The sequence below is a fragment of the Aristolochia californica genome, unplaced genomic scaffold (assembly GCF_029961685.1).
Source record: "Aristolochia californica isolate CCGP_79_NKW_82.1479 unplaced genomic scaffold, dmAriCali1.0.hap1 SCAF_7, whole genome shotgun sequence".
Taxonomy (NCBI): Eukaryota; Viridiplantae; Streptophyta; class Magnoliopsida; order Piperales; family Aristolochiaceae; genus Aristolochia; species Aristolochia californica.
Window position 1 is genome coordinate 30,650,836 of NW_027182268.1, and position 72,089 is coordinate 30,722,924.

The window sequence follows — 72,089 nt, forward strand, 5'->3', positions numbered from 1 at the left end:
TCCTCATACAAAGCGGTTTGAGCTAAGAGATAAGGAATATGTGTTGGAATTAAATAGAAGATTTGAAGATCAAGTGGGACCCACAAAGATACCACGAGCTGGTATCTCTATCAACATGAGGTGGAAGACCAAGTGAGACCTACAAAGATAATATCACGAGCTGGATTTTTATCTTGGTTCACGTAGAAGAGTTAGGAGTTGAGTTAAAGTAGTCTCTTAAATAGATAATGTAATCTTATCATGACAGACTTATCTTAGAGAGTTCTAGTTAGAATATAATTAGGAGTCCTAAGATTAATTTTACATGGATTCTATCACCTCATCAACTATAAATAGAAGTGATTGTATAGGTGATTCTAACTCAGAATTATTCAATAAAGTTACTTCTTTTTTTCTCCTCTCTCGTGTGAAGTTCTCTCTCTCTAATCTCCCATATTTTCCTTCTCTTCTCTCTCTACCCAAGAGCTTTTCACTTTCTCTTTTTTTCTCTCTCTCCACTTGTGAGGTATTATTCATGGGGTCCTAAATTTAACATGGTATAAGAGCAACCAATTTAGGATCCCCATTATGCTCTATGAAGATATGATTAAAAACCTCTCATAGAAGGCTCCTTATGAAGCAAGATGGAAGCTCACGAGATAAGTATTTATTATTTATATTATTAAATTTCTGCTACTGGTTTTTGGTATTAATAGATATTTTATAGATGTCCTTATGCATGTCTTCATCAATTGAAATTATGAGAATATATGCATCTTGGATTATCTTTGATTAGAAGAGATTATCAAAGAAGTTTTTGTCGATTTGCACAATACTGTGACCGAGACCAGTGCATATTGGATTTTTTTTATAAATCTGTGGGAACAAGATTCCCAGATAAATAAGGATGATATTGATCCTTTTATGATTCATTATCCACTACAATTATTTACTGAACTTTTATGCTAAGCATCTCCATTAACCGAGTTGGTTAAATCCTTCCACTTGGTCATATTTGATTACTTTATTGGAGAACTATTTTACTTGATTTGCCTACTATGCCTGAAGATAATATGAGTCACAAGAGTGACATACTCATAATCACCATTGTACCCTTATGGGGGATATCAAATTTTATGAACTGGTCCACATCGGTTCGTCGGTTTCTTATTACAAAGGACCTAGTTGGTCATCTCACCCACCATGGACCACATATTGATGAAGATGATATATTCTATACCAAATGGTTAAAGGAGGATGCATTGGTTATTATTTGTATAGAAGAACATGTCTCCAATAATGTCATTCATCTAGAGATGGCTAAACAAATTTGGGAGACAAGCACCAAGTTGTATTCAAGCTCCGACAACTTACAAAGGCCATATGATATTTTACAACGGATGCTTAGCACCAAACAAGGAGACAATATACATGAATATTTGGCCCAATTTCAAGGCTTTCTTCAAGAATAGAAACTTGCCCAGCCAACCTCTAAAAATATCTCTATCCAAGATAAACAGAAAGAGGCCTTGATAATTGCCATATGCCTTGCTAACATTAAACTGCATCTTGAAGTTGCTAAGACTCACCTTCTTAGCTCTTCCGCGGTTCCCACTTTTGATGATGTATGTGCTACACTTCTCCATATTCCAGATGATTCTCCCTCTACTACTGAAATACCATCCTCTATGTACTCTGGACATAGGGGAATACCATCTGACCAAGGCCGAGGCCGAGGCAGATTTTATAGAGGAAGAAGAGGAAGGACTGGTTTTGACCGAATAGATGGGAAGGAATGCACCCATTGTAAGGGATATGCCACACTAGAGACACATGCCTTCATCTGAAAGAATGCTCTATATGTGGTGGATTGGGCCACTCTCGCGAATGATGTTAAAAAGCTAATGAGAATTAGGCTAACCAAGACTTCGTCAGTGATACAAAAGTAGAGCAGTCTACCACAACAACTGCAAAGCATACTTTTACTAATGAAGACTATAACCTATTCTAGAAAATGAAGAGCATGATGGGGTCCTCCCCATATACTTTTTCACCAACCGCTGCCATCACTGCTTCAGGTATGTTTTCTGCCTCCTCTTCATCCTGGATAATTGACTCAGGAACCTCTGAGCATCTTACAGGTAACAAACATCTACTATAGTCAGTTTCTCCATGTCTTTCACATAAATTTGTTACCTTTGCTGATGGTTCACAAACTAAATTTCAAGGGAAAGAATCCACTTTTGTTTCACCATCACTTTCGCTCACTGATATCCTTTTCTTGCCTACTTTCCCTTTGAATCTTTTTATCGGTTAGTCAGCTCACCAAACATTTTTATTGCTTTATCACTTTTTCACCCACTTCATGTGTGTTTCAGGATCTTACAACGAAGCGAGTGATTGGTGGAGGCCGTGAACAAGGGGGCTCTTCTACCTGGATGTGCCACAAATAAATACTGCATCCACCTGTGACACTAAAACCAGGTTATGGTACAACCGATTGGGACATTTGTTTGCCCAATCTCTTTACCATATTTTTCCTAAAAGCACGGTCGGACCTTCATTGTGAAGCACGTCAAATGAGTAAACATCAGAGATCTACATACTCACCTCATCTAGAAATTAAAAGTGTCTCTCCTTTTTCTTTAATTCATACTGATGTATGGGGACCCTTGAGTGTCTCCAACATTTCTCAAGTGAAATATTTTATTACATTCATTGATGACTTCACTCGTACCACTTGGTTATTTTGGTTTAAAGAGCGTTCTGAAATGCCATTGATATTTAAATCTTTTCATGCAATGGTACTCAATTAGTTTGGGCAGAAAATTAAAGTCCTTCGGTCGGATAATGCCAAAGAATACACATCCAAAGATCTTGACTCGTTTTCTCAATAAAATGGCATTATTCATTAGACATCATGTGCCTACACCCCTCACCAAAATGGTGTAGTCGAACGGAAGAACTGTCATATTCTTGAGGTAGCTCGCGGTTTACTATATGTCATGCAAGTTCCATCCTTTTATTGGCTGCATGCAGTTCTTACCGCATGTTTTCTTATAAACCGGTTACCCTCTTCCGTTCTTGGTAAAAAATCTCCATACTCTCTATTATTACCTAATGATGATCCTTTTTCACTACCCTTGAGAGTCTTTGGATGTCAATGTTTTATCTATATTTCCTCCCCAAAACACAGTAAACTTGATCCCAAATCTGTGAAGTGTATCTTCTTAGGACACTCTCGCACATAAAAGGGTTATGTTTGCTATAATCCCTAGTGTTGAGTTGTGTCTAGGGATGTCACATTTTTTGAAGAGTCTCCATATTATTCTGATAATGCTCCTCTAGGTTAATCTTCAGTACATGATTCTCCTCGACCGGTTGTGCCCCGTGCTGTAGAAACTACTCAGCCCTCAAAAACAATGGCGGACATCACACCTGCAGAGTTTTCGGATCCTACCAAGGTAAGTTCATCTTCTCCAATTATTTTTTGCCCAAAATATGATACTCCTCCTATTGCAGTTTGGAAAGAGCCCAGATCATGCACCATGCCTTCTACTTCTCATCCCACAACAAACTTTGTGTCTAATCATTGTCTATCCCCTGTTTGTTGTTAATTTATATCAGTTATTTTCTCTGTACTTGTACAATAGTCCTATCAGGAGGCTCTTAAACATCCAAGGTAGAGGACGACTATGGATGAAGAAATGGAGGCCCTTAATGAAAATTAGACATGGGCTATAATCCCCCTTCCTTCAGATAAGAAACTCGTCAGTTGTAAATGGGTATTTACGGTGAACACAATCCGGATGGGTCCGTGGTTCGGTTGAAATTTTGCCTTGTTGCTAAAGGCTATATACAATGTTATGGCATTGATTATGAAGAAACATTCTCTCCAGTGGCTAAATTAAACTCGGTACATTTGTTATTATCTCTGGCAGCTAACTCTTCCTGGCAGGTCTATCAACTTGATGTAACAAATGCTTTTCTGAATGGGGATATAACAGAGGACATTTATATGAAACAACCACCTGGGTATGTGGTTGAGGGGGAGTCCGTATGTCAACTACAAAAATCTATTTAAGGTCTCAAATAGTCACCTCGTACATGGTTTGAAAAATTTCGCCAAGCACTCATATGGGCCGGATTTCACAGATGCTCTAGAGATCAATCTATCTTTAATAAAGACACATCGAAGGGCAAGGTAATTCTAGCCGTATATGTTGATGACATTATTATAACTGGCAGTGATCCCGAGGGCATCCAAAAGACAAAAGAAAGGATATGTACTAAATTCAAGACAAAGGATCTCAGATTACTCAAATATTTTTTGGGTATTAAAGTACTACTATCCAGACATGGAATTATATTATCTCAAAGGAAGTATGTCCTTGACCTATTGGAGGAGACCAGAATGCTGGGATGTAGACAAGTAGAAACTCCTATGGACTCGAATACAAAATTATGTACATGTACTAGAGAAGAAGTAGATGTCAGAAAATATCAAAGATTGGTGGGAAGACTTATTTATCTTTGCTTAACGAGGCCATATATTTCATATGCAATCAGTGTGGTAAGTCAATATATGCAAAAACCACAACTAAGTCATTGGCAAGTACTAAAATGGATATTATGATATATGAAAGGAGCACTAGGATGAGGGCTCCTCTATAAAAATCATGGACACTTCAATATCGAAGATGCAGACTGGGCTGGATCCCCAAATGATTGAAAATCTACTTTGGGATATTGTACGATGGTTGGACGAAACTTGGTTACATGGAGGAGCAAGATACATAATGTAGTAGCACAGTCTAGTGTAGAAGTAGAGTACAGAGCCATGGCACACACAGTCGTTGAACTCCTATGCATCAGATCTCTCCTAACTGAATAGGGTTTTTACAAAGAAGCTCCTATGAATCTATACTGCGATAATTAGGTTGCAATTCACATCACATCAAATCCAGTCTTCCATGAGAGAACAAAGCATATAGAAATAGACTGCCACTTCATATGAGAAAAATCCACTACCGGCATCTTATCTCTACAACATATATCTTCAGAGAACCAAGTTGCAAACATTCTCACCAAACTAGTTACTCACAAAATTTTGTCCAACATTTGCAGCAAGCTGGGAATCTACTATGTTTTCTCAACCCCAGCTTGATGGGGACTGTTACAATGTAGGACCCACCATGGCTACACAAGCTGGTGGGACGCACCATCAACTCAAGAGGTGTCAACAAGAGTCCTCATACAAAGAGGCTCGAGCTAAGAGATAAGGAATATGTGTTGGAATTAAATAGAAGATTTGAAGATCAAATGAGACCCACAAAGATAAGATCACAAGCTGCCTTTCTATCTTGATTCATGTGATTAAAGAAGAGTTAGATGTTGAGTTAAAGTAGTCTCTTAAATAGATAATATAATCTTATCATGATAGGCGTATCTTAGAGAGTTCTAGTTGGAATGTAATTAGAAGTCCTAAGATTACTTGTACATGGACTCTATCACCTCCTCAACCATAAATAGAAGTGATTGTAACTCCAAATTAATCAAGCAAGTTACTTCTTTTTTTCCTCTCTCGTGTGAAGTTCTCACTCTCTAAACTCTCTTATTTTCCTTCTCTTCTCTCTCTCTACCCAAGAGCTTTTCTCTTTTTTCTTTCTCTCTCCCCTTGCTCGAGGTATTATTCATGGGGTCCTAAATTCAACATCATTCAAATGCGTTGCCACTAATGTACTTTTTGTCATCTTTAAATTGAAGAATTTTTTCATGAGATGTACCTTATTATTTGCAGAAGGCTTCTCATACATGTCGAACAGAATCTTCATCATCCCCGCTGTGGTATTCTCCAACGCCACATTGTGAGTGACGTTCTTCGACAGAGTTAACCGGACTACTCCCAACACCTGTCTATCGAGGAGATTACATTCATCATCTTTCATACGTTTTGGTTTCATATCCATAAATGGTGAGTGCAATTTTTTACTGTATAGATTCTCTTCAATTAGCATCCTCCAGAACGCAAAATCCATACCATTGAACTTGTTGATTCCTAGTACCAATCTTTCTCTACCAGCCATTGCTCTCAATCACAAACTAATCTCTAATATCACTTGTTAGGAATTAGATGTCCTAATTCCAAACTAACGAGAGCAATAATAATACCGCGGAAGAAGAAAAAAATACAAACACGAAATAATGCACCAGATTTATACAAGTTTTCCTCAAAGTGAGACTACATCCTGTGTTTTGCCGCTACAGTAACCCGCTATATAGATGAAATAGTTTATAAGAGAAATCGCTTCTTTAACCTCTTTGGCCGCAATAGATAATTTTTGTTCCAATGATAATACTTCAAGTGATAAAACCCTAAACATGGCATCCCCCAAATATAAAGAAAAAATCAGGCCAACCGGATTACAAGGGTAAAATACCCAAACTACCCTTAATAAAACTGCTATGCATGGCTAACAAGTTTAATTGGGAACATGACCAACGTGAGAAGTTTGAATAATGTAATTCATCACTATCTAAAGTGTGGGTGGCCCCTATTGTAGTTGGATGTGGTGGGTCTTCTCTCTTTGAGATCACCATCTTTCTTCTGATATTGAGGTCCTTCGGTTATTAAGGATGCTATTGAAGTGAAGGTTGAATCAGATTTATGCATTTGATCATGCTCTCCTCTACAAATCCACCACAAATGTGCACTTAGAGGTGCAAAAGAAAAGTGGATAGATTTTGAAATGGATCCAACTACATGAGGAATTGAAGGTAACAACCACTTATGTGATTCTTGATGGCTCTCCAAGAAGCAAATTCCATTGAGAACAACCACTTGACTTCTTACTTGGTTCTTCTATGCTCTTGTTCTAGGCTGATGGGTGCTATATTCCTTCTTGTATTCCTGTTAAAGCAATAATTGATAGCGTAGGTTATTTGAAATGGCATGTTGTGTATGACTATTTTTTAGATGACATTGAAATATATTGGATGTTGATTTTGTTTTTAAAGGAGATACCATGAATAAGTTTGAAATGGTGATCTTGACAAAGCTTGAAGACGATCATATGATATTTGGACCTTCAAAGATGATGAGGTCTTATTAGGTGTAAATATGCATTACAATCCGCAAGAGCCACACAATATCGAGATACCTTAGTGACTCGCATGTGGAACGATTATTGATTTTTGTATCTTACTGCTTTTGAACATGTACTTTGTCTTTCACATGTACTAACTTGATGTTTTTAATATTAAAGGCTCGAAGTTGTTGTTATCTAAATGTTTGCTTTTATGTTGCGAATTGTGGACTTTTATGAGTAATTCGGTTCATTATCAAGCATTTTATTTAACTATTATATTATATTATATATATATATATATGTTATTAATAATCTATCTTTGTTATGGTCCCGAATCTCACACGGTGATTCGTAGGGAAGAAGAAGAGAAGAGAAGAGAAGAATCAAGTTGAAGGGAAGCTTGAAACCCCTAGGTTCGTTAAGGAGAACACACACACCTGAGCTCGTTGAGGAGAACTCAAAACCATTGTTTACTCTAAATCAAGACTTACCCTTTCTCATTTCTTTCACTCCTTAAGTAGGGTTGACGTTAACAAGGTTCAAGATAAAATATTACAATAATGCCCATGCGGTATATTAATTATTCAATTGAAATAAAAATGAAGTAAAAGTAAATTAAAAAAATAATTAACTTAATACTAATTGACTCAGCCCATGACTCGCCCTGCTATTGAGGTCATAACATTACACCCCTCCTGGAGAAAGAGTTTTTCCTCAAGCTCGAAGGTAGGGATATGTACTGAAACGTCGCCACGTCTCCCCAAGTAGCATATGTGGCTCAACCCACTAGACGACACAAGTTGTGTAAGCATTGTAATGTAACACCCCAGACCGAGAGATTGCGGTATTAAAACCCTACACTGGTTCCCTCTATTGGTAGAAAGTTTCGTCTGAAAATTTTATTTATTTATTTATTTTTTTACTCTATTCGACCTCAGAGTCTGTTCCTATCCTGTCGTCTCCAGCCTCCTTTTCATGCGCGTTCCAGCTCTCATATCCATGGTCATTTGTTTGTAGCTCATGCCTGCAGATCGGGCATGAAGTATGCTCATCCAGCCATGACTTTAGGTAATTTGGGTGAAATAACTGCAGGCAAGGCAACTCCTGCATCTTGTAACCTAGAAGCAAGTGGTCCCTGCAAACTGCACATTCTGTCCGTCTCAATTTGGACCACTGATTGTAGACAACAGTCAATAGGACAATATCATCCAACTCCAAAATTTGCAAGTGTTCCTCAATTCCAGAAATTGAAGCACTATGAAAAACAAAAGTAAGTCTAGCACTCAACCCAACCACTCTCTCTATGATAGCAGCACTAGAAGAATTTTGTGCAATTCTCTACGAATTTGTCATACCCATGAGCAGAAGGAATGGTATCAGTAACTTTCCAATTTATAGCTCTATCACCCATCTCAATTTTTAGGATTCCTATCATATAACTTGGTGGCTTCTCTGAGTCATATTCTCACGAATTTCGTGACCAGTGAGCTATTACCCCATGAAGACCTTGATGTATACAGGTTAGAGAAGATGGCATGATAAAGCAACTTTACAATCTGCCATTGCACAACCAACTCAAAATTGGTAATTAGCTGCTTATGAATAATGAAAAACAGTAAATTATCAGCTGCCATTACAGCAGCTGCTGCTGCCAAGTTCAACCTAGGACGAGTCTCTGTACTGCTCAAACTCCTCTGTGCCAATTCCTCTGTTCCAGGTACAATTCCCTAGTTATGGCTGTCAACAGCAGAAACCATTGTGTCACAGAATGGAGGACTGAAATGTGTTGTCTCTTCCAGCTCGTTCCAGTTCCTCCTTCCTTGAGTAAAGGGATCCGGTTGTAAACCCAGTGCCTGGTCGCCCAAGTTGTAGTAACCCTCAAGGAGAGTATTCCATGCTTGTAGGACTTTTCGGTTCATGCAATCAAATACTTGGTTGGCCTCTCCTGCCCTACCCAACTTCTTCATCTCCCTAAATAGCTTCAGCCAATGGCCTGGGTGTATTCAGTGTAAATTTCCAGCAAGTATCACATTCCCCTTTTCAACATAAACTCTTATTATAGAATGCCAGGACTGTCTGCCATTGAAATATCGAGTAATCAGCACATTCCCCTTTTCCACCTGACTTCTAATTATAGAATTCCAGGACTCCACCTCATGGGTTGTCTGAACTGTGGGCAGATTGACCTTCAATACTGCTGGAACAGTGTGCAGTGCTGAAAAAAATTTGACTGTAGCCAGCCTACACTTTGCATAGTCATCCATCAACATTGCCCCATTATCCGGGTCGGCAGAATCTAATGTTCCACTGGCAGCACCCAGATTTGCCACCGTTGAAATTAAGCCAGTCTTTCCAAAATGAAGAAGGGCACATGCTGCATAACTTAATGCATAGCAATAGTTGGAATCAACATTTGTAGGCAACCCACATCTTCCTTTGGGACCAAAGAATAGAGATGGTCCTTTGCACTGTTCTAAATACTGACGTTGGAGTTTTCTTTTCTCCAAATTCTGCTCGCATATCTTACCAACAGTCATCATTGTGGCATTTACATGATTCACATGATCTATAGATGCACCATGTGATTCCACTATTGTCTACATCCTTATTGTCAGTTTGAATTTGCTGCTGTTGTGCACCTTGCTTAACTGCAACAGCATCAGCAATTTTAAAATTCGTTAGTCTGTTGAACCCATCCGTCTCCCCATACCTTATCACGACGGCCACCATATAATTTCTAGAACTCACACCTGGTTGAAGAATTTCAACGAACAATGTTCCGAGAGGAATACATGTGACCCAAACAATTCAACACAGTTTTCAGATTGAATGTCACTACTGGATATATAACAATGAACAGACACACAGGTTCTATTCTCATCAATAGCAATATAAATCATCCCCCACAACCATTTCTCTACCATTCCCAGAAGAACCAAACTCCTTAGCATAGAATTACAAATAGGAATTATCATAAGACAATTTCCATCTCGAATTTCTAACAATCAAGCCTTAAATCCGTCAAAATACGAGTATTCTTTCTGTTGTTGTACCCCCACTGAACAATCCCAATGCCATTGTAGAGGGTTTTCATAAAACTTCAAGGGACTTGAGAAAGGAGAAGACAAAATTTGGAGAAAATCGTCTTAGTCACTTACTCCAAAAATCGTACAAGTCAGTTTTCCGCTAGTCTGCCGACAGCGAGAGTGAGAGGTGTCGGAATTTCAATTTGGAACCCACTGTTCCTGAAGTATTTTCTTCTGCCAGGGCAATAATTTCTACTTCAAAATCGAAGTCTTTTGATTTTTTTTGCCTTTCGGTTTGCATAACCCGTCAATGGCGAAAAAAATGAAACTACTATGTAGAAAATTTTCATGCCACCTGACAACGTAGAGCCTGACTTGTTGCCGGCGACGAACAGTAACCCCATGATGCTTCTCCACTCAGAGAAGCTTGGAGCCTTTTTTCGAGACAAAGGAGGGACGACCTGTTAAGTACCTAACCAATACTACCCAAAAGACCAACATGTTAGCAGCGGAAGGCATAGGTACTTAACCCAAGACCACAACATCACCCCCACCTTCATGAGCCGACGACCACGGCGGCCCACTTGCGATGGCCCACTCTAGATACACTGGTACGACCCACCTTTTTTGTGACCCTACCAATAATTTTAATCCACCCTCTAGGTCGCCCCCTCCGCTAAGTTTGCTCACACTGGGATTCAAACTCACGACGTGGGCACCCACTCTGATACCAAATGTTAAGTACCTAACCAATACTACCCAAAAGACCAGCCTGTTAGGAGCAGAAGACATAGGTACTTAACCCAGGACCATAACATCACACCCCACCTTCATGAGCTGACGACCACGACGGCCCACTTTAGCGACGACCTCCTCTAGCGAAGGCCTACTCTAGTGACGGCCTACTCTAGCGACGGCCCACTCTAGCGACACTGGCCGAACCCGGGTTAAGTTCCTATGGCCTACCAGTAATTTTAATCTGGCCTCTAGGTTGCCCCTTCTAGGATTCAAACTCGTGACGTGGGAGCCCGTTCTAATACCAAATGTTAAGTACCTAACCAATACTACCCAAAAGACCGGCCTATTAGGAGCAGAAGGCATAGGTACTTAACCCAGGACCACAACAGTTGTCTAGTCATTTTGGGATGGGTCTTGGATCCAACTTCATATGGTATCAGAGTAGGTACTCATATGTGAGCCTCTAAAATTATCCACTTTTAGAGCCACAAACGAGGGCCTACACGTGAGGGAGAGTGTTGAGTTTTAAGTTGTGGAGCCTAATTAACACCTTATGCCTTACACGGATCGTTGTGTCGCGAATCAACCTAATTTGGAGATTTCACACTTGTAATTCAGTTGCCCTAATTTTCTCTTTATATTTGTGGGCGTCGTTGTTAGGGCTTCATCACTTGGAGGAGGATCATCAATTGCGGCTAAGAGAGGTTAGAGAAAAAAATGAGTGCATACAATTTCTCTTGTAAACTATTTCATCTTCATAGTGGATTACTGCATCGACGAATGACAAGACATAGTCTCACTTGAGGCGAACCTGTATAAATATTGTGTTCATCATGCTTGATTTTTCTTCTTTTGTTATTATTATTGCTCTCGTTAGTTTTGAATTAGGGCTTCTAATTCCTAACATAATGTTTGTCACTCAAAGGATGATGATAGAAACCCACTTAATGGTACTCATAAAAAATTCTTAACGAACTTAAAACACCCATAAGTATATAAAAATAGAAACCAACAGAAGCAATGCACAAGAGGTTGGCCCATGTAGAGTTTAGGACCCCATGATTAAAACCTCGAGCAAAGTAAGAGAGGGAGAGAATAAGAAAAGAAGAGACGAAGAGAAGGAGAGAAGAAGAGAAGAAGAGAAGAAGCGAAGGAACTTCGGTAAAGAAGGGAGAAAGAGAAAATGGAGAGAGCCTTTAGGCTGAGAGATCTTGGACAAATTGAGATAAGGGAAGAATGACTTGATGCTCTACTCCAAGCCAAGGGCCTCTATTTATAGTTTTTGAGAGGATATTACAATGTCAATAAGGCCCTTAGGGCTACAAGCTTTACATGAGAAAAGACATCAAGTAGAAATATTCTCTTTGACTAATTACACCCTTGTACCATCTTTATGAGATTACACTTTATTTACTATCATGCCACCCCTCTTGGATCTGTGGGCCTTCTCCGTACTCGTGTGGGCTTGCTCCCATCTTCTGAAACTCTCCCTCAAGATGTGGGTGAGAAAACATCCAACTTGCTGCAAATGGTGGATAGGATTTTGCGAGTAACCGGTTTTGTAAGGTTGTCTGTAACTTGTCCTCTTGAGGTTATATGTCTGAGGGATACTATGCCAGCTTGGAATTTTTTTCGTATAAAGTGGTACTCCACCTCAATGTGTTTTGTTCTTTTGTGGAAGACCAGATTTGAAGTGATATAAATCGCTGCTTGATTATCGCAATGTAGATTCATCGACTCTCCTTAATGAAATCCCAATGTAGTGAGAAGGGACATGATCCATAGAAGCTCACTGACTGCGTGTGCCATGGCCCTGCATTCTGCTTCTGCACTTGACCTTGCAACTACATTCTACTTTGTACTTCTCCATGTAACCAAGTATCCTTCAACCATTGTACAGTACTCATGTGGGCTTATCTAGGGATCCGACCTAGTCTGCATCTGAGAACCCTTCTATGTTAAAATGACCATGATTTTTGAAGAAAACCCCACTTCCTAGAGCTCATTTTTATTAGGAATTAAACGCCCTAATTCAAAACTAATGAGAATAATAATAATAATAATAATCATGAAAGAAAGGAAAATCAAGCACGAAAACAAACAATAAGATTTATACAGGTTTACCTCAAGTTGAGACTACGCTGTAGTAATCCGCTAGAAAGATGAAATAGTTTACAAGAGAAATCACACACTTACAGGTGCTTCTCTATAACCTCTCGGACTGTAACTCAAGATGTTGCTCGGATTAAGATGATTAAAACCCTAATAGCGGCACCCCTCAATTATAAAGAGAAAATTAGGGCAACCGCGATACAAGAGAAATTTCCCAAAGTGCCCTCAATGAAACAACAGTCAATACATCGTGGATCGGACAAGTTTTGCATCATTCATGTTGAATTTGCTCAACACCTTCTTCACATATTCTTCATGTGACAATTTCAAGGCATCAATGTCCCTAGTAATCCTCATCCCAAGGATTTGTTTTGCAACACCCAAATCATTCATTTCAAACTTCTTGGATAACTCCCTTTTCAACTTATCTATTTCTTGTTTGCTAACACATACTATCAACATGTCATCAACATATAGTAGTAGAATAATGTAGGAGTCATCAAGCTTCTTCACATAACAACAATGATCCGCCTAGCACCTGAAGAAACCATTACTATTCATAAAAGTATCAAACTTCTTATACCACTGTCTTGCAGCTTGTTTAAGACCATACAAGTTCTTTTGAAGTTTGCACACCATTTTCTCCTTTCCTTGTACTTTGAAACCCTGTGGCTACATCATATAAATTTCTTCCTCCAAATCAACATGAAGAATTGTCTTTACATACAACTGCTCTAAGTGCAAGTCTTCATTTGCCACTAGTCCAAGCACTATTTTAATAATAGTCAATTTCACTACTGACAACATAGTCAATGCCTTCATTTTGTTCATAGCCTTTTACCCCTAGTCTTGCCTTGTACCGTTTGCTGCCATCATGTTCATATTTTATTCGATACACCCATTTATTCTGCAAGGCCTTTTTCATTTTAGGTAACTTAGTCAACTACCATGTCTAATTGGATAATAATGAATCCATTTCATCCTTCATGGCCAACTCCCACTTGGTTGATTCATCAACTTGCACAACTTCCTCATAACATACCTTTATCAGTCAAAATAATATTATTTAGTGCAGGGGAATACCTGTTATGGACTCCATAACATCGAGAGTCACGGCTAGGCATAGGACTTAATTGTTGTTAAATTAAGGTTAAGTCATGGGGTACTTTTGTAATTTTTGCGTCATGTTAATTGGCCAAATCTTGGCCCACTTGTATGCATCCCTTCCTTGGTTTATAAGGAGGATGGAAACTTGAAATCAATCAAGCAAAGTTCAGTAGATTAATTCCAGTAGGCTAATTAGAATTCACGTCCTCCCTTGGAGCTCCACTCTCCTCACACCCTCACTCACCTTCTCTCTCAGAAATCACCAGCAACCAGTTGACGTGGTATCAAATAGGAGCACCGTTGGCGATTCCTCTTCCCCTGCTAAAATTCGAAATTTGGTGGTGGAAAATCATGTGGGAATGCAGGCCCAGCTTGACTCCATGCAACAACAAATTCTTTCCGTCAACGACATTATCCAGCTCCTGGTGGTTAAGATGGACGAAGCCTTCCCTCGCCCTACTACCCAGCACGAACATGCCTACTCTCCCCCTGCCAACCACCCCCCTCTCCCCCCCCCCCCCCCCCCCCCCCCCCCCCATGATGGGTCTTTGGACCCTCTCATTTGGTGGCATAGGTGTGACCAGTTCTTTTGGCACAACGCACCCAGCCCGAGGAAAGGCTTCCACTTGCTGCCTTCCACATGTTCAATGAAGCCCATTGTGGTATCATCGGTTCAAAAACGAGAATCCTATGTCTGATTGGGAGTATTTCAAAGCTTCATGTATGTTGCAGTTTGGACCCCCAGCCCACCATAACCCTCTTGGAAAATTAACCAACCTCAAGCAAACTGGCTCGATAGAATAGTACCAGAAATCCTTCCAATAAAAACTGGCCCGTGCCTCTCACTTGGTGATCCCCAACCAATATCTTCCCTTGTTCACCGCAGGTTTGATTGAGGCACTCCGCCTTGAGGTTGAATTACATGCCCCACCCAATCTCGACCACACCATGAATTTGGCCCGAACATTGGATGCCAAACAGTGCATCTTGAGAGACTCTATTGGCAGAAGAAACCAAGGCCAGCGACCCCCCCTCCCCCCCCCCCCCCCCCCCCTAGCTGCTTCCCCCACTTCCATTCCTCCTACACAGTCTCCACCTCCCACACCACCTCCCTAATTCATCAAACACCTCTCTAAAGCTGAAAAGGAACAACGGGGAGCTCAAGGCCTCTATTTCAATTGTGATGAGAAGTATCGCACCGGCCATCAGTGCAAAAGGCTATTTTATCTTGATGGGGGTGATCCTGAAGAGGGTGACATTTCAGAACCTGAAGAGGAGCCAGCAATGGAGGAACCTGCCCTTTCCCTCCATGCCATGACGGGCTTGCACAATACCAACACCATGCAGGTCCACATCCACATCCAAAATCTCATGGCAGTTGCCTTGGTTGATTCAGGCAGCACCCATAACTTTCTCAGCCAAACCGCAGCATAGCAATTGTGCTTACCAGTGCAACACAACTCTAGCCTCTCGGTTTCAGTGGCAAATGGGAGAAACTTACCAGTATTGGATTATGTTCAGCAGTCCGGTTTGATATTGAAGGTCATCCCTTTGTCGCCGACTTCTTGGTCATTCCTCTTGCCGGGTTTGACTTAGTTTTGGATATCAAGTGGCTTCAACAATTGGGTCCGATTTTATGGGATTTCACATCCTTAACGATGACCTTCACTTCTGGACAGCGTGACATCATTCTTCATGGCACTCATGCCCCCTCCCGCTGCACACTCCAGCACTTACAGGTAGTCACCTCGGACAGCAGTGCCTTACAGTCCCTCATTACCGAGTTTGGGGACTTTATGGAGTCTCAATCACTTCCTCCCATTAGGACATGTGACCATCGTATCCATCTCAAATTGGGTATGGAGCCTATCGTTGTCCGGCCATACCGCTATCCACACTTATAGAAGGATGAAATTGAGAGGCAATACCAGAAAATGCTCGAACAAGGCCTAATTCAATCCAGCAGGTCCCCTTTTGCTTCTCTGGTGCTGTTAGTGCGCAAGAAAGATCAGACTTGGTGCTTTTGTGTCTACTACAGAGAGTTGAATGCACACACTATCAAGGACAAATTTTTGATCCCCGTGGTGGACGAGCTCCATGGTGCCAACTTATTTACCAAAATGGATTTGTGTTCCGGGTACCATCAAATCCCAGTCTACCCGCCCAATGTGGAGAAGACGGCATTCCGTACTCACCATGGCCACTTTGAGTTTCTGGTCATGCCATTTGGGCTCTGCAATGCCCCCTCCACCTTCCAAGCCCTCATGAACAAGGTATTTCGGCCCCTTTTACGAAAATATGTCTTTTTTTTATGATATTTTGATCTACAATGCCACTTGGGAGAGCCACATGCAGCACTTGCGCACGGTGTTTCAACTCTTACATGCACACCATCTCTTTCTCAAGCATTCCAAATGCTCGTTTGGTGCTCCTGAGGTAGCTTATTTGGGCCATGTTATTTCTGTCACCAGCGTCAAGGTGGATAGTTCAAAGATCCAAGCCATTGTGGACTGGCCTACTCCACATTCAGCAACGGCGTTAAAAGGGTTCTTGGGTTTATCTAGGTACTACTGCAAGTTCATCCATGACTACGGTCAGCTAGCAGCACCCCTGACGTGCTTAATGAAACGCAAATGCGTTCGCATGGTCCGAGGCAGCAGCATCCTCATTTGCTCAATTCAAGCTTGCCTTATCATCAGATTTTCGTGGACAACATTTTGCGCCTTCATGGCTTCCTGGAAACTATCACTAGTGATAGAGATGCTCTTTTTACTAGCACCTTTTGGAAGGAACTTTTTTGACTATAGGGAACCAAACTGGCTTTCTCTTCTGCTTACCACCCCCAGACTGATGGGCAAACAGAGGTTGTCAACCTCACACTGGACGTGTATTTGTGCTGTTTTGTGGGCGATAATACGAAGACTTGGGTCCGCTGGATTGCGTGGGCCGAATTCTGCTACAACACTTCCTACCACTCCACCCTCTAGATGACCCCCTTTCAGGTGGTTTGTGGTAGACCTCCCCCTCACCTGGTGATGTGAAATTTAATTACATCAGCTTTTATACCTTGCAAGCGTATGAATCGTTCATATAATCTAGCGGGAAGCGAGGGTCATATCCACAGGGAGGACTGAATTTTGTGTATTCTTCAGTCAACTAGCCTAACCAAATATGATGAATTAATCTAAACTAAACACTAATTATATCCTAAATTATTAAGCAATAATCTGATTAACTACTTGCACAACAGGAAACGTCAACTCTGGATTTTACCGTGATCTGTGCCTCTCTCGAGCGCCACGTAACCACGAATCTGGATTCTCAATCCTTGCGTCTAGCCCCTCTCGAGCACCTAGAGCTAATGACAGAGATCGGATTACAATAGAATGCAGAGAATCAATTTCCTATTATGATGATGCTAAAATTATCAACTCTAGATTTTACCGTGATTCATGCCTCTCTCGAGCACCACGTAACCACGAATCTGATTTCTCAATCCTTGCGTCTATCCCCTCTCGGGCGCATAGAGTGAAATACAGAAATCGGATTAAAATACCAAAATCCTACCTAGCTTACAATCCTACCCTAATTATCTACTTTAATCAAATATCCGGAAAACAAATATTCGATAAATATTAATTCTCAAATCAAATTTAATAAACATTCAAAACCTAAGTTCAAACTATAGGAAAATTAAATTCAAAAATTACGGATTACTCCCCTTCTCCTTCCTCTCGCTCGGGCAGCATACTCGTTCTCACGGGTGCTGCAATTTCCCAAAATTTATGGCTTCGGGTAGCAAGAGCGAGTGGCCGGAGGTAGAGACAACGCCGACGAAGAAGGATAGAAGCCCACGGACGGAGGTGACGACCGGCGAAGAACGGAACGAAGCTGAAGTCCTCTAACCGGATCTCTCGAGTCTCGATCGGAGTCGGAATGGCTCCGGAGATGGTCGAAAATGGGTAATCGACGCCGGAGGATGGTCGGAATGCGGAATCGGCACCGGAGGAGCCCTCTCAGGTCACCTCTTGGCCTGGCGAGCAGAAACTGGCACTGTCGAACTCGCCGTGATGGAGACTCTCTCAAGCTCTCCTCGGGTCTGTTCTCGGTTGCCAGAGGGCAGTGGATGACGGTGGCGCGGCGAATGACTGGAAAAATCCTCTTTGGTCTTCCCCTGTTTCTATCGACGGTCCTCTATATCGGTAACACCCCTCCCCTTTTCAATACGATTTGCCCTAAAAAAATACTCCCTTTCACCAATGGCATTTTGGTAAATATCTCCTTCTCCACCAAAATGCTCTTGAAATTCCATAATTGAATCCATAAAAATCATTTCAGGAAGAAATAAACCCTAAAAGCAATGAAATATGATTCATGAGAGAAAAATATGCAATATAGACAGTGATTAATGCCAAATTCAATAAATGCACGTTTTATTTGAAAACTGATAAATAACCACCTATAACACAATTATAAGGGTTATTCTATTATAATTAACCTAGTTCTCATGTTAGAATCTGGCATCTATCACCTGGTCTCCTACCTTGCTAGCTCTTCACATGTGGCTACCATCGACTAGGCTTTGATGGAATGGGACAGCATGTTGGCACATATCCACTACAACTTATTGAGGGCTCAGTCGCGCATGAGGAACTCTTATGACAAAGCCCACCGTGACTACTCTTATGCCCCAGGCGATTATGTGTGGCTCCTTCTTCACAAGTACCACCAATTGTCCCTCCATGCATCCAAGTGTCACAAGCTCTCCCCCAAGTACTTTGGGCCCTTTCAGATATTGGAGCGTATCTGTAGCGTCGCCTACCATCTCCAGTTACCGGCCGATGCCCATATTCATGATGTATTCCACGTGTCTCTGCTGAAACCATTCAAGGGCGATTCGCCACTATTGCACACCCCTCTCCCTCCACTTTGCGATGCCTGTATCTTGCCCACTCCAGCTCACGTCTACCAGGTTCGCAAAGTTAATGACTGTTGGGAACTGCTCGTCCATTGGGTGTAGACGGACCCGGTGGAGGCCTTTTGACAGCCATTGGCTGAATTCAAGGAACTCTTTCCAAACTTTGAGCTTGAGGACAAGCTCTTTCTTCAGGAGGGGAGTGATGTTATGGAATCAATAGTATCAAGAGTCACAGCTAGGCATAGGACTTAATTGTTGTTAAATTAAGGTTAAGTCATGGGGTACTTTGTAATTTTTGCATCGAGTTAATTGGCCAAATCTTGGCCCACTTGTGTGCGTTTCTTCCTTGATTTATAAGGAGGACAGAAACTTGAAATCAATCAACCAAAGTTGAGTAGATGAATTCCAGTAGGCTAATTAGAATTAACGTCCTCCCTTGGAGCTCCACTTTCCTCACGCCCTCACTCACCTTCTCTCTCGGAAATCACCAATAACCAGTTGACGTTCAGAAACTACAGCACCTCCTTCTTCATCTTCAAGACTGGAACCAAGAGGGGAATGCCGGGTGACATGATCCATGGCAAGGGAACCTAACAGTACCTTTGTGGTGCTCTACTAGTTCTGGCAGATCTCTTGAGTTTAGTCACAAGATTGTTCTTACTTACTTCTAGGGGTATGTTCTATTGGTCTTTGTTACGGTCCCAGATCTGACACAAGGATTCATTGGGAGGATCTTGGATCTGGCACCAGTTATGGGTCTGCCATGCATTACTGTAGGGATAGTAGGAAGACATGGGGAAGACGAAGATCAATGGAGGATGAGAGAATACATGGGTTTTTTAGGAAAACCCTAACTTCGAGATCAAGAAGGTGATCTCAAGCCTGTTTACACTAGATTTAACCTAATTCTCAATGTTTGTCTTTCTCATTAATCATACCCCTTAAATAGGGTTCACCCTGTTAGGGTTTAAGATAAAATATTATAAAAATACCCTATGAATAAAATATTACAAAAATACCCATGTATTATGGACTCCATAGCATCAAGAGTGGCGAACCGGAGAAGAGGATAGATGGAGTAAACTTGTATTTCAGTATCTTAGGGGTTTAATTGTAATTTGAAGTTCAATAAGGGTCTAATTGTAATTATGGAACCTTTGACATTTTCCCTATCTATTTAGGGCGTCAAATGAATGAAGGGAAACAAGCATTGATCAATTAGCAAAGATGAGATCGGGTACTCTCTCTAAGGAGGCCTAAGGGTGGAGCTCCTTCAAAAGCTCACGTTCCTACATCATTGGGCATTCTAAAACCCCCAAAGCTTTCCCTTCTTCGTCAGCCAATCTGGAAGCCAGAGGAGATCACTGAGTGACTCGATCCATGGCGAGAGAACCTAACATCGTGGTATCAGAGCAGGACCACCATTGGTGATTCCTCTACCCCTGTAGAAATTCAGAATTTTGTGGAAGAGAACCATGCTGATTTACAATCTCAAATCAATGGCCTTGACGAAAAATTCCAGTTGTTGATGTCCCGAGTGGAGGAGGGCTTTGCTCAGCTTTCCACCCAGATGGCTTCTTCCACACGCATAACAGAACATCTCCACCCTCAGCCCCCACCACCACCTCCTCCCCTACGCCAAACACCTCCACCTTGTGGGGGCATCAATCCAGCACCCCCTACCGTGCCCAGGTACACATAGCTTGATTTTCCAACGTATGATGGGTCTTCCGACCCTTTAATGTGGTTACACATGTGTGATCATTTCTTTTCCAATCAAGGAACTCTGCCTGAGGGCAAGGTTCAATTATCTGCCTTCCACATGCTTGATGAAGCTCTTATGTGGTTTCATCAATTCAAAAATGAGTTTGTGGTCTATGATTGGGAATTTTTCAAGGAAAATTGCATGCTACAATTTCGTCATGCACTTCGCAACAACCCAGTTGGAGATTTGGTTAATTTAAAACAGCTTGGAACTATTGAACAATATCAGGAATTGTTCCAGGAGAAACTTGCCCGTGCAAGTCATTTGGTGCGCCCTGAACTTTATGTCAGTTTGTTCACTGCTGGCCTTGTGGAACCACTTCGCCTAGAAGTGGAATTGGAAGCCCCCACCTCCCAGCCCACACCATGAATTTGGTAAGAGCATTGGACACCAACCAGCGCCTCTTCTGAGATTCATTAACCAAACGTCCCCCATGGCAACCTCGGCCACAAGCCACTGGCCCTTTTTCCACTACCCCACGGCCTCAACCCCACACCCCCTCTACAACACCACCACCTCATGGATTTATCAAACGTCTTACAAAAGAAAAAATTGATCAGAGAAGGGCTCAAGGACTATGTTTCAATTGTGATGAAAAATTCATAAGGGGCCATCAATGCAAAAGACTCTTTTGGGTAGAAATAGAAGACCCAACAAAGGATGACTTTTAGGAGGATGTGGACCAAACCGAGGAGGAGGAACCAGAAATCTCCCTCCACACAATGACAGGCCTGCACAACACAAATACCATGCAAGTCCACGCCACCATGAATCATCTTAATCTGCTAGCACTGGTGGACTCAGGCAACACCCATAATTTTATAAGCAGCCAGGCAGCACAACAGTTGGGTTTATCATTCCAGCAGAAGTCAGGAATATCAGTCTCAGTGGCTAACGGTGACAAGGTCGCCACTATCGGCTTCTGTTCAACAGTGCCCTTTACTATTGAGGGACACTCCTTTGTGGCGGATTTTTTGGTCATACCACTGGTTGGTTTTGACCTGGTATTGGGCATTAAATGGCTGTAGTGATTGGGTCCGATCTTATGGGATTTCCAATCCCTTACCATGAGTTTTACACAGGACAGCCATCCGATCACCCTCCAGGGCACTAGTGCCCACGCACTCTCCAGAAACTTTTCGTGAGTCCTTCAGAGTGGGATAACTTAGCTTCATTGTTGGCTGAATATGCCGATTTATTTCAGGAACCTACAGACCTCCCGCCTATACGAGATTGTGATCACAGAATTCGTTTGAAGATGGGCACAGAACCAGTGGTAGTGCGTCCCTACCACTATCCACATATGCAAAAAGATGAGATAGAAAGGCAATGTCAACAAATGCTCCAATAGGGTATTATTCAACCTAGCCATTCCCCCTTCTTGTCCCCAGTATTGCTGGTGAAAAAATCAGATAAATCTTGGCGCTTTTGTGTGGATTACCATGAACTCAATGCTCACACCATCAAAGATAAATTTCCAATTCCGGTGGTAGATGAATTATTGGACGAGCTACACGGATCTCAATTATTTACCAAGCTGGACTTGAAATCTGGATACCATCAGATTCGGGTTTATTCGGAGGATGTCAAAAAAACTGCCTTCCACACCCACCATGGTCACTACGAGTTCCTGGTGATGCCATTTGGGCTATCCAACGCCCCGTCCACCTTTCAAACGCTTATGAACAAGGTATTTCGCCCTTTCTTATAGAAGCATGTCTTAGTTTTTTTTTACGATTTACTGGTCTATAGCAAAACTTGGGAAGCATATTTGCACCAATTGCAACAGGTTTTCACAATTCTTCGAGCACACCATTTATTTCTCAATAGAGCCAAATGTTACTTCCCCACTTCCGAAGTAGCTTATTTGGGGCATGTGATCTCTACCACTGGGGTGAAACCGGACTTCAGCAAGATATAGGCTGTTATGGAATGGCCCACACCTCACTCCGTCACAACTTTGAAAGGGTTCCTTGGTCTCGCAGAGTATTATAGAAATTTTATAAAAGAATATGGTCAGCTGGCAGCACCGGTGCACAATTTATTGAAGAAGCATGCCTTTCAGTGGTCTCAGTTGGCGGACTCATCATTTCACCAATTGAAACAAGCATTAGCGTCAGCTCTAGTTCTTCAATTACCAAACTTTGCCAAAAAATTCATAATAAAATGTGATACATCCGGGGGAGGCATAGGTGTCTTCTTGCAGCAACAAGGACACCCCATCGCTTATTTCAGTTGCCACCTCGCTCCTCACCATCACAAGTTAGCCACTTACGAAAGGGAACTCATAGATGGCCAAAGTCGTGCAACATTGGAGGCCGTATCTATGGGGCAGACCTTTTATGATCTAGACAGACCACTGTAGCCTCAAATACTTATTGGAGCAATGCCATACTACATCCCCACAACAACATAGGCTCAACAAATTAATTGGATTCAATTTTCAGGTGGAATACAAACCGGGTTATCTCAACCGTGGGGCAAACGCCTTGTCATGCAGAGAACTGGGGGATTCACACCTACATGAACTGAGCCACCCCAGGTCCCTCTTGCTGGACACAATCCGTCAAGATACTAGCCATCATCCAGATCTCCTTGCCTTACAAGCTCAAATCGAGAACCATTCCAAGGACAATAACTGGACACTACAAGAAGGTCTCATTCTCTATAAATGACGCATATATCTTCATCCTTCTTCGGCACTCCTTCCTACCATTATTGCCTCCTTTCATGAAAGTACACATGAGGGCCAACAGAAGACATACTTCCGCTTTAGCCGGGAGTTTTATTGGAGGGGTATGAAGCGGGTCATTGCTGATTATGTTGCCGCATGCCAGGTCTGTCAGCGGAATAAATCTGAATCCTTATAACCCACCGGCTTGCTACAAGTCCTTCAACTTCCTTCACAGGTATGGGCAGATCTCTTAATGGATTTTATCGATGACCTTCCTCCTTCCGCAGGGAAATCTGTTATTCTTGCTGTGGTAGACTGGTTCTTGACATATGCACGCTTTATGGCCCTCAGCCATCCTTATACAGCCACACAAGTCGTTCAACACTTCATGGATCATATTTTCCGGCTTCGTGGGCTTCCGGAGACCATCACTAGCGACCGTGATGCTATATTCACTAGTAAATTCTGGGGGGAACTATTTAAGCTCCACGGCTCCAAGTTAGCCTTTTCTTCATCATACCACCCTCAAACAGACGGCCAGACAGAGGTGGTAAACTACACACTGGAGATGTATTTGCGGTGCCTTGTGGGGGACACTCCCAGGCAGTGGGTTCGTTGGTATGCATGGGCAGAGTATTGTTATAATACGTCATACCACACTGCACTGGGTACTACCCCCTTTCGAGTCGTTTATGGAAGAGACCCCCTGCGTCTACTATCTTATGAACCTGGGTCTTCTCGGTAGCAGCACTGGACCAAGCATTAGCCGACAGAGATGAAATACTTGCTCAGGTCCGCCTTCAATTACAGCGTTCACAAGCCGCGATGAAGCACACTTATGACAAAGGACATCGTCCCCTTTCCTTTGCACCCGGAGAATTTGTTTGGCCCAAACTTCAACCATACCGCCAACTCTCTCTTGCAGCCATCAAACGGCATAAGCTCTCTCCAAAATTTTATGGGCCATTCCAAGTTCTTCACCGTATTGGCAATGTGGATTATCATTTGAAGCTTCCACCAGATGCCAAGTTACATGACGTCTTCCACGTCTCCCTCCTCAAGCCGTTCAAGGGAGACTCTCCCCTACTGCATACCCCTCTACCTCTACTCAAAGATGGCCGGTCTATGCCCACTCTAGCACAGATCCTTCAAGCCAGGCGAGTTAACACTGCATGGGAGGTGCTCGTTCAGTGGACAGACGCGGAATTGGTGGAAACCTTTTGGGAGACACTCGAGTCCTTCCAGAGTCAATTCTCCACTTACGAGCTTGAGAACAAACTCTTTCTTCAGGAGGGGGTGATGTTATAGACTCCATAGCATCAAGAGTGATGAACCGGAGAAGAGGATAGATGGAGTAAACTTGTATTTCAGTATCTTAGGGGTTTAATTGTAATTTGAAGTTCAATAAGGGTCTAATTGTAATTATGGAACCTTTGACATTTTCCCTGATCTATTTAGGGTGTCAAGTGAATGAAGGGAAACAAACATTGATCAATTAGCATAGACGAGATCGGGTACTCTCTCTAAGGAGGCCTAAGGGTGGAGCTCCTTCAAAAGCTCCAGTTCCTACATCATTGGGCGTTCTAAGACCCCCAAAGTTTTCCCTTCTTCGTCAGCCAATCTGGAAGCCACAGGAGATTGCCGGGTGACTCGATCCATGGCGAGAGAACCTAACACCATGTGGCCTAAAATTGAAATAAAGAAAGTAAATTAAAAAAAAAACTAAAATAATAATGTTATTGCGTGCATAACATTTCACCCCCCTAGAAGAACGAGCTTGTCCTCAAGCTCGGAAGGTAGGTCTGCTTTCCCCTGTCGATGTCGTCATCCATTCGCAAGTGTCAATCGCGGTATCAGCGTCCGCCCTCTGGGCTACAAAACTAGAGCATCCACGAAGAGAAATAATTTTTTTCCTCCATAACCAGTCAGGCCAAGTGAAAACAAAAAAAAATTAGCTCGTTGACAGGGTATCCATCCCAGATATATGAGCAATGAATAAATCTTCTGCTTTTGTACTCTCTCCCTGAAGTTTTGCATCAAAGTTGAATCCCCCATGTGCCAGCCCTCCATTTCTAACCACACAGCATAATCAGAGTGGCCTCTCCAATGTCCACGAGGACTTGAACAGTGTCCCAACAATTCTGGGGGTCGCCGGTGTTTGCATCAATGTTGCCAAGCAACCCACTGATCGTTGTAGTTTCAAGCTCTTGGAAACAACTGTGTTTGGATAGGGTAGCATGGTTACACTCACTTTTGGGTTAGAATTCCCCTGAAAGACCATATTGTAGGAGAAAGCTTGCTGGAGTAGCAGCATCCCACTCATACTGGTGTGTAGTGGGTTCTTGTGGTTTAGTTTCAATCAAAAGTGTACCAGTAAATCCAATTTTCTGCTTCCAATCAGCTGCAGCTTTAAGAAAAGTTGCCATATGATCCAACTCCCTTTTCATATCTGTGTGTAAGAGAGGTTTATATCCTTCCCTTCCACCCAAAAAAACATAATTTTGTCCTCCAAGATGATGAGTAACCTCCATGGCTGTCTTGACTTGCGCTGCGGCATATGCATATACACCTACTTCCGGACTTGTAGCAGCTCCGTGCAGAAAATATGAATGTGGAAAGGCAGCATGAATAGCAGCACCAATCAGCAGAGCATCTTCATCAATAGCATAGTAAGGGCTATGTGGAGGATGAGGAGATCCAATCGTCTCCTCCCTTGTACCCAAAAGAATAAAGGTTTCTGGTATGTGGGCCATATAGAAGGCAAAAACCTCACCACCCATAATAAGCTGAGCTGTGGGAATATTCTGCACAACAACAATACTAATAGAGGCACGGCGAACATGTTCGTAAATCCTCTCACCATTCCTAGTTGGAGGAATCATGGGCTGCTCTTTGTCAAAGAAGTCTAACGCGGCCCTGCATCGGTGCACAGCTGCTTGCCCATTGATTGCCTCTTGAATTCTTTGTTTTAATGCATAGAAGCTCTTTTTACGAAATGCCCTTAAAGTGCCGCCAACTGTTACTGAATCAGGAATGAAAGTGTAAGCACTGCCTCCCTTGATGTGGGACTTTGAAACCATCTATGAATCTAGAGGATCTGCCTCCCTTGATGCAAAGTTTTGTAAGCTGATTACAGAAGATGATGCTGCCAAAACAGGGTCAATTGAAGATTGTGGAATAGCTGCAGGGCCTCCTTTTCCACTAATCTTTATTTTGGAGTGTCCACAGCCCGCCAAGAAGTCTCCAGATTTTAAAGCCACTACTCTTGTGGGATAGTGAAACCCCAAATGAATTCCCAACATAGCCTCTACATTGTCCAACACCTCTTCTTGGAGCATGTTCCAAGCTCCTGTTCCTTGTACCTCAGTAGGTTGAAATATAAGAACAATGGGATGTTGAAGTGCAGCACTGCTCTCCTTTCCCAAGAAGGACATCTCTGATTCATAGTGCACACTTGTGACTACTTGAAGTCCACGGAAATTCCAAAAAGAGTGGGTTGAGCTGCACCTAATTTCTGCAGTCTCAACTGAGGCACTTCTAATAGCAGAAACATGCAGCACTGATTCATCTTTCTCGGCATACCCAATAGTAGGGTGAGCTCAAATGGCATAATCATTTAACAAGCATGCATTCTTATCATTGTAGACAACACTACTGCATACTTCAGCATTCTCAAAATTAACACATCCAGAACATTGGAATTTCCCATCTCCGTCTCGCCTGACGAGACCCAAAAAATGTAGCACTACAATAGTTAGAGCAGCTGCTCTAACTGTCAATTAAGTAACGACCCCATGCACAGTGACTGTGCTCATCAACAGCAAAATATAGCCCCTCACAAAAAAATTTCAGCAATGGAAAAGATTCTACACTCCTACTTAAATGAAACGTATCCACTAACAGTGCCCGAGCAACAATTAAATCATCCACAAAACAACCAAGCCACCCTAAAAAAATTTCAGAGGTCCCCAAAAACATTTTCCAATGGGTCCCGGCATCCTCCAAAAAAATTCAGCTCGAACTGCATATCCCCAATCTGAAATTCCAGCACTTGGGCACTATTTCGCTACTTCACAAAACAGAGTGTTACGGTCCCGGGTCATGGATCGAGTAACACGGCGTGGGATTTGTGAATCCAGCACTGGTACTGAGTTGCTGGGCTCGGTAAGGAGGGTTAAATAACCCTTCTTTTGCTAATCTTCCACCAGTGATCAGTCTCCCTTTTTATGAACACACTCTAGTGCTAAAGTTATAGCTAGAATGGAAATAATTCAGGTGGAGAGATAATGGAAGAAATACCTTTTCTTGCTCACGTAAATCAGGGTTTCAACCATGATTTGGTTGCTGCTCGTGCTAGGATTGAAGACCTAGCTTAAGTGTAGCCCTTGTCTTGAGGCTAGGTTTCAGTGATGCTTCCAAGCTAGGAAGGGATGCACCGGCTCTTCACGTGGAGAACCAAAAAATCCTTCCTTTTTCTGCTCGTCAAGAGGGTTAGAACCCTTGCTGATTATTGACGCTGAGAAGGAAGGAAGACCCTCTCTTTGGGCTCGAAAAAGGGGCAGGAAGCTCCTCTTCTTAGTATGGATGATGAAGGATGAAGATGGACGAATTTGGATGAGGATGGAGGGTGAAGGACAGATTGGATTTTTGGAGTAAACCCTAAACTCGAGATCAAGAGGTGATCTCAACCTGTTTACACTAGGATATTCTAAAATTTCAAAGCTTACCTATTTCATTCATTCTTTCCTTTAAATAGATCACGTCATGGAGTTTTAGGGTTAGGGTTACAATAATTCCCCATAATGCCCCTACATATAAAAGTAATTAGAAATAACTCCTACTTAAAACAATATAAGAAATAAATCCTACTCAAAGTAATATAAGAAATAAATCCTATTGAGTGAGTTGTTGTTGCCTCATTCAATGTGTGACTCAGTGTGCTATTGAGTCCACAACACAGAAACCCTTCGTCCGCAATTTTCGAGCAACTTAGAAATAATTCCTACTTAAAAAAATATAAAAAATAAATCCTACTCAAAGTAATATAAAAAATAAATCCTATTGAGTGAGTTGTTGTTGCCTCATTCGTTGCGTGACTCAGTGTGCTATTGAGTCCACAACACAGAGACCTTTCGTCCGCAATTTTCGAGCAGCGTTGCTACTCCTCAGCCCCTCTGAGCCACATCAACGCCCTGAAAAACTTATTTTGATCTAAAATTCAAGGGAGTTTCCGACTAATGAAACCTTCTTTGATCCTAAGATCAATCTCATTCAAATCTCTCCAATGCATTCCAGCAGGCAAATTAACATATACACCGGTATTGTGTGCATAAACAGAAAAATAGAGTAGCTTAAAAACAAATTGTTGAGATGCTTACCCCCCCCCCCCCCCCCCCCCCACCCCCCCCCCCCAAAATTGGAATGTGGGTTTGCGCTGGTCTGCCGAGAAGTAGATTGTGAGTGGGATGTGTTGGCCGAAAATCCAATCCCACCGGAGTTGTTTCCGACGGCACCGACGGAGCCTCCTCTTCCTCCGGTGGCCCACAGGAGGACGTCGAGGTGTCCCTACTAGAGGATTTTACGTTGCCTGGTTCGAGAGGTGTTCTAGCATCCCTTCTTCTCGTTGCCCTTTTTCCCATGTTCTCCACACCATGCCGGCTACCAGATCAACGGACCCGGTGGAAAGGTGTTGCGGTTGGGTGCCCGCTGAACTTTCTCCGACAGCGAATAGCACCCCTTAGGGGCTTCTCCACTGGGAGATTTGATTTGTGTCCCCTGTGGAAGACTTCTGGTTGCCCGTGATAAGGGGTTTGGGGAATACCCCTCCGATTTCCCCAAATCATCGTTGTTCGGCTTTGGATTTCCGTGCCAGAAATCTTGTATTTTTGTGATGCCAAGCCTCTCTGTCCGTCCAGATTTGAGGTCGCCCCCAAATCATCCGGTGCCGACGAGTTTGGAATTTCTCCCTTTTTTTGAATTTCTGAATTCCCAACTACGGATGTCGCCACCGCCGGAGATACAAAGAACTCTTCGAGTTCTTGCGTCTTCTGTTGTCCGGATCTGAGGTTGCTCCCAAATCCTCCATAGAGACTTCGGACGAACGTTTTGATTTTTTTGGCCCGTGATTTGTTTCCCCGTCCGAGACTTCTGCTGCTTGCCCATTTGTGCTTACGCTCTACTCATCAGATTTCCATGATCCGAAAATCAATTTTGATGGGGCCATCGCTGGAGTTTCCTACTCAGCCGGGACAACTTCTCGATCAACTACCTCTCGTTGCTCTGTTGATAAAAAATACTTCACCCAGGCTTCACGCCATTTCTGTATTCGTTTCGCTCTGATGCCTACTGCAGCCATTTCTCTGATTTGTCTGTGCATCGCCACTATTTCCTCTTCTTGGTTCATTGTGTTCCGACTCTAATACCAATTGTTACGGTCTCGGATCTGACACAAGGTTTCATTGGGAGGATCTTGGATCTGCCATGGGTTACGGGTCTGCCATGCATAACTGTAGGGATAGTAGAAGAGATGGGGAAGACGAAGATCAATGGAGGAAGAGAGAATACGTGGGTTTTTGAGGAAAACCCTAACCTCGAGATCAAGAAGGTGATCTCAAACCTGTTTTTGCTAGATTTAACCTAATTCTCAATGTTTGTCTTTCTCATTAATCATACCCCTTAAATAGGGTTCACCCTGTTAGAGTTTAAGATAAAATATTTCAAAAAATACCCCTATAAATAAAATATTCCAAAAATACCCCTATAAATAAAATATTACAAAAATACCCATGTGGTCTAAAATTAAAATAAATAAAGTAAATTAAATAAAATAACTAAAATGATAAGTTTATTACGTGCATAACAGTCTTCCTAAGCAATATTCTCCATCTCAATAGCTAGAAAATTCTCTCAACTAAATCACTTCAGACTTCTTGGCTTCATCACTTGTGCTCTTAAACTCTGTTCTCAACTTGTCTTTATATAAGGCACATTCATTGAAGAACACATCCTTGCTCCTAATAACCTTACGACTTTTGTCATCCCAAAAGCAAGAATCAAACTCGGTACCACCAAACCCAATAATGAAACATATCATAGATTTAGCATCAAGTTGATTTCTAGTAGCAGAATCAATTTGAATATATGAAATACAACAAAAAACTTTTAAGAAAGAAAATTTTACCTCTTTGCCACTCCAGACCTCTTCTGGTATTTTGCAATCCAATGGAGTTGAGGGACCTCTATTGATCAAATAGGCAGCAGTGCGAATAGCCTCAGACCAGAACATCTTTGGCAATCCTGCATGTAATCTCATGCTCCTAGCACGTTCATTCAAAGTGTTGTTCATCCTCTTAGCCACACCATTCTGTTGAGGTTTTCCAGGAATGGTCTTCTTCATCTTGATTCCATTATTAGCACAATACCGCTTGAAATCATCATCTATGTATTCTCCCCCATTATCTGACTGTAGGCACTTCACCTTCAAATTTGTCTCATTCGCAATCATTGCTCTCCATCTCTTGAATTTATCAAAGACATTGGATTTTTTTTAGGAAATAAACCCATACCTTTCTGCTTGCATCATCAATAAATGTCCCATAGTAGTTAAAACCACCAAGGGAAGTAACAGCTGAAGGCCCCCAAACATCAGTGTGAACCAACTCCAATTTTTTTGTTTTTTGATCCTTTCTGGCCTTAGAAAAGCTAACCCTTTTCTGCTTGCCAAAAATAAAACCTTCACACAAATTGTGGTTTACAGTTTTCAACCCTGGTAGCTTCCCTTTGAATTGAAGAACTTTCATTCCCTTCTCACTCATGTGACCTAGCCTAAAATGCGATAAGTCAGAATCAGTAATATTGAATTTAGGGCCCCTTTACTGAAATCTCAAGCAAGGTGATAGATGGAGAAAGAAAAAGAAAGAGAGAGAGAGAGAGAGAGAGAGAGAGAGAGAGAGAGAGAGAGCTCTTGGGTAGAGAGGAGAGAAGAGAAAAAAAAAAGTTCAGGCTAGAGAGGAAGTCTTCACAGGAGAGAAGTGGAGAACTACTTCAATTTCTTATTATTAATTCAAGGAAAGTAGTAGAGTCCAAGTACAATTAAACTATAACAAAGGAAAGTAGTAAAGTCCAAGTACAATTAAAGTACCATTCTCTTAATTACATCCAAACTATAACTCTTAAAGATAAGTCTATCATAATAAAATAACTCAACATAATTAGAAGACTAACATAACTCAAACTAAAACTCTTCTATGAAGACGTGATCAAATGATAAAGATGACAGCTTGTGGTTATCATTGTGGGTCCCACTTGATCTTCCAACTCATGTGATAAGGATACCAGCTTGTGGTTATCTTCGTGGGTCCCACTTGATCTTCAAATCTTCCAACTCATTCCAGCTCATGTTTCACATCTTCCAAATCATGTCAGCTCATGTGATGACTCATCATGTCATCTCACGTTTTTATGGTGGGTCCCACCAGCTCTCTTAACCATGGTGGGTCCTACATTGTAACACTCCCCCTCAAGCTAGGGTGAGAAAACATCGTAAACGCCCAACTTGCTACAGATGGTGGACAAGATCTTATGAGTGACTGGTTTGGTAAGAATATCTGCAACTTGGCTTTGTGAAGATATATGTTTAAGAGATAATATGCTGGTTTGGAATTTTTCTCGTGTGAAATGGCAGTTTACTTAAATGTGTTTTGTTCTCTCATGGAAGACCGGATTTGATGTCATATGTATTGCTGCTTGATTATCACAATATATATCCAAAGGAGTTTTTTTATAGAATCCCAGTTCAGTGAGAGGGGATCTGGTCCATAGAAGCTCACTAACTGTGTGTGTTATAGCTCTTTATTCTACTTTTTCACTAGACCTTGCAACTACATTCTGCTTCTTGCTTCTCCATGTAACCAAGTTCCCTCCAACCATTTTACAATATCTCGAAGTAGATTTTCCGTCATCCGGGGATTCATCCCAATCTGCATCTGAGAATCCTTCTATGTTGAAATGACCATGGTTCTTATCGAGAAGCCCTCTTCCTGGAGCTCCTTACAAATATCTCAATATCCTTTCTAATGCTTACCAGTGACTAAGTTGTGGCTTGTGCATGTATTGATTCACCACACTTACTGCATATGATATATTTGGCCTTGTTACACCAAGATAAATGAGTTTCCCCACAAGTCTTTGCTATTTTCCAATATCCACATCTTCTCCAGTACCTGTAGATAATTTTTTATTTGAGTACATAGGGGTTTCTGCTGGTCTACACCCCATCATTCATGTCTCCTCTAGTAAATCAAGGACATACTTCCTTTTGAGATAGTACCGTAGTACTTCAATACCCATAAAATATTTAAGTAGTCCAAGATCTTTTGTCTTGAATTGTGCACATATCTTTTCCTTGGTTTCCTGAATGCCCTTAGGATAACTACCGGTTAAGACAATATCATCAACATATACTATCAAAATCACCCTGACTTAGGTGTGTCTTTAATAAATATGGAGTGATCTAAAAAACATCTATGAAATCCTGCCCGTGTGAGTGCTTGGCTAAATTTATCAAATCATGCACAAGGACACTGTTTCAGATTCAATCGACATACCGACTCCCCCTCAACCAAAAATCCAGGTGGTTGTTGCATATAAATTTCTTCCTTGATATCCCCATTAAGAAAAGCATTTTTCACATCAAGCTGATATACCTGCCAGGAAGAATTAGCAGCCAGAGATAATAAACTATATACCGAATTCATTTTGGCCACAAGAGAATGTTTCCTCATAATCAATTTCATATCATTGTGTATAGCCTTTATCAATGAGGTGAGCAACGGACCGATCCGGATTGTGTTTGACAATAAAAACCCACTTACAGCCTACATGTTTCTTATTTGATGGAAGAGGAACAAGAGCCCATGTTTGATTTTTATGGAGTGCCTGCATTTCTTCGTCCATTGCCGCCTTCCACCCTGGATGTTTGAGAGCCTCCTGATAGGACTGTGGGACTGATATGGAGGAGATAGATGAAAGAAATTGACAACATAAAGGCGATAAGCGATGGTGAGACACAAAATTGGATATGAGGTGAGAAGTAGAGGGCCTAGTGCAAGTTCTTGGTTCTTTTCGCAAGGCAATGGGACGAGTATCATATTGTGGACCAAAAACAACAGGAGAAGATGGAGTTACCTTGGTGGGATCTATAAACTCAGCACGTGTGGTGTCAGCATGTGTGTATGGGGGTTGCACAAATTCCATAGCATGGGGCACAATCGGACGAGGAGAAGCTGATATTGAAGATAGACCTGGAGGAGCATTATCAGAGTAATATAAAGAGTCTTCAAAAAAAGTTACATCCCTAGACACAAGTAACCTTTGGAGAGTGGGATTATAGAATATATAACCCTACTGTATTTGAGAGTATCCTCGAAGATACACTTGACAGATTTGGGATCAAGTTTACTATGTTGTGGGGAGGTAATATGAACAAAACATTGACAACCAAAGACTTTTAAGGGAAGTGAAAAAGGATCATCATATTGCAACAATAAGGAGATGGGGATTTATGACTTAGAACTAAAAATGGTAGCCTATTTATGAGAAATCATGCAATAAGGATGGCATGTGGTAAATAAAAGTATGGGACTTTCATGGTATATAGTAAACTGTGAGCTACCTCAAGAAGATGATGGTTTTTATATTCTGATACATCATTTTGTTGAGGGGTGTAGGCACATGATGTTTGATGGATAATGTCATTCTCTTGACAAAATGAGTCAAGGTATCTGGAAGTATATTCTTTGGCATTATCTGACCGAAGTACTTTTATTTTCTTACCAAATTAAGTGAGTACCATAGCATGAAAGGATTTAAATATGGATGGTATTTCAGAACGTTCTTTAAAGAGATAGCAATGTGGTACAAGTAAAATCATCAATAAAAGTAATAAAATACTTGACTCAAAAAATATTTGAGATGGTCAAGGGTTCCCATACATCTGTATGAATTAATGAAAAAGGAGCAACAGTTTTAAGTTCTAGACAAGGTGAGTATGTAGTCCTCTGGTGTTTGCACAGTTGACAGATGTCACAATTTAACTCTGACCTTTCTTTAAGAATAGGAAAAAGATGATGAAGAGATTGTGCGGATGGATGTCCCAACTGATTGTGCCATAGATTTATCTTAGGTTCACTAGTTGAAATGGTATTTATTTTAGGCACGTCCAGGTAGTAGAGCCCCCCTTGTTCACGACCTCCACCAATCACCAGCTTTTTTATAGGATCTTGAAACACACAAGAAGTGGGTGAGAAGGTGATGGAAAAATTAAAATATTTTTTGAGTTGACTAACAAATAAAAGATTCAAGGGAAAAGTAGGAACAAAAAGAATATCAGTGAGCAGAAGTGATGGTGTGACAGAAGTGGATCTTTTCCCAAGAATTTTAGTTTGAGAGCCGTCAGCTATGGTAACAAATTTATGTGAGAGACAAGGAGAAACTGAGTGTAGTAGATTTTTGTTACTTGTGAGATGCTCGGAGGCCCCTGGGTCAATTATCCAAGATGAAGAGGAGGCAGATAGCATACCTGAAGCGGTGGTGATAGCAGCAGTTGAGGAGGAACTTGGATAAGAAACCATCAGTGTTTTCATTTTCTGGAATAACTCATACTCATCATCGATAAGGGTTTTCTTTTCTGTTGATGTGGTAGATTGGTCCTCCTTTGTATCACTTACTAAGGCCTGATTAGCCTTCATCCAATCCAGTTTTCCATGGACTCTATAACATGTCTCTATAGTGTGGCCATATTTTCCACAATGGGTACATTCCCTATAATAGCACGTATCTATGGTATGGCCATATCTCCCACATTGAGTGCATTCATTGCCATCTGTTCTAACAGAACCATTCCTTCCACTTCTTCCTCGTCCTCCTCTATGATTTCTCCCACAACCTCGGCCATGGTCAGATGACTTTTAGCAACTTCCATATATGACTTAATGTTTACGAGACAAATGGCAATGACTAAGGCTTCTTTCTGCTTGTCTTAGACATAGACATCCGTGGAGGTAGGCTGAGCTATTTTCTATTCTTGAAGAAGGTCTCTAAAATGAGCCAAATATTCATGGATATTTTCTCCTTATTTAGTGTTGAACATTCTTTGGAGAATATCATATGGCATGTGTAAGTTGTCGGAGCTAGAGTACAACTTAGCACATGTCTCCCAAATTTGTTTAGTGGTATCAAGATGAATAATATTGTTGGAGACATTTTCTTCCATGCTGTTGATGAGCTAACTAATAACCAAAGTATCATATTTTAACCACTTATTATAAGAAATATCTTCTTCATCAATAGGTGGTCCAAGTTCGGTGAGGTGACCAAGTAGGTAATTTGTTATAAGAAATCGGCGAACCGAAGTGGACCAGTTCATGAAATTTGATACCCCTCGCAAGGGTATAGTAATAATTTTTAGTATATCACTCTTATTACCCATGTTTTCTTCAGCCATAATATGCAATTCAATGTAAAAAAATCTCCAAAAAATAATAATAAAAAAAACCAAGTAGAGTTCTTCAACCAACTAGGTTAATGGAGAGGTTTAGTATAGAAGCTAAGTAATCATATTTCTGAAATCCAATGAATAAATAACCACTCATAATAGGCTCAATACCAATCTTATTTATGAGAAAATCTTGTTCCCACAAAATTATAACTTTTTATGCATAAAATCTCAACGCAAACTGGTTTTCAATCAAAAAATTTCCAAACCAACAAAATTGCATTGGTAACTTCTTCTAATCCGAGATGCATAAATCTCAATAATCTCATAAGGTGAAGACATCCATAAAATCATCTCTAAACCATACTCTAAATCTGAAAACCAGTAGCATGAATTAGTAATAAGAATAAAAAAAAAATCTCATGAGCTTCAATCTTACTTCACAAAGAGCCTTTTATGAGTAGTTTTGATCATAATTTCTTAGAGTATTCCTTTTGACGTGGGGATCCTAAATTTGATGCTCTGATACCATGCTGAATCTAGGACCCCTTTATTGAAATCTCGAGCAAGGTGAGAGAGGGAGAAAGAAAAAGAAAGAGACAGAGAGAGAGAGCTCTCGGGTAGAGAGAAGGGAAGAGAGAAAAAAAGAAAAAGAATTTAGGCTAGAGAGGAAGTCTTCACGAGAGAGAAGTGGAGAACTACTTCACTCTCTTATTATTAATTCAAGTACAAGCACCTCTATTTATAGTAGAGTAAAATAGTAGAGTCCAAGTACAATTAAACTACCATTCTCCAAATCACATCCAAACTATAACTCATAAAGATAAGTCTATCATAATAAAATAACTCAACATAATTAGAAGGACTAACATAACTTAAACTAAAACTCTTCTATGAGGACGTGATCATATGATAAAGATGTCAGTTTGTGGTTATCATTGTGGGTCCCATTTGATCTTCCAACTCATGTGATGACTCATCATGTCATATGATGTTCTCATGGTGGGTCCCACCATCTCATGCAACCATAGTGGATCCCACATTGTAACAAAAGCTTTGATATTAAATCTGAAATGACCTCTTAATTTTCTTTGTTTGGTAGCTTGACCCTTGCTAATTCCATTGCAAATTTCTGCTCAAATATAGATCAGATTGACATCAAATTTTCTCCTTATGAAACTAGACTTCGATAAATTTCATCAAAGTATATATTGTTCGAATTTTATATTTTAAAAATAATAATCTAATAGATTTTAGACTCTATAATCTGGTCAAACCAAGTAGTCTTTCTTTGGCCCACATGACCATTGACAGTTATGAAATTGATATTTCCCTCTAGAAAATTCAGATTGAGAGTTAGTTTGATAAGTATAAGATAAACTTAAATATCTTTATTTTGACATATATATCTTCATATAAAGTCTCGCTATTAATTTCTTAAAAAAGATAGTAAAGCGTTATGTTGTTGCTCGAACCTGTCTTGCAGTTGGCCTTATGCTGCTTCAAATATCAATTTCTCTTTGTAGTAAACTTGGATTGCCAAAATTATTTTTTAATTAGAAAGTAGGCTCTAAGATATTCCTTAAATATATAAATTTAATATGAAAAATTTAGTATGGAGGTATAAACACCAAGAAAAAATGAATATTGGAACAAGAAAGAAAGACAAAATGATAAAAATACGAACCTAAACTACTTGAGATCATAGATTAGAAAATATCACATTATCTTTGTGGGTTGACCAAGTCAACTCACAGAACCCACTCTGATACCATGTCAAATTTATGGAAAAGATAAATATTTCACAAAATTGTTGTAATTTGAGTACAAGAGCCTCTATTTATAATAGAGGAAACAAGTAGAATGTAATTACAATTAAACTACCTTATCTTAGTTACTCCCAAAGTTAAACACTAAGAGATAAGTCCTAGAACAATTAAAAAATTGAACATTAATAGAAGACTAACATAACTAAAATTTGTATGGGATCTCCTTCTGTTAGACTCTTGTAAGACTCCACCATACTAGTTCTAGCTTTGTGAAACTTCTTACTGTGAGAGTCATGTAAGACTCTTTTATATCTGTTCTTAAACAAAATGAAATTGGAAACTCAAGCAAATAATCACACACAACAAGGAGGCCAAGATTTTTTTATTTTCGTTATTTCCCAAGTGGTAATCACTGCCCAAGAAGCCTTGCTCGGGAATAATTTCACTAATAGGCTCTATAAGCTGAAATTACAAGAAAGAGATTCCTGCTCTCTTTAAGTTAAGTGTAATTGGTGTAATACCCAATTACACTATCCCAAATCTCTCCCATTGAGATTGAATACAACTATGTACTAGATAGTGGGTAATTTCCCTTCTAGACATAAAGGTTCCAAAAAACCTCTTTTATAGAAAGTGAAAATACAAAAGAGAAATGTAAAACTTACACCTTCAATGGAGAGATAATCATTCCCAAAGTATCTTAAAGCTTCTAGCATGTTAGGCACAAGTGATAAATGATTTTGGAGCTTGAAAGGAATATTGATGCCAAGAGGATGCAAGTGATTTGAATAATTTTGAGTAAAAATGGATTTTCTCTTATAAAAGGGTAAAAATGGAAGATTACGCTTGTAGATGCTCTTTGAGTGAGTGGGTGTGCCAAAAAATGTTCATTAAGTACCAAGGGGCAAATTGGTGTCCCTATTTATAATTCTCTTGGCAAAACTAGTCATTTTGAAACATTATCCGAAATTATGCATAAGAGGTTTGATTGATTAATTGACCTCCAATGGCTAGAATTTTAGCCTAATGACCGGTCATGCTAAGTCGGTTGATCAATCATGTTAATATGGGTTGATCGATCATGATTTATAACGTTAGCATGCATCATTCTGATTGATTGATCATGCCAATTATGGTTGATTGATCAGACTTTATCATTTAGCCTGTCAACATTTTGGTTAATTGCTCATGCCTATAAATTGAAGGCTTGTTGCCGATGTATGATCTATCAAGCTTGTACATGTTGATCGAACATGCTGTTTTGCAATGAGAAAATTGAAAGCAAAACATGATTAAGGCTAAAACAAATTTGATGAAGGGTTCAAAAACATTTGAATGAGTTTGGAAAATATGGTTTTGGAAATAGTTTGTATGTCCTAAGAGAAAAGGAAATTCATGCCCAAAGTTTAGAAAATATGGTTTTGGAAATAGTTTGTATGTCCTAAGATTGAAAAGAAAATTCATGCCTAAAGTTTGGAAAATATGGTTTTGGAAATAGTTTGTATGTCCTAAGATTGAAAAGCAAATTCATGCCTAAAGTTTGGAAAATGGAAAATTAACCTCTATACAATGCTAGAGCTTTTGAGAATTTTCTTATTTTCCTAAAATCTTGGTCTTCAAATCTTAATTTATTCTTCTCCAAAGTGCCTCTTCAATATGACTAACTCTTCTTTCTAGCTTGAGGTCTTGTTTCAGATTTGCCAATTCTTCCTCATAACCTTGAAAGTAAGTCACTTGAAGAAAATGCATCTTAAATGGTATAGGTTGCAAATTTGTTAGCTTGCTTAGGTTAAATTTTCTTATCATCAAAATCTGAGAATGAGTGAATTAAAGTCAATATATGTTTGTTAACATCAGAACTTGATGGGAAGAGGATCTTGAGACTAACATGCTTCCAACAAATCCATTGTTGGTTCTAAATTTGTTTTAGCCTTTTTCTCTTTGAATTAGAGTCCATTGATTTTTTATGTGTCTGTTTCGTATATGTAGTTGTTTTGTTCTTTTTTCTCTCCCTTTAGTTAATCACAAAGAGCTCCTTTTTGAAAATCAGTTTAATTTGTTAAAGGTAAAGGAAAGTAAAAAAGAAGATTATTGTCCAATAAACTGGTTTCAAGCCCTAGGAACAAAGGCTGCTTTTCAAAGGCAAAGAGAAAGATAATGAGGAGAATTTACGCATAATGGATGTGAAAAACATGTTGAAAACAATTCATTTGGAAGAACATGTAAGAAAATAGAAGAAGCATAAGTAGATGAAAGTAGATGAAGGGGTCTCTAAGGGGGGGGAGGAACAAAAACTGGAAATTTGATCTTGATCTTCATCTTATGCATCTACATGATCTTCATCTTCGAAATGGGTGTTAGTGTGGACAACTTCATCTTTGAAATCTTCGAAATAGGGTGTTAGTGTGGACAAGTTTATCTTCATCTTCATTTTCGAAATTTAAAACCATTGATTTTATTAATTATAAAAATAAGTTAATTAAACCAAGTGTTGGAGTTAACAATATTTTAATTACCACTATTAAATCACTAATACAATAGAGTAAATAAAAAATAAATATGATTAATGAATAAAAAGTATTATATTAATAACATAAGATAGATTTTTTGCATGGTATTCATTAATAATATATTTTGACAAAATTAAAATTAATTAATTAATCAAATGCATACTTTAATTATATTTTATTTACCAGAGACTTAAATATGAAGTTTAATATAGTAATAAAATTGAAAAAATTAATAAATCAATACATATACAACTTTATTAATAACCTAAAAAAATTTATTCAAATAACGAGTTCGTGCCTTTAATATTAAAATCAACAAGTTACAAGTTTAGTACATATAAATGATGCATGTTCAAAAGTAATAAGATACAACCATCATTTATCATTCCACATGGAAGTCGATATGGCATCTCGAAATTGTGCGGCTTTGTGGATTCTAATGCACTCTGCCTCCGAATGCTTGTTACTTGGCCTCTCACATCCTCAAGATCATCTCAATCGTCATTGTCTGTATCATCCATTGCACCTAATTGGACCGCATCACCTCCTCCACCTAGCTCGCCACCCGAATCATCATCTTCATCTTCAAATATATCATCATAATCTTTTGCATGTATATAATTGTGCAATATGCAACAAGCATGTACAATTTTTACCTGGATCTTAAAAGAAAATGGAGGAGTGCCTTTTAACATTTGAAATCGAGCTTTTAAAGCACCAAAAGCTCGCTCAATAATATTCTGTAAAGATGAATGTCTTCGGTTGAATAATTCTTTTTCATTTCTAGGAATATTATCTCCAAATTCTTGCAGATGATATCGGGTTCCTCGACATGAAGCCAAAAATCCTGAAAGATTTGCATAACCAGCATCGACTAGATAATATTTTCCTATAATAGAAATTATATACCACATAAAATAATTGAAGATAAAATAGATAAAAAATGACTGCATAAAAATATATTACTTACCTTTAGGTACAAAGATTTTGTCTCGACGAGTCAATGCGTCCTTCAATATATGGGAATCAGCTGCTGACCCCTCCCATCTAGTAAGTGCATAAGTGAATTGCATATCAAATGAACATGCTGCCATCACATTTTATGAGAGATAGCCTTTTCTATTCCAAAACCTTGGTTGATCTTCAAGTGGAATGTTGGCTTTGATATGAGTTCCATCAATAGCTCCAATACAAACCTAATTATACATTTTCAATTAATATTGACTAACTTTGTATATTAATCTAAAATTATTTAGTTATAGGAAGTGATGTTACCTTGAAGTAGGGATAAAACATTGAATTGGTTAAAATCTTTGAGTGTGTGCGTTCCGAAGGTCGTTTGAAGTAATCAGAGTGAAGTTTGAGGATTGCATCCAACACCTTGTTGAAATACGGTCCAGTTTGATCTATCAAACATCTTTGTTGTGACACTATACGCTTGTCCTTGACCAACAGTTAGGAGGAAATATGCAAGTTGTTCTTCAACTGAGATGGTCTTTGTGGCTGATAAAAACCCTTTACTAGTAAGTATATCTACCAATTTGTGAAATACTAGTTGGTTCATCCTGTAAACTTTTCAAAATTTAACTGGTGATTTGTCTAGTGCCTTTTGAAAATACAATGGACCATTCATCCCACAAGAATGTGGTACACATCTATTGCAATGGTACAGATAGTATCTTCCCATGGCGATCAACAAAGTTGTGAATGCAACCATAGTTGCAACCTTTTCATCGTCTGTCATAGTATCCATGGAAATCCACAAATTCAATCGCCTAAAAGTCATAAACACAAGTAAACATCAATCTTCAATCATAACCTATTTGCAATCACACCTATAAACAACCATATTCATCCACATTCCCACATCCTACATTCAATCACATCCTTATGCAACCATATTCATTTAATTGTCCACATCCATACTCATCTACCATATCCATCCATGCAATATATAAACACAACAACATATCAAATTTAAATACAAACCATACTAATAACTCTTGCAATGTCATAATTCAAATATCATTTCCACCACCACAGCTAATTTGTCGTACAGAGGGCAACCTTCACATCTGTACTTCTCAACATCTTTATGCTCCTACAAGAATAAAACATCATTTAGACGTCTTGGAATAGAGTTATACTAACGCGGAAAACATAAAAAATATTTTATAGTACATCATGATTTACTGACATTTATGTAGTCAAGCCATACAAAATTACATGCAGTAACTCGTTGTATGGTTGCATCCCAACCAAACCCACTAGTGTTGATACAACTCGTTACCGTTTTGTATGTTTTCTTCCATGCTCTTGTTCGATTCTTCACCTGCTCAACAGTTTTTTTCATGACTACGTCTTCATTGAACTTATTTACACAGTCATGCTTCCACACCCCATTAGGCAACTTGTTCCCTAGATTGACCTGCTCGGCCAAGAGATCGAGCATTTTGCTATCATCATCGAATGTCCAAATATCATATGTTCGACCACTTGGTTGTCTTCTTGCAGCCATGTATAATCTAAATCCGAGACGGTCCTCACGGAAAAAACTTTATCAGACAACCTTTACTTGTCACGGAAACACAAACCATAAAAAAAAATACCACGTGGTGGATATGTATAATACCCGAATCTCCTCACCACATGGCAAAAACATTCCATAGCACTTCAAAAATTCTCAACAACATTCTCACACATTTTAAAATTAATTAAATTATTTTCACTACTGCATATGCACTAAACAATGAGAACATACACACATCAAGTCCAAATTCACCAAAGACTCCTGGTAGAGCCCCATATAACTTCGCAGTCACTATGAACTGTACCTCGTCAATGATGGGAGTCGGGTTTCGTTGGCTAATGGACGCCCGTGTAGGCGACTCAACCTTGTTTGAATTGGACTAAAAACCTCAAATAAAACCTAAACCATAACCATCAAACCCTAAATTGAAACCCTAAACCCTAAATCTGAAACCATATATACCTCATGCTTCCATACCCCGTTAGGCAACTTGTTCCCTAAATTCACCTGCTTGACCAAGAGATCGAGCATTTTTCTATCGTTTTTGAAGGTCCAAATGTCATATGGTCGACCACTAGGTTGCCTTCTTGCGGCCATGTATAATCTAAATCCGAGACGGTCCTCATGGAAAAAACTTTATCGAAAAACCTTTACCGTCACGAAAACACAAACCATAAAAAAAACCTAAACCATCAAACCCTAAACCTTATCACCTACTAAACTCTAAACCCTAAACACTAATTCCAGAACTTAATACCTTAAAAGCCCTAAACCCTACACCCTAATTCCAAACCCTAGAGCTTAAAAACACAAAATCCCCAAAACCTTCAAAAACCCTAAACCCCCTAATCCCTAAAATACCCTAGATCCTTAACCATAAACCCTAAACCCAGGACCCTTAAATACCAAGCAGCAAACCCTAAAAATAATCCATACACGAATCAAGAATTTAGACTATAAACCATAACCCTAAATCCCACAATAATGCACAAATAACCCCCAATTAGGCACTGAAAATAAATTTAAATCAAATAAAACACTGATTTAATGAAGAAAAAAATTAGGGTTTAGGCATACCTTCTAAAATTTGGGGAAAACCGAAGCCAAAGGGTGAAATTGATGCCTAATCGAAGTAGAAATTAAGCAATCAATGCCCAAATGTCCAAAATCGAAGAAAATGGAAATGGAAATGGGGAAATCGAACGAAATCGGAAGGTATTTTTGGGGGAAAGGAGAATAGCTAGAGAGAGAAGGGAGTGGGACGCCAAAAGGGAGAAGAAAGGGAGGTCGAGAGGGATAAGAGAAAGAGAAATGAGAGAGAGTGAGTCCAAGAGAAGACAGGGAGTCACGGAGATGAGAGAGGGGGTGCGAGAGAGAGGGCAAGGCCGAGAGAAGACTGAGAGATGAGCCGGAGACAAAAATCCGATCAATTTTATGGCAGCAACGACGTCGAGGGCCCAGGGAGATGAGAGAGGGAGTGCGGGAGAGGAAGAAAAACAAGCAATGACGACGCACGAAAGGGGGGGGGGGGGGGGTGGCGAGGAGAGATAGGAGAAAAAGCCAGCATCGGGCGTCCTTCAACTCAAAGAAGATCAAACAAGGCCTTCTTCGAGATGATCGAAATTAAACCGTGAAGATGAAGGACCCCTTCATCCCCTACATCGAGATGAAGCTTCATCTGCGCTCCATTAACGACTTCAAGTGTTGAAGGGCATTATGTTGTTGAAGATCATCTCGTCCTTCAAGTTGACTAACCCCCCCTTAGGAAAAATTAAACCATCGTTGTCTTCCTCAGCGGTGAGCCAGCGGGCAACGGGGACAAAGGTGGCGTTCCAACGGTACGCCGAGAGGGAGAAGAGAGGGAGGCCGAGAAGCTCTGCAACAGATGCTCGACCTCCTGTGCTCTGCGACGGAGGTTGAGAGGGACAGGAGGGAGGATGGCCAACGGGGGGAGGGACTCCGAGAGAGAAGAGAAGTCGTCGCCGAGGGAGGAAGGCCTCCCTCCCTTTCCTCTCCCTCTCGACCTTCGTCGCAGAGCCTCTCGGTCTCCCGTACTCTACAACGGAGGTCGAGAGGGAGAGGTCGTAGAGACGGAGAGGGACAGTGGAGATGAGAGAGGGAGCAGAGAGCTCCGGGAGAGAAGGGGTGCGGGAAACGGAAATGAGCAGACTCATGGAGAGGGTATGCGGCAAAGAAAGGGGCGCGCTCGTTTCATGTACATGATTCTCAAAATTGGGCGCAAAGCGTTTTCCCTCGTTTATGCTTTCGACATGATTTCATGAGTCATATACATGACTTGAACTCCGGTGCTCCACTTACGACCTAAGGACATGAACTGAGTAATGCGATTGAAGTTCATGTCCTGATCCATGTTAACTAACCCCCCTAAGGCATGTGAAGATCTAATATCTTAGGGGTTAGTCAACACTTGTGTCAACATGAACTTGAACTTCAAATTCAAGTTCAAGTTTATTTGAATCATTTACATAAATTTTAACTTCAATTTTGGTGTTAATGTGGACGCGTTCATGTAAACTGGAAAATAGTTTCCAATGCTAGTGCCCCAAAATGAGAAATATAACAAAAAATAAGAGAATGAGTAACTTGTAATAATATACTTAAATAGAACATATATACCTGAATACTAAATTAACCAAAACAAACATGATTTACTACACTAATAAGTAATTTAATGTAGAATTAAAATATATTAATTAATTAATTAAAATATTATAATAATTAATGATTGCACTTTATTGTACATTAATACAATAATTACGTGTGATAATTAACTGTGCACTGATTAATTATAAAATAAAAAAAAGTAAAAAAAAGTGAATATAATAAATACATTAATTTATTTATTAATAACATAAAATATATTTTAACATAAAAAAGGAATAATTAAAAAATAATAATTGACCACCTTAAATCACTAATTTTAAAAAATAATAAATAAATAAATAAATAAATTATTTTATCAATATATTAAAAAATATTATTTTATTCATAAATATATTTTATTAACTTTGTTTTCTGCATGCAGGAGGTCATCTTCAACCTCCAGCCACGCAAAGGGGTTCAATGGCGGCCACCGTCGACCCCTGACAGAGTTCGACGTTGGCCGCCATCGTCGGCGTCACTGGCTCACCCCGCACCACCCCGTCAACGTCACTGGCTCACCCCATCGCTCATCATAGGCCGAGAGGGAAAAGAGAGGGAGAAAGAGAGGAAGAAAGAGAGGGAAGCTGAGAGCGAGAAAGAGAGGAAGAAAGAGAGGGAAGCTGAGAGCGAGAAGGGAGTGTGAGAGGGAGAAGGAGACTAAAAGGAAGAAGCCGAGAGGGAGAAGAGAGCATGGGAGAAAAAAAAATCATGGGAAGAAGCGAAGCGACGTGTCCTGATGGTTCATGTGGATGACTCGAAAAAACTAGGGATTTATGATTCCACAAATTAAGCTTTGGGCGTCTTCTTCGATTTCATCTCATTTATCAACATGAACCGGGCACTGGTGCACCACTACCAACTTCACTAGATGAACAAAGTAATCAGGATGAAGATTATCTCCTGATTCATGTTAACTAACCCCATAATGTATCACGGGAAATGTAAATTTTAATTCACATATCATTTTGGAAACACACCCATTATTCAATTATTTTTATAAAAAAAAAGTACATCAACTGTGAATTTGATTTTTTTTCCAAGTTGGAAAATTCGATGCATGCGGGAATCAAGGTTGATGAAAAGGATTTTGTCGTCTTGAAAGAATTATGGAAGTTTGCCTTAGAAGTTCAAATTGAATCATTGGGTTAATTATTAGGGCATGAAATAGAATACAATCACAATATGAAACCTAAGTCACAAGATTTTTTGCTTTCTTTCAAAAATCCTCTTTACAGCGCCAGCCTGCTCCACCAAATTCCCAATCTTGTTTTTGACAAAAATAAAATAAATTAAAAAAGAAGGAAAGCAAATGCAACAAACCAAATATCACAATAATTACATACCGAACTTTGAACAGTCAAAATTCCGTCGAGTTGCCCATCCCTATTCTCCTCCGAAACGTCGCCGTTGACTCGGGAAATCTCCCCTCGGCCGCCGCTGCAGACGCCACCTCGTCTTCCTCCTCCGTCAACCCTTCCTCGCTCTCCTCGCTTCTCTCCTTCAGCATCATTAGCATCCTCTTCACCTTTATTCGCGCTCTCTCATTTCCCCGTTCCGCTACCTCTCGCAGTGCTTCCTCTGCCCTTGCTGCCATGGCCGACCCCTTGAACCTCATCCCGCTCTGACTCAGTACGTACAGTACTGCCACGCAGTTCTCGCGCACCCCCTCCGACCTCCGGCTCCCACCCTCTGACTCTCGTAGCATGCCCACCAGTTTATCCACCGCGTGGGCGTCCAGCAGCGCCGCCCGTCCCTCCGCACTTGCCGCAAGGCTTCCCAGGATTATAAGCGCCCTCGTCGCCTGTTCCCCTGTTTGCACCATCCCCAGCAGAGATGACGCGGCGCCCATCTTCAGCAGCTTCGACCGATTCGACTGTGCCAACGACAGGTGGTACAACGCCAGCGCCGAGTCCTCCCGGGTCCGCTCGCTGTCCGACCGCATCACCAGATGCAGCAGCGGCGGCAGCGCTCCAAGTACGCCGATCGCCGTCTTGTTCTCATCATCCAGGGCGAGGCTGAAAATAGCTCCTGCCGCGTGCTCTTGAGCCTCCACGAAGCCTCCTTTCAGCACGTCGATCAGCGGCGGCACCGCACCGCAACGGACGATATGGACCTTGTTGGACTTCTCCAGAGATAGGTTCACGATAGCTGCAACCGCGTTGACCTGAATCGCGGTGTACTTGGATACCAAAAGCGGCCGCATCGCCTCCAAAATCCTGAAGCTACAGAGAGGGACGCGCTCGTCGGGACTGTCCTTGGTGATCCTCCGCAGGGTGGTCACGCTTTCCTCTTGGTCGGTAATCTGAGGGCTCGTCAGCTTAGCGAAGATCTCCTCTTCCTCCGCCGAAGTCGGAAGCAGTTGATTTAGCCCGCCATCGGCCGAGACTATCTCTTGAGATGAAGAAGAAGACGATAAGGAATAGCAAGAGGGTTTAGTGGCCAAGGGCAACGGCGCCGTCAGCACCGATTCTTCCGAGCTGAAAGAATAAAAATTTGGTCGCCGATTCACTTCTGTGTTAGCAAAACGGAACTTCACCGGAGGATTTTCCAAGACCCCTTCTAATAGCTGCTTATCCGCGGTCCCAATTACTTCAATTTCAATAGCCGATTCCTTCCCAGTCCTCTCCGTAACGCCGTCCCTTGCTGCTGCTAATTTATTCACATCGAGCTCCTGCGAAGAGGCGATGAGTCCCCGGACAAGCTCTTTGGCCTTTTCAAACTCAAAGGGTTTCGGCCTGTCGAAGCCCGTCACATCACACCAGGAGAGAATCGTAGATTTGATAGCAAAATTTGGGATGACAGAGGAGAGATCAGGGCGCGATCCATCGGGAAGCCTCGGAGTGTAGCCCAGCTCCTTACAAGCCTGAATACAGTTCCGCTCAAAGGTCTGGCCGGTGGCAACAATTATAGGGTCGGCCATTAAAGCTCCCGAGATGGGACAGACGAATTCTGGCGGCGGCCTTTTTAGCGCCCGGGACGACGAACGATGAAAGGAGATCTTCCATCGGTGTTTCCCCGTCCCCATTTTCCCTAGTCGTAATCCTCCAATCTAGTTCTGAGCTTCCTGCTTCATCGCACGTCGAGAGAGAAGGGACGGAGGAGGAGGCGCAAGAGAATTCAGAAATGGAAAAAACAGGGGCAAAGCAAAGAGTTAAAAGACGTCGTGGAGGGGTGGCTTCGAACCGAGCCGGTTCGCGAGCCGCTCGAGTTCGGCTCGGTTCTGGCTCGGTTCGATTAGTTTTATATCGAGCTCGAGCCGAGCTCGAGCTCAGAAATAGGTTCATTTAGATTAACGAGCCGAACCCGAGCAGAGCCAGGTTCGGCTCGTCGGCTCGCAAACCGGTTCGTTTTAACGAGCGGTGATTCGGAAATCGGGGGAGTTCTAAAAAAATTTTCGGGACAGAGAATTCCGTCTCTTCCCTTCCGTCCTACCCGTCGGGAACCCATACTTCTCTGCCATTTCCTGCCATTTCCATGCCGTTTCAGCATGATTTTCTCGCAAAAATCACTGTCCGTCGGCGGGTATTCATGGGAAATGGGGGATTTTGGTCTTCAAATCTCTCGTTCTCCCTCTCCCTCTCTGATTCCTCAATCTCTGTCAAAGACTTCGATTTTTTCGTCTTTCTCTAAGATTTCTTCCTCTTCGATTTCTTCATCCGACGTTTTTCCTCGCCGACGAACGAAAGCCACGGTCCGACAGGAGGTAGATTTTTATTTAATGTTTTTTTTTTTGCGTCACCAACCTAACCCTACAAAATCTCTAAATCTCGCTTCGTTTAAGCAGTGATTCTTCATTCTTTGAAAGGTTTTGGAGATATCCCTGAACGGCGAACACTCTCTATTTCTGTAAGTGTTGATTTTTTTTTTCATTTTTATCTTCTGTATGTTTTCTTCCTCAGCGATTTCGGAGTTGATTTTTGTTTTTCATTTTTATCTTCTGTACGTTTTCTTCCTCTGCAATTTCGGTGTTGATTTTTTTTTTTCATTTTTATCTTTTGTATGTTTTTTTCCTCTGTGATTTCAGTGTTGATTTTTTTTTTTTTTCATTTTTATCTTCTGTAAGTCTAGTTAGCCTTTGGTTAACAGGACTCTGGGGTTCGTTGTATATGTTCCAGATAAAGTTAAATACATCATTTTAATCATTTTTTTAATTTTTTTCCTCAATCAATAAGTTTATCTTGTATCGTTTTCTATCATGTGGTTTTTTTTAAGCACGAAGAGAATTTAGCAGACCATGTAGTTGATTATTATCTTATTACTCACAGGCCTAAACTTTGACCTTCCAATTTCCATTTATATTGCTATCAGCGGTATTGGTTTTAAATGCATAAAATTTATGTTCTCTCTTAAGAATCTGTTTAAGCTGAAAAGGATCATTCATCCTTTGCTCGACATTGCATTTTGTACAGTCGTCATTCATATGTTGTCCTACATTTGGTATCCTATACGATTTTCCTGTGGACAAAGTCTCAAAATCCTTCTTCTAGTCACAATATGTGGATTATCAACATTTTCAATGTACAATGCACATCTACTTTTGCTAGTTCACTACTTATATTGATCTTTGTTAATATAGATTGTGTCCATATTAATTATATTTTATTTGGTAGTGGACTTTTTTTATCCCAAATGCAATGATTAGTCTTTACCTTTTTCTACAGCTTCTATTGTGACTTGGTTTTATTTTTTTTTCAATAACTTGAGAGAATTAAAATTACGATAACATGCTCTTTGAATCAATTGTGTAGACAAAAATCATGTCCTAACTGCAAAATTGTAAAAAAAAACCCTATCTGGTGTGATCAAAGTTTGTTCTTTCTTCATGTTTCTTTTTCTTATTCCTATGGAACTCTTCCTCTTCCCAAATATAATATTGTGGTCCATAAAACAACCATAATAATTAAATTGTTGTTCACCAAAACAAAACTTATTTTTATGCATATGGAACTCAACCAAATTATTTTATGTTAGACTGGTAACAAGTCTAGTAAGTATGTATTCATCATACATATTAGATCAGAACATTTCAGAATACAGTACATAATTTTTATTTTTAGACCCAATATTTCATTGAATTGATACGTTAGATACATACTGATGTAAATTATCTCTCTTTTTTGCAATCGATTTTTATCCTTCCTCTTCAATTTCTTCATCCAAAGTTCTTCCTCGCTGACGAGACAAAAGCGACGGTCCGACGGGAGGTAAGAATTTTATTTAATGTTTTGTTTTTTTTTCGTCGCCGACCTTACCCTACAAAATTTCTAACTCTCGTTTCGTTTTAGCAGTGCTCCTTCATTCTTGGAAAGACTTTTGGAGATATCCCTGAACGGCGAACACACTTTCGATTTGTATAAGGTTTGAATTTTTTTTTTTCATTTTTATCATTAATTTCTTGTTATTGACGTTGTATTTCATCAGAATATTAGAAGAGAATGTTGGTATGCTTATTTCATTCTCTTAGAAGTTTTAAAATTTATATATAAAAAAGGATCAGTATATAGGACTGGAAACTATTGGGTGCAGGGCTACTGGCTCAAAGAGACCCCGTTGCATTGAAAGACAATGGTCGTTCCCGATTGTCACAACGTCATGTACCTTCCTCTAAGAATAGACAAGTATCTTAAATTATGTGTAGGATCTTTGTTATTTGGATAACTTTCTTTTCTCTATGTTTTTAATTTATAATTTTTTTTTTGTAGAAGTAAGAATGTCAACACCTCCTCAATTGACATCAATAATTAACACTAGTTCTAGTGTGACTATAAATAGTGACTCAACTCCACCAGAGTCACTACCCTCTGTCATAGAAGTGGACCCAGATGAAATTACCATAAATGAGGATGAAGGTGACTTTACCCATACTTCAAAAAGACAAAAAAAGTCTCATGTGTGGTTGGAATTCAAAGAAGTATCACTTAATGGTACAAAAAAGGCTCAGTGTGTTCATTGTAAAATCAATTTGAGTGTTATTAGTAGTGGAGTGACCACACATATGAGTAGACATTTGAAACGTTGCACTAGTAGAAAAGTCGCAATGAGAAAACAAAAAACCTTAAACTTTCAACCAGTGGGAGCGGGGTCTAATGTTGATCAGAGTCCATCTGGACTTCCTTTTATGGATTTTGGAGGAAAATATGATCAAGCTAAAATGAGAGTACTCATTGCTCATTGGATTCTTATGCATGAACATCCATTCATGATAGTAGAAGAGGAGGAATTTAATTTTGTAATGAAAATGGCAAATATGAATTATGAGAAAATATCCGGTAAGACCATTAAGAAGGAGTGTATGAGGTAGAAAAAAAGAAATTGAAAATTTTGTTAAAAGAGATTAATAAGATTAGTCTTACCACGGATCTTTGGAAGTCCCAAAATCAAAAGATTGAATACATGGTTATTACTGGGCATTTTATTGACAATAATTGGAAGCTACAAAAACGAGTCTTGAGTTTTGTGCATGTTCCTCCTCCTCATCGTGGCATTGATATAGCATATGCTATTTACAAGTGTTTGAAAGAGTGGGAGATCGAAAATAAAGTTTTTAGTACTTCAGTTGATAATGCTGCATATAATGATGTTTGTATCAGAGTTTTGAAACAAGATTTTTCAAGAAAAAAAAATTTAGTGTGTGGTGGAAAGTTGTTTCATGTGCATTGTTGTGCTCATATTTTGAACTTATTAGTCCAAGATGGTCTTGTTCAGATTAAGGATATCATTGATAATGTGTGTGAAAGTATCAAATTCATAAATCTATCTGAGGCTAGAATTCGCACTTTTTTTGAAATTGTACAACAATTAGAACTTGGTGAAAAGAGGTTGGTTATTGATTGTCCAACTCGTTGGAACTCCACTTATGACATGTTGTCTTCTGCATTAAAATTCAAAGATGCATTTTCTAGATTTAAAGTTAGAGAACCAACTTATGATTGTTTGCCAAGTTTTGATGAATGGGAAAAGGTTGACATGGTGTGTGAGATCCTAGAAGTTTTTAATGCAGTTACTAATATAATTTCTGGGAGTGACTACCCTACTTCTAATTTGTACCTTAGTGAGGTATATAGGGTAAAATAAGTTCTGGATTTTCATTCTACAAATGAAAATGTTTTCATTAGGACAATGGTTAGTAGAATGAAAGAGAAATTTGAGAAATACTGTGGTGAATGTAATTTATTGATGGCTGTTGCTTCAGTTTTGGATCCAAGGGTCAAATTAAAGTTGATTGAAATGTGTTTTCCATTGATATATTCTAAGGACGAAGCTACAATGAATATAAATTTAGTTCGACGCACCTTATATACAATGAATATGTATCCTTTTATAATGTGGATATTAGAAATGAAGAGATTGTTTCAAGTACTAGCTCTATGGGTGTTTCCACAAGTCGTAGGCCTTCATCAAGTTCAGGTTGGTCAAAGTTAATGAGTTATATGAAACAAAAGGATATAGTTAATTCACCAAGGTCAGAATTGGAAATTTATCTTGAAGAAGGTGTATATAGTTGTGAGGAAACTTCACAATATGATTTTGATGTTTTAGAATGGTGGAAAGTGAATCATATGAAATTTCGGGTATTATCTAAGATGGCAGCAGACATCCTTGTAATTGCCATATCCATAGTAGCTTCAGAGTCTACATTTAGTGCTGGTGGTAGAGTAATAGACTCATATCGTTCTTCCTTGGCACCAAATACAATTCAAGCTTTGATTTGTGGCAGTGATTGGGTTCGGGTTCTTCACGGTGTAAAGAAAAATCAAAAGGTGAATTTATTTATAAAAAAATTTAGTTTATTTTTTAGTTTTATTTATTAAATTTTTGTTTTATGATTACAACATGAGAAGAAGAGTGTAGAGATAATGTTACTAGCTACATGATTTTTCATGTTCCTCTCATCATGGTAATTTTAATATTTTTAACGACATTAAGTAACTAGTAGTGAAAGATTATTTTTTTTTATCTGACAATAACTAATTTTATTTTTTTGTTTTAGTCATAGGTGGAGATTTTTCTCATGTAGGGACGCATATTATTTTCTAGCATTAAGATAAACAACTATAGTTTGTAATTTTATAATGGATTTATAGTTTTTATTTGGGTGATTGTAAATTGATAGTGATATTTCATTTAATTTTGTTGTGTTTGATTATTGTATAGAGCTTATTTATAATGTTATGCAATGTATGAAGTGTTTAGAGTAGTGTATGGAGAGTATAAATAATTTCATGAAGTGTTTATGGAATGTATAGATAATTTGATAGAGTGTTTATGGAATGTTTATGCAGGTATTATGCAGGTTGTATGTATATTGATTATGCCCAATTTTAAGTAGAGGTCATGCCGAATTTTATACTGGTATTATGTATATAGATTATGATCAATTTTAAGAAAAAGTTATGCCCAATCTTATATATGTATTATATATATAGGTTATGCTTAATTTTATGTAGAGGTCATGCCCAATTTTATGTAAAATGTATGTATAATTTTATATATAATTTATTTGATATATATTTTTTAAAAATTTTTAAATGTATATTGAGGCTCGAGTTCGGTTCAAAGCTTGGCTCGAGCTCGGTTAAAATTTTTGGGCTCGAGCTCGATAACAATTTTAGGCTCGAGATGAGGCAGGTTCGGGCTCGGCTCGAACATAGGCAAGTTCGGGCTCGGCTCGGCTCGATGCCACCCCTAGTCGTGGGAAGATCGAATCTTTGGTTTGAAATAAAAACCAAAAAACAAAGAGACCGACGGCTGACGACGGTCGAAGCCCAACCAAACCGATCGCAATCGAAACCAAGGATTTGCGAGTACCCAAGAGACGAGTTGGTTCGGGGAGCCGAATCGCTCCAAATAATGGACCCACCCTGGATAGTGAGAATCAGAAGGATAAGTCGTGAATCATTGACTCGATTCGATGATCCGATTGGAAACCCCCACTTACACAAAAAATTGGTGTTTTTTTTTTACTATTTCTTTCTCACCCATCGCATTTCCTTCCTCATTCCCGTACCAGTTTCTGTTGACTTTTGGCAACATTCCCCCTTCTCCGAAACTGAACGCAATTTTACTGTCGGCTATATTATTTTTCCGGTCGACTTTGTGCCGTACCATTTTCCCAGACAATGTTTGATTGCCGGCTTGAAATCGGGCACCTACTCACCGGATCTCCCCTCTTCTCTCCCTCGCATGCTTCGTCTACTTCATCCTTTTTCTTCTCGTCGTCTCTTGCGATTTTAATTTCTTAGGTTTAAACTAATGAAAATTTAATTATTAATCAAAGTATAATTATAATTAAATTATAATTATTTTTTCTATTATAAATAAAAGTTCGTATACTCAAATTACATAAGTTAATAAATTTTTTCTCTTTTCTAGAAATTCAACATGGTATAAGAGAAGATTCTTTGATTTGACTTAGTTAACCCACAGAGATTAAGTGATATTTTTCTGATCTATCATCTCTAGTAGCTTAGGTTTGTATTTTATCTTTTTTATTTTTTTTTATTCCAATACCCGTTATTATCTTGGCGTTTGAACCTCCATAATGAACTTTTTATATTGAAAATTATATATTGATAGAAATATCTTTGAGTTTACTTTCCAACACAAAACAAATTTTGGCAATTAAAGTTTAAAATTTTTTTTGATATTTGAAGTAGAAAATGTCAGTTTGCAATAGAGGTTCGAGCATTATTAGAAATCTTAAACTTTTGAGCCATTTCATATCATCACGAATGAAACTTTATATGAATATATTTATGTCAAAAGAAATATTTTTAAGTCTATTTTCTAACTTATCAAACTAATTCTCAATATGAATTTTCTAGAAGGAGATATCAATTTAGCAAAGGTCAACAGTCATGTAGGTGTTAAACACCTAGCCAATATATACCAAAAGACCGATATGTTTAGTAGCAGAAAACTAAGTACTTAACCCCAGGATCATAACAATATTCCCACTGTTATGAGTCGACGTCCACGACAGCCCACTCTAGCAGCCCACTTTAGCGACACTGGTCTGACCTACTTTTTGAGCCTTCTAGTAATTTTAATCTGGCCTCTAGGTTGCCTCCTTTGGGATTTGAACTCGCAACAACGGTATGACTCTGATACCAAATGTTAAACACCTAGCCAATACATACCGAAAAACCAATTTGTTTAGTAGTGAAAAAACAAGTACTTAACCCCAGGATCATAACAGTAGGCAAAAGAAGAAAGAATACTCAGTTGGGCCATATTAAAGAGTCTAAAATCTATCCGATTATTTCTCTAAAAAGAAGTATAATTTATGAAGAAAAGTAATATTTGTATGAATGGTATTAAAGTCTAATTTGATAAGGAAAAACTCTTCTGTCAATCTGAACTATATTTAAGAAGATATTCGCGTTGGAGTCCGCAAGGGACAAACTATAGAATGAAGTGAATCAAGAGGCCATAAAAGATTCAAGAAATTTTTTTTTATGTCAAATTATGTATCAATTTAAACCTCTTTGAGGATAATTTCTTGAGAAACAAACCATTTATGATTTTGAACTATATTTTATGGATATCAATAGTAGATCTGTAAAAAAAATCTCTTTTTTCCCTATTTTCTCTCCCATTATCTCTGTATGCATTGACTTGAATTGAGTTTCATTTTCTCCTAAAATCTGAGTTTCTTTAGCCAAATTTCTCTTCGAATTAGAGAGTTTTGGTCAGACTTAATCACGCGATGATGTGCTTATTCATGGTATGAAATATCTTGATTCAATGTTGTTTTCAAGTTTTGCGTTTTTTTTACTTGGTTATATATCTTTCACATAGTTAACTCTGAAAAATTGTGGTCACCCTAAAAAAGTTAAACTTGGTCAAGTTTATTAATTTCTACTATTATATTTTCCCCTATTTTTTTAAAACGTCACTTTGGAAGTATGAGTGTTCCATAGTTACCTCCTTCTAGTTAAAGTTATTTTCCTCTAGTATTTCTTTAGTTTATCTTCTTGTGTTTTCATCATTTATGAGCAATGCCTAGATCCTCTACTTAAAAAGTATAGAAGTTGCTCTTCACCCAAGAGGTGATTTGTGTTTGAGCTACTCTTAAAAAGTTAGTAGTCACTTTCTTAAGCCCTAAAGTTGGGTAGTTTTTCTCCTTTAAAATTGAACGGCTTGTGTTTTAGACTATGACCATTTTGGATGGTGTATGGAGCTTTTGTCGTACGTCTAGAAGTGATTTTCTTCTTCCATATTGTTTTTTGTCCAAGCTGGGTGTCTATGTCCTTTTTAACCCCAACTTGATGGAGAGAAGTATAAGAAAAAGTACATGAAAGAGGTATTTTGTTCCACATGTTGTGGTAATTTTTATGTGACCAAAATAGGCAAGAAAGGGCAAGCACAAAAGATGATGTTTTTGCATCTATGAATAATTCTTTTTATGAAAAGAAAATTGAAGACGAAAAATCCTTTACATTGCTACCTGAAGTTATAAACTCTAACTTAAGGGGGAGTGTTGAAGAGCATATATGAAAAGGTCTTATATGACTCTCACAATAAGAAGTCTTACCGAACCAGAATTAGTATGGTGGAATATTACAGGAATTTCATAAGAGAAGGTCTCACAGAAGAGTCTCAGTTTAAAGTGTTTTAGTTATGTTAGTATTCTATTTATGTTCAATTATTTAATTGTTCTAGGACTTTGTTATGATCCTAGGTTAAGTACCTATGTCTTCCGCTCCTGACAGGCCGGTCTTTTGGGTAGTATTGGCTAGGTGCTTAACATTTGATATCAGAGCTAGCGCTACGTCGCGGGTTCGATTCCCGTGTGCTGCAAGCGGCGTGTGGAGGTGTGTAGCCCTGGGCGGAGGGGGCAACCTAGCAGAAGGGGCGACCAAAGTATGTTCCTGCACCATGGGCCATCGCTATAAACAGAAGGGGCGACCTGAGTGTGTTCCCGCATGTTAGGACCATCGCTAGAGTGGGTCATTGTCAGAAGTGGGCCATCTTCAATGTAGGCCGCCGTAGTCGTCGGCCTCGCGATGGTGGGTGTGATGTTATGGTCCTGGGTTAAGTACCTATGTCTTTTGCTCCTAACAGGCTGGTCTTTTGGGTAGTATTGGCTAGGTGCTTAACATATTTACCTTTTAGTGGGTGTAACTGGGACAAGGGAAGTTGAATTATAATTAGATTCTACTTGTTTCCTCTATTATAAATAGAGGCTTATGTACTCCGCACTACCTTTGGCCTTTAAAGCAATAGTTTTTCTTTTGGGTTACTCTTTCTCTACTTCTTGAGGTTCCATCTCATAAGTAAGAAGAATTCCTAGAAGCCCTTTCAAGCTCATTGCCTAAAGTTAGCATTCTCATGGATGACGGTCTTTCTCATGTCCCATGACTTTCGAAGTGTCTTGGGAACTATTGAATTTTTTGAAAAGAGAAAGAACTTCACTAGCTGGTTGTAATTTGAGTACAATGAGCCTATATTTATAATAGAAGAAACAAGTAGAATCCAATTAAAATTAAACTACCCTTTTCCCAGTTACACCCAAAGTTAAATACTAAAAGATAAATCCTAAAACAATTAAACAATTGAACATAAATAGAAGACTAACATAACTAAAACACTTTTAACTGAGACTCTTCTATGAAACTCCTATAAGACTCCACCATAATAATTTTTGCTCTGTGAGACTTCTTGCTATGAGAGTCATGTAAGACACTTCCATACTTGCTCTTCAACACTCCTACACAAGTTGGAGTTTATAACTTCAGCTTGCAATGAAAAGGATTTTAGGTCTTCAATCTTGATTTTCATTCTTCATTGGCTAATTTTTTTTCGTAGATTTTAAATCTTCATCATTTATTCTCCCCCTTTCTTGAATATTTTGGTCACATAAGAATTACCACAACTTGTGGAAAAAAATACCTCTTTTGAGTACTTCTACTTCTCACCCTCAACTTGGGGATAAAAAGGACATAAAGACCCAGCTTGGATAAAACATAATGTGGGAGAAGAAAATCACTCCTAGCCTACGACAAAGCTCCATACTATTATGGTCCCGGATCTCACACAAAAATTCACAGGGGAGAAGGAGGAAGAGGAGGGGATAACCAAGCTCGAAGGGGAACTTGAAACCCTAGGTTCATTGAGGAGAACACACATCCTTAGGTTCGTTGAGGTGAACGTACACCCTAGGTTCATTGAGGAGAACGCACACCCTAGAGCTCGTTACGGAAAACTCCAAATCCCTTCTTTAACCTTAAGACTTCCTCTTTTCCATTCCTTTCACCCCTTAACTAGGGTTCAAGAGTACATAATTACATATATGCCCCTCCACGGCATATCCAAGTATGACATAGGGCAATTGCAAGTCCTGCATTTAGACATTGGTGGTCCCCTTGAAGTCCAAGTTGCCGACCATTCAACAAGCCCATGTCCCAAGGGAGAGCTTCTTGTAAAGTCACACCTAACTGAGCGGCCTTATTCTCAATTACTGTCATTGCTTCCTCTGGTTGGGAAATGGTAAATGCGGCTACTCTACCCTTTAATATTCCAGCTTTCTCTCTAGCAATATCACCAAGAATATGTCCTAGGATTTCCATTTGGTAATATCCCAAGGAAGATATTCCACAGACAACTGGTCTCTTCCCCACATTAGTTGCATCGAATTTTCCTCCTAAACCGTCCTCCGAAATGGTAACATCCACCTGCTCTGTTGCAATTATCTTGAAACCAACTAATGTAAGGAATTAGAAGTAGTTTGGAATGGGCACATTCTCATTTATCTCCTTCAGACTATCCCAACACCACTAGAAATATGCAGGGAACTTCTCTTCAGAAATTTCTAGTCCATCTAATCAAAATCTTTCTTGGACATCAATTAAGTGGGGAGAAGTGAAAAGTCCCGTTCGAAAGTCACAATGATGTAAACTAGATTCTACCAATGTGCAAGTGGATCCCTTTCCTATAGTTACCACATGAAAAATTGGTTTTTGTGCTTAATCCTATCACTTCACAATTATCGTATTCGAAATCTGCTCCCGCATTCTTTGCATTTTCAATCTCCTCATTATGGGTTGCTTTATTCTCCACTAATTGAACTTCTTGTCTATCCTCCCCATGTGTGTTATCTACTGACTCCTATGGAGCAATTGAACCTATAAATTCCATTATGAGGGTCACTTGCACTTATCATGATGATGCTCAATAAAATCTTCACTGACACAACATACAATGCCCTCTATCGCTATTTTCACATTTCCCTTTTTTCTCAACTCCAATTTTATTGCAATTTGAGTGAGTAACTGCTTTAATACCTTCACTGATCACCATTTCCAAAGTTTTCCTTGTGTCGTGACAATTTATATTCCGCGGAAGAAAAAGTATCAATTGTCTCTGCCTTGGAGGTATCTTTGTGATTACAAGCAAGCTCAGGATAAATCATCTACAGGTTATTATTCACATATTTAAACTCAGATATAACTCCATGATCATCAGAGTCAAAATTATGTTTTTCACTCTTCACACCTACCAGCTGTGTACTTGTTATGCACGCAATAACATTATTATTTTAATTTTTTTCTTTAATTTACTTTACTTTATTTAAGTTAAAGTAGTAATAGGCCACAAGGGCATTTTTGGAATATTTTATTTATTGGGGGTATTTTTGTAATATTTTATCTTAAGCCTTGTAATAGTGAACCCTATTGAAGGGGTAAGAGTAATGAGAAAGTTAAGCATTGATTTAGGTTAAACAAGGTTTTGAGTTGTCCTCAATGATCTCAGGGGTGTGCGTTCTCCTTAACGAACCTAGGGTTTTCAAGCTCCCCTTTGGCTTCATTTTCGTCTTTCTCTTCTTTCTCCATACGAATCCATGTGTCAGATCCGGGACCATAACAACTGGTATCAGAGCAGGAACACAATGAGCGATTCGTTCCAAGAAAAAGGTATGGCCATACTCGAATTATCGGAAGAAATACAAGAGGAAATGCGTAAAACTTTCATTGAAATTTATTCAATGAGGATACCTAAATTCTCCGTGCACGAAAAATTCACAGAAATAGAGGCACCAGAAGTTGTCTCAGACGGGCTAAAGATGCAAGAAATTAGAGAACTCTCTGTCTCTCCAGCAAGCACGATATCTGAAATGGGGAACTCAGTAATTCCGAAATCGGAATTTTTGAGTCCTCTTCGTCACAAACCCTTTCTCACGAGAGGCCACACGTCTCCACAACACACCCTTCGTCGAAAAATCCAGAATGGGGTTCGGCATCAAACCCTTTCTCATGAGAGGCCATACATCTTCCACAAGCAATGCAAACAACTCCGAGACACCTCCCTCTTGAAAAATTGACAAGCAAAGAAGCCCTAAAGGGGTGTTGTTTGCCATCGAAAAAAGCCCAGACGAGAAGCCAGACGAGACACCTTTTCGTCGGGGTCTATCATTTCGGCAGCTGGCTTGGTGAGGAGAAAAAGGGAGAAAGGGCGATGGGAGAAAGGGGAACCAAAAAGCCTCTCAGCCCATGAGATGGAAAATCCCCAAGACGAGAAGCCAAGGTGTCCTCCTGTTTGCCACCAGAGAAATAGAAGGCTCCGTCGGCATCATCAGACAAAATTCCGGTCGAATTTGACTCCCAGAATTTGACTCCCATACACCAACTCTCACTCTCAATCTACCTATCGACAAACCAGAGGGAACCCAATTTCCAAATTTGTTGGGGTAAGTATCGGGAACCTCAATTTTGCATCCAATATTTCAGAAAGATAGGAAAAATTGTGCAGCTGTTTGAAGAAGTCTCAAATTTTTTTTTTGGGGGCGCTTTGTTTTTCTGTTGCTAAGCACAATCCCTGTGCGTTTTTCTGGATCCCATGTATGCTGCTCGGCCACAAACTTTAAATTCACATTTTTGGCCTGGTGGGTTTCTGTTTCGGGAAGCAGAGAAACAAAACCATTTTGACGTAATTCTGGCTTGTGTGTATGCATTCCGAGATGGAATTTTTTTGGGGATACCGAGAGTGATTGAAGTTTTTTTTTGGATGATATTTTAGTTTTCTTCTACTGAGTACAGCAGCAGTGAGCCTATTCCTTATCGATTTGGCAAAGTTGGGCGATCAGAAGAAGCTCAATATGTTAGTCAGGGGTTGAGAGAGAAAGGGCAGAGGGCAACGGCTCAAGTAGATAGATTGGTTGGTTTATTAGTTTGGACTTTAGTTGCTATTGTTCGGACTGTAACAGATGATTGTGATTTTAGGGGCTTGATCTCTCGTGAAAAATTTGAAGAACTCTGTGCTAAATTCTTGTAAAAGAGATGCTTACACATTCTAGCTTGAGAGATGATGAACTATATGCTGTAGAGCTGATAGGTGGTGCAACACGGGTGCCTAAGTTGCAGGCTACTCTTCAAGAATTTCTTGGGAGGAGGGATTTGGACAAGCACCTTGATGCAGATGAAGAAATCATACTTGGGACAGCTCTTCAAGCTGCACATTTAAGTGATGGAATCAAGTTGAACCGTCAACTAGGGATAATTGAAGAAGATGATGTATGTCTTCTTATGTCTTTCTTTTATAAATCTTGTAACCCTAAGGGCATTGTAGTCATTTTAAACCTCCTTCCACAACTATAAATAAAGGCTCAATGCTTGTGGTAGATCATTAAGTCTCCCCTCTTCTCTCAAAGTAGTCCCTAGAACTTTCTCCTCTCTGAATCTCTCTCTCTCTATCTCTCTTCCTTCTCTCTTCCTTCTCTCTTCTCTTTCTTCTCCTTCTTTTCTTCCTCTCCTCTTTCACTACCTTGGTCGAGGACCTTGACATAGGATCCTAAATTCAACAAGGTATCAAAATAGTGGATTTAGTATCCCATGTCAAGATGAAAAATCACAAGGTTCCATTGATCAAGCTTTACATGGAGTTCTTCTTGTTGATGAAGCAGAAATGTTTTGGGCTGCACCAAAATAAGTTCTTTTTCTCTTATGAGATTATTGCAAAAAGTTTTTTTTATCTTTGAAAGATGGTTTATGGATAGCTTTCTTGTCTAATTTGAAAGAGAAGCTGATGATTATATTCTTTTTTTAAAGTGGCTTGCCCATAGTGATTATGCTCTATTTTTTATTTCCCATGCAAGATCGATTGTGTTATTCCTTTCTTGCATATTATGCTGATATTTGAGACTGGAATTTGCATTTGGATCAAGGTTCACTATATCTTCTATTGGTATCTGTGTTTACTATGATTTAAGCTTGTTGTTTTACTGATTTTTTTATTTATTACATCGGTTAGTTGCAACTCTTCTTGTTTCTTACCAAAGAGCTTGGAAAAAGACGATTTTAGAGGGTGTGGAGGAGAATTTTTTTGTAGACAAGGTTGTTGGTTCTTTGCAAAGATTTTGGGGGATGCAAAGTGTTCATATTGAAAGAACCAAAGGAAAAACTTTGAAATTTTGACTCCAAGGATGATATAGGAATTTTCTTGGGTTATTCTACTCGTAGAATAGCATATAGAGTTTATAAAAAAACATCTATGAGAGTTGAGGAGTCCGTTCACCAAATCTAACCCCAACTCCAATTTCAGATGATGAAGAGGGAAACCCCTTCGATTCATCCCTCAGATCTCAACTTCAAGACAAAAATCTTGAAGAAAACCCAAATGACCTGGATAACCAAGAAGAGCTACCCATGGAGCAAAATAACTATAACTTCATGGCTAATCACCCTCTAGAAGAAATCATTGGTGACCCTCAAGGAAAAATTTTAACTACAAGAACAACTCATGAGACCATTTTTTTTCAAATAGAACCCAAAATCTTTGTTGAAGCAGAAAAAAAATGACTTTTGGATCATGGCAATGCAAGAATAATTGAATCAATTTGAAAGAAACAAAGTGTGGATTCTTGTACCTAGACCTGAAAATCAACAAGTCATAGGAACAAAATGAGTCTTTATGAAAAAAGAAAACAAAGAAAATCATGTAGTGAGAAAAAAATCTAGGTTAGTTGCCAAAGGAAATAACTAAGAAGAAGGTATTGATTTCGAAGAAACTTATGCACCCGTGGCAAGACTTGAGGCAATTCGAATCCTCCTAACTTATGCTTGTCACATAAAATTCAAATTGTACCAAATGGATGTAAAAAGTGCATTTTAAATGGGTACATTCAAGAAGAAGCATATGTTGTACAACTCGAAGGCTTTGAAGATTTGAGCAAGCTTGACCACGTATACAAACTACACAAAGTTCTATTTGGGTTAAATCAAGCTCCTAGAGCATGGAATGAAAGATTAAGTGAATTCTTAGAAAATAATGGCTATAAGCGAGGCAATGTGGATAAGACTCTATATATTAAGAACCAAGATCAAAACTTGATTATCATTCAAATTTATGTGGATGATAATATATTTGGTTCTACAAACCCCTCTCAATGTCAAGAATTTTCTAGTGTAATGAAGTAAGAGTTTGAAATGAGTTTAATGGGTGAAGTCACACTCTTCCTTGGACTTCAAGTAATCCAAACCAATAATGGCACATTCATAAATCAATCCAAATACACTTAAGAATTACTTAAGAGATTTAACATTGAAAATTTTAAGTCAATTAACACACCCATGAGTTCGTTCTTTAAACTTGACTTGAACAAATTAGGTAGGGCCATAGATAAAAAAATTGTATAGAAGCATGAGAGGATCCTTACTTTACCTTTTAGCTAGTAGACCAAATATAATATTCTCAGTATACCTATGTGCTAGATTTCAATCCAATCCTAGAGAATCTGACTTAGTGGCAATGAAAAGAATTTTCCATTATCTACTTGGGACATCAAGCTTAGGCCTTTTGTAGTCAAACTCTTCAGCCATTGATCTTGTCAAGAAAATGGAATTATACACCAGTCCTCATGTGTTTTTACCCCATAGTAGAATGGGGTGTTAGAAAGAAAAAATAGACATCTAGTTGAAGTTGGTCGAACAGTCATGTTCTCTATGCATGTCCCTCAATTTTATTTGCCATATGTGGTTCTTACTACTTGTTTATTAATTAATTGAATGCCCTCCAGTGTTCCCCATGGTAAGATACCTTTTTCTATATTATTTCTAGATTCATCCCCATTTTCATTACCAACACGTGTGTTTGGTTGTACATCTTTTGTTCATGATTTGGGCCCTCTACAAAAAAAGTTCTCTCCTAGAGAGGTTAAATGTATTTCCTTGGGGTATTCTAAAAATCAGAAAGGATACATGTGTTACTCCCGGTCCTCAAGAAAACCCTTATTTCCGCTTATGTTACATCCTTTGAAGATCTGCCCTACTTCTCAGAAAGTTCCCCTCCTAGTCATACCCTTTGTAGGAATACTCACGTTGAATGTGCCAATTGATCACTCGTTTCAGCATGATGAGCAACCTCATGAGGATCCTCCCTCACCTCCTACCAACCACTCACATGTGTAGTCTTTTGATAATCCTGAGGTAAGTTTTCCTCCCTCCTCTCTAGTTACTCATCCTATTGCTCTTCGCAAAGAACCCCGTACTATGAGACGTTCACCATCCACATCACATACTATTTCTCATTATGTATCCACTCATCGGTTATCTTTTGGTTGTGTTATTTCTTTATCTGCCATTGTTATGCCATGGATCTTACACGCGATGAAGACGATGAATAGGGAGGAGTGTTGTGATGTTTTGAGCCTTCGGAGGGAGCTCAACCCTGGACCTCAAAGGGAGAATCCGACCTAGACCTCAGAGGGGAGAATCTGACCTGATTACAACTAATTAATTCAATACTTACCTTCTCATTCATCTTACGCCCTTATATAGGGAAAACATGCCAAAAGGCCATAAGTTCTACAAATTACAAATAAACCCCTAATGAATAGAAATTACAAATAAACCCCTAATGAATAGAAATTGCAAATAAACCCCTAATGAGTCCATAACAAAGACCTACTTGGTCACCTCACTACCCGAGGATCACCTATTGATGAAGATGATATATTTTTTTTTAAAAATGGTTGAAAAATGATACATTGATGATTAGTTGGATAATCAACAACATGAAAGAACATGTCTCCAACAATGTCATTCATCTTGACACTGCTAAACAAATTTGGGAGACATATGCTAAATTGTTCTCTTGTCTCGATACTCTACATAGACCATATGATATTCTCCAAAGGATGTTGAATACTAAACAAGGAGATAATATCCATGAGTACTTGGCCCTCTTTAGAGGTTTTCTTCAAGAGTGGAAATTACCTCAGCCTTCAATTATAGATATTTCTATCCAAGACAAGCAGAAGGAAGCCTTAATTACTGCTATTTGCCTTGCAAATGTTAAACTCCATCTTGAGATTGCCAAGAGTCAACTTTTCAGTGCTTTTGTTGTCCCCAAGTTTGATGATGTATGTGCAACACTTCTCCGTATTCCAGATACTTCTTCCTCCACTATGTATTTTGATCGTAGAGGATCATCATCTAACCGTGACTGAGGCCGAGGCAAAGGTTGTAGAGGAGGCAGAGGAAGAGGTGGAAGGACTGGTGCTATCAAAGCAGATGGGAAAGAATGTACTCATTGTAAGAAATTTGGCCACTCTATAGATCAATGCTATTACAAGGATTCCAAGGCATGCAGTTACTGTGGACAATATAGTTATTATAAAGAAATATGCTATAAATCCAATGGATAGTTAGAATTGACAAAGGCTAATCAAGACTTCGTAAGTGATATAAAAGAAGAACAACCCACAAAATCAACAACACAAATTTTTTTTACTGATGAAGAGAAGGAGCTATTTCAGAAAATGAAGACAATGTTGGGTTATTCTCCTAGTTACTCCGTAACTACTATTGCCACTACTACTTCAGGTATGCTATCTGCCTCACCTTCATCCTGGATAATTGACTCACGAGCCTTTGAGCATCTTACAGGTAACAAAAATTTATTCCATTCTCTATCTCCGAGTCTTTCACACAAGTTTGTTACCATAGCTGACAGTTCTCAAACTAAAGTCCAAGGGAAATGATTCACTACTGTCACATCATCACTTCCGCTCACTGATATTCTTTTCATTCCTACTTTCCCTTTGAATCTAATATCTATTAGTCAGCTGACAAAATATTTTAATTACTCTATTACCATCTCACCCATTTCATGTGTATTTCAGGATCTTATAATGAAGCAGGTGATTGGTGAAGGCCATGAAAGGAGGGGGGTGGTAGGGGCGCTGTGCAACCTGGATGTGCCAAAAATGACTATGGTTTCTACTACTGAAAATGAGATATGGTTATGGTACAATCGGTTGGGACCTCCATCTGCATAGTCTCTTCATTATATGTTTCCTTCTCTTAAAGTAAGGTAAAATTTCATTGTGAGGTTTGTCAATTGAGTACAGATCAAAGAAGTACATACTCTCCTCATCCAGAATTCAAAAGTGTTACTCCATTTTATTTAAATCATACTAATGTTTGGGGGCCCTTGAGTGTCTCCAACATTTCTCAAGCAAAATATTTTGTTACATTTATTGATGATTTCACTCGCACAACTTGGTTGTTTATATTTAAGGAGTGTTCTGAGATACCATTTATTTTTTAGTCATTTCATGCTATGGTACTCCCACAGTTTGGTCAGAAAATAAAAATTCTCTGGTCTGATAATGCCAAAGAATATGTTTCCAAATACCTTGACTCTTTTTGTCAAGAAAATTGCATTATCTATCAAATATCATGTGTCTACACTCCTCAACAAAATGGTGTAGCCGAACGAAAAATTCATCATATTCTTGAGGTAGTTTGAGGTTTATTATATGCCATGAAAGTTTCATACTTTTATTGGCCTCATGCAGTCCTTACGGCTTGCTTTCTTATAAATCGTCTACCATCTTCCTTTCTTGGTAATAAATCTCCTTACTCTAGATTATTACCAAGTGATGATTCGTTTTCACAACCTTTGAAAGTCTTTGGATGTCAATGCTTTGTTCATAATTCATTTCCTAGACACAACAAACTTAATCCTAAATTTATCACGTGTATATTCTTGGGATACTCAATCACACAAAAGGGTTATGTGTTAGGCTCTCTAGCCATGGATCGAGTCACCCGGCGATCTCCTCTAGCTTCCAGATTGAATGATGAGGAAGGGAAGGATTTGGGGTTCTTGGAATGCCCAATGGTGAAGGAAGGGAGCCTTGAAAGGAGCTCCCACGTTAGGCCTCTTTTGAGAGAGAACCTGATCTCATTTAGACTAATGATCAATGCTTGTCTTCATTCCTTCACTTGACGCCCTAAATAGGTCAAGGAAAACATCAAAGGTTCTATAATTATAATTAGACCCTTATGGAACTTCAAATTACAATTAAACCCCTAAGGTACTGAAATACAAGTTTACTCCATCTATTCTCTTCTCCGGTTAGCCACTCTTGATGCTATGGAGTCCATAACATCACCCCCCTCCTGAAGAAAGAGCTTGTCCTCAAGCTCGAAAGTGGGAAATAGAGTCTGGAAGGACTCGAGTGTCTCCCAAGAGGCTTCTATCAATTCCTTGTCAGTCCACCGAACCAACACTTCCCAAGCGTTGTTAACTCGCCTGGCTTGAAGGATCTGAGCGGGCGTGGGCATGGACCTGCCATCTTTGAGAGGAGGCAGAGGGGTATGCAGCAGTGGTGAGTCTCCCTTGAACGGTTTGAGAAGGGAGACGTGGAAGACGTCATGGAGCTTGGCGTCTGGTGGTAGTTTCAAACGATACGCCACAGTGCCAATACGTTGCATGATCTGGAATGGCCCATAAAATTTTGGAGAGAGCTTATGGCGTTTGATGGCTGCAAGAGATAGTTGGCGGTATGGCTGAAGTTTGAGCCAAACAAATTCTCCAGGTGCAAAGGAAAGGGGACGGTGTCCTTTGTCATAAGTATGCTTCATAGTTGCTTGTGAACGTTGTAACTGAAGGCGGACTTGAGCAAGCATTGCATCTCTGTCGGCTAATGCTTGGTCCAATGCTGCTACCCGAGAAGACCCCGGTTCATAAGAAAGTAGTCGCGGAGGTTCGCGTCCATAAACAACTTGAAAAGGGGTAGTACCCAAGGCGGTGTGGTATGAGGTATTATAACAATACTCCGCCCATGCTAACCAATGAACCCACAGTCGGGGCGTGTCCCCCACAAAGCACCGCAAATACATCGCCAATGTGCGGTTAACCACTTCTGTCTGGCCGGTGGTATGCTGACGAAAAAGCTAACTTAGAACCATGGAGCTTAAATAGTTCCCCCCAGAATTTACTGGTGAAGATTGCATCACGGTCGCTGGTGATGGTCTCCGGAAGGCCATGGAGACGGACAATATTATCCATGAAGAGCTGAGCGACCTGTGTGGCTGTATACGGATGGCTGAGGGCCATAAAGTGGGCATATTTCGAGAACTGGTCTACCACAACAAAAATAACAGATTTCCCTGCAGAAGGAGGAAGACCATCGATAAAATCCATTGATAGATCTGTCCATACCTGTGAAGGAAGTGGAAGTGGCTGGAGCAAGCCGGCGGGTTGTAAGGATTCTGACTTATTCCTCTGACAGATCTGGCACGCTGCAACATACTCAGCAATGACCCGCTTCATACCGCTCCAATAAAATTCCCGACTGAGGCGGAAGTATGTTTTCTGCTGGCCCTCATGTGTACTATCATGAAAGGAGGCAATAATGGCAGGAATGAGTACCGACGAAGGATGAAGATATATGCGTCCTTTATATAGAATGAGACCGTCCTGTAGTGTCCAGTTCTTGTCCTTTGAATGGTTTTCGATTTGAGCTTGTAACTCAAGGAGATCTGGATGATGGCTAGTATCCTGACGGATTGTGTCCAGCAAGGGCGACTTGGGGTGGCTCAATGCGTGCAAATGTGAATCCTCTAGTTCCCGGCGTGACAAGGCGTCTGCTGCCCTATTGAGATAACCCGGTTTGTATTCCACCTGAAAATCGAATCCCATTAATTTGCTGAGCCAATGTTGTTGTGGGGATGTAGTAAGGCGCTGCTCCAATAAATATTTGAGGCTACAGTGGTCTGTCCTGATCACAAAAGGTCTGCCCCACAAATACGGCCGCCAATGCTGCACAGCTTTGGCCAAACCGATAAGTTCCCTTTCATACGTGGCTAACTTGTGATGGTGAGGAGTGAGATGGCAGCTGAAATAGGCAATGGGGTGACCCTGTTGTTGCAAGACGGCACCAATCCCTCCCCCGGATGCATCGCATTCTATGATGAAATTTTTGGCAAAGTTGGGCAATTGGAGAACTGGTGCTGACGCTAATGCCTGTTTTAAGTTGTTAAATGAGGAGTCTGCCAACTGAGACCACTGAAAGGCATGCTTCTTCAGTAAATTATGCAATGGTGCTGCCAGGTGACCGTATTCTTTGATAAATTTTCTATAATACCCTACGAGACCAAGGAACCCTTTCAAAGCTGTAACGGTGTGAGGTGTGGGCCAATCCATCACTGATTGTATCTTGCTGAAATCTGGTTTCACCCCGGATGCTGAGATCACATGCCCCAAATAAGCTACTTCGGATGTGGCAAAGTCACATTTGGCACGATTGAGAAATAAATGGTGTGCTCGGAGAATGGTGAAAACCTGTCTCAATTGATGCAAGTGTGCTGCCCAAGTTTTGCTATAGACCATGATATCGTCAAAAAAAACTAAGACATGCTTCCGTAAGAAAGGGCGAAATACCTGGTTCATAAGCGCTTGAAAGGTGGACGGGGCATTGGATAGCCCAAATGGCATCACCAAGAACTCGTAGTGACCATGGTGGTGCGGAAGGCAGTTTTTTCGATATCCTCTGAATAAACCCGAATCTGATGGTAGCCAGATTTTAAGTCCAACTTTATAAATAGTTGAGAGCCGTGTAGCTCATCCAATAATTCATCGACCACTGGAATTGGAAATTTATCTTTGATGGTGCGAGCATTGAGGTCACGGTAATCCACACAAAAGCGCCAAGATTTATCTGATTTCTTTACGAGTAATACCGGGGATGAAAAAGGAGAACGACTAGGCTGAATAATACCTTGTTGTAGCATTTGTTGACATTGTCGTTCTATCTCATCTTTTTGCACATGGGGATAGCGGTAGGGACGCACTACCACTGGTTCTGTGCCCATCTTCAAACGAATTCTGTGATCACACTCTCTTATAGGAGGAAGGTCGGCAGGTGCCTGAAATAAATCAGCATATTCGGTCAACAATGAAGCTAAGTTATCCCCTGTTGAAGGATCCACCGAAAGTGTGTGGAGGCTGCATGGCCTCTGGGCGCTATTGCCATGGAGGGTGATCGGATGTGTGTCCTGGTTAAAACTCATGGTCAGGGATTGGAAATCCCATAAGATCGGACCCAATCGCTGTAGCCATTTAATTCCCAAGACAAGGTCAAACCCAGCCAGCGGTATGACCAAAAAATCTGCTACAAAGGAGTGACCTTCAATAGTAAAGGGCACTGAGACTGATATTCCTGATTTCTGCTGTAGTGATAACCCCAACTGTTGTGCTGCCTGGCTGCTTATAAAATTATGTGTGCTGCCTGAGTCCACGAGTGCTAGCAGAATATGATGGTTCATGGTGGCATGGACCTGCATGGTATTTGTGCTATGCAGTCCGGTCATGGCATGGAGGGAGATCTCTGGTGTGTCCTCCTCGGTTTGGTCCATATTCTCCTGAAAGTCATCCTCTGAGGGGTCTTCTATTTCTACCCAAAATAGTCTTTTGCATAGATGGCCCTTGACGAATTTCTCATCACAATTGAAACATAGGCCCTGAGCCCTCCTCTGATCAATTTCTGCTTTTGTCAGACGTTTGATAAATCCTGGTGGGGGTGTAAAGGCTGGTGGTGGTGGTGATGGTTGGTTGGGAGGAGGCCTGGGGGGAGTGGGATAAGGGCCATGGGGCTGTGGGCGAGGTTGCCAAGGAGGACGTTTGTTTAAGGACTCACGGAAGAGGCGCTGTTTGGTGTCCAATGCTCTTGCCAAATTCATGGCGTGGGCTAGGGAGGTGGGGGCTTCCAATTCCACTTCTAGGCGAAGGGGTTCTACCAGGCCAGCCGTGAACAAATTGACATAAAGTTCAGGTCGGACCAAATGACTTGCACGAGCAAGTTTTTCTTGGAACAATTTCTGATATTGTTCTATAGTGCCAAGCTGTTTTAGATTGACCAAATCCCCAACTGGGTTGCTGCGAAGCGGAGGACCAAACCGTAGCATACAATTTTCTTTGAAAAATTCCCAATCATAGACCACAAATTCGTTTTTGAATTGATGAAACCACATAAGCGCTTCATCGAGCATGTGGAAGGCGGCTAATTGAACCTTGCCTTCGGGCAGAGTTCCTTGATTGGAAAAGAAATGATCACACCTGTGCAACCACATTAAAGGGTCGGAGGACCCATCATACGTTGGAAAATCAAGCTTTGTGTACCTTGGCACGGTAGGAGGGGCTGGATTGAGGCCCCCACGAGGTTGAGGTGTTTGGCGCAGGGGAGGAGGTGGAGGCGTTGGCAGAGGGTTGAGAGGATCTGCTGGACGTGATGAGGATGCCATCTGGACTGAAAGCTGGGTGAATCCTTCTTCCATGCGTGACAGCAACATCTGGAATTTTCCCTCCAAGCCATTGATTTGAGATTGAAGACCAGCATGGTTTTCTTCCACAAAATTTCGAATTTCTGCAGGTGAAGAGGAATCACCAAGGGTGGTCCTGTCTGATACCACGTTGTTAGGCTCTCTAGCCA

At 39.9% G+C, this 72,089-nt stretch overlaps 2 protein-coding genes and 1 pseudogene across 2 annotated transcripts; all 3 read right to left on the reverse strand.

The window, feature by feature from the left end:
• Positions 1–7,991: 7,991 nt before the first annotated feature.
• On the reverse strand, positions 7,992–8,478 carry LOC137937299 (E3 ubiquitin-protein ligase AIP2-like). Its single transcript, XM_068782376.1, has 2 exons — positions 8,423–8,478; positions 7,992–8,322 (listed from the first exon to the last, which is right to left on the reverse strand). The coding sequence occupies exons 1-2, from the start codon at positions 8,476–8,478 to the stop codon at positions 7,992–7,994; spliced, it is 387 nt and encodes a 128-aa protein (XP_068638477.1).
• Positions 8,479–25,358: 16,880 nt separating this feature from the next.
• Positions 25,359–26,841, reverse strand: LOC137937300 (IAA-amino acid hydrolase ILR1-like 1; annotated as a pseudogene).
• A 15,381-nt stretch (positions 26,842–42,222) lies between these two features.
• LOC137936721 (U-box domain-containing protein 38-like) lies at positions 42,223–48,470 on the reverse strand. Its single transcript, XM_068781572.1, has 2 exons — positions 46,717–48,470; positions 42,223–42,280 (listed from the first exon to the last, which is right to left on the reverse strand). Exon 1 carries the CDS (start codon positions 48,396–48,398, stop codon positions 46,731–46,733), a length of 1,668 nt encoding a protein of 555 aa, XP_068637673.1. The 5' UTR covers positions 48,399–48,470; the 3' UTR covers positions 42,223–42,280; positions 46,717–46,730.
• Positions 48,471–72,089: the final 23,619 nt, after the last annotated feature.

Bases quoted from the DNA above. Each gene is read 5' to 3' on its own strand.
- LOC137937299 (XM_068782376.1), bottom strand. From the start codon at position 8,478: ATGGGTGATAGAGCTATAAATTGGAAAGTTACTGATACCATTCCTTCT. The intron at 8,323-8,422 runs GTATGACAAATT...TGTTTTTCATAG, and splicing joins ACCATTCCTTCTGCTCATGG to TGCTTCAATTTCTGGAATTG.
- LOC137936721 (XM_068781572.1), bottom strand. From the start codon at position 48,398: ATGGGGACGGGGAAACACCGATGGAAGATCTCCTTTCATCGTTCGTCG.